The 65088-nt window shown below is 54.5% G+C and overlaps 1 long non-coding RNA gene across 2 annotated transcripts; it reads left to right on the plus strand.

Moving 5' to 3' along the window:
• Positions 1 to 23135: 23135 nt before the first annotated feature.
• LOC132596888 (uncharacterized) lies at positions 23136 to 57303 on the plus strand. Of its 2 annotated transcripts, none has more exons than XR_009563194.1 (7): positions 23136 to 23251; positions 25750 to 25855; positions 26074 to 26798; positions 28428 to 28541; positions 33079 to 33228; positions 42131 to 42203; positions 56952 to 57303. It is a non-coding gene; the product is annotated as an uncharacterized lncRNA (long non-coding RNA). The 2 variants fall into 2 exon arrangements; XR_009563193.1 differs by lacking the exon at positions 56952 to 57303 and adding an exon at positions 42533 to 50042.
• The last annotated feature ends 7785 nt before the right edge of the window (positions 57304 to 65088 follow it).

Here is a 65088-nt window from a genome sequence, read left to right on the forward strand (position 1 = left end):
CATTATAAAGCTATAGTAATTAAAACAATGTGGTATTGGTAAAGAGAGAGACAAAATAGATCCATGGAACAGAATAGGGAATGTAGAAACAGAGCACATGTATATGGAAACCTGATTTTTGACAAAAATCTGTTCATCATTATTATTAGGAGAATGCCAGCTAAAACCACAATGAGATACTACTACAGAACTATTAAAAAGGCAAAATCATAGCCTGATCATAACAAGTTTTAGTGAGAAACTGGAACTTCAGTACATCCAAGTGAATGTAAAATGGTGTAAACACTTCAAAAAACAGCTTGGCTGTTTTAAAAAGTGAAAGACAGGTACCATAGCCACTCCACTCCCACCCATGCATTATCCACAAGAAATGGAAGCATATGTTCACTCAAAAATTTGCACATGAATGTTCATAGTAGCTTTTATTTGTAATAGCCCCAAACTGGAAACAATTCCTATGTCCATCAACAGGTAAATAGATGAACAAATTGTGGGGAAAAACAATTGTGTTATATTCCTCCAATGGAATGCAACTAAGCAAGAAAAAAACAAAAGAATAAACTATTCATAGAGACAACAGCATGGATGAATCTCAAAATAATTATGGTGAATGAGAGAAGCCGGGCTCCAAAGAGCACATACTATGATTCCATCTTTACAGAACTCTATAAAATGCAAACTAACCTGCAGAACAGAAAGCAGGTCAGGGCTTGCCTGGGGAAGAGGTTTGTGGCAGGGAGGAATTACAGTAAGTCCCCTGCATACGAACCTTCAAGTTGCGAAATTTCAAAGGTACGAACGAACGTTCAAGTTGCGAACTTTCAAAGGTGCGCACGTGCTACTACCCAGACATCACTGGATCATTTTTTCAAGAGGGTAGATAGAATTGAATCCAGCAAGGAACCAGAACCTGTGCCATCACTGTCAGGCGTGAGTGGAATCGCAGCTCGCCCTCCTTCTCCTATTGCTGACGATCCTTCAGCTCTACCATCTCCCACCTCCTCTCCCTCCACCAGTCAGTAACTCTTCTTGCCTGTTCACTCGATGCCAGCCCCTGTACGCCAGCTGTTGTGCTGTACTACTGTACTTTTCAAGGTACTGGACTGTAAGATTAAAAATATTTTCTTTATTCTTTGCGTTTGTTTATTTTTTAATGTATTATTCCTGTGAAAAGTATTTTAAACCTGTTACAATACAGTACTATACAGCTGATTGTGTTAGTTGGGTACCTAGGCTAACTTTGCTGGACCTATGAAAAACTTGGACTTACGAACACGCTCTCAGAACAGAACTCATTCGTATTAGGGGGTTTACTGTACAAGGCGGATGCGCAAACTTTGGGCAGTGATGGGTATGTTCATGACCTTGATTTTTCTGATAGCTTCATGGTTGTATACAAGTCAAAACTTTAATTTGCACAATTTAAATATATTCAGTTTCTTGTATGTCACATGTACCTCAATATGGATAAAAATATTTGGCTACAAAATCTTGTCCTCTTGGATGAGATTAACTGGGAAGGAGGTAAAGTGGTCTCCAGGCTTTGAGTGGGAAGGAACCTTCTGGAGAGTTAGACTTGGAAGAGCCTTGTTTGCCTTCAATAATTCTATGGCAGGGCTGGGAACTCTGGACAGAACTCTGTGCCCTGCTTTGCCTAGGGTGCACATAGCTGGCTAAGTGTGGGTTCACCAGGGGATGGGCCCTGCTTCTGGGGCAATATCTCAGTGGGGGGGGGTCTCAGGGTGAGTGATCGAGGGTCAGGATGAGGCTGGTGTGTGTATGTGTGACACAGAAGTTCCCAGAAACACCACACATCTTCCATCCAGGTCACTTTTAGGTTCAATTTTGCCTGAAAATGCTCTGACATGTTTATAGAACATCTGCCCCCAGAGGATCCTACTGGCAGAGGGTATCTCAGTGGGAAAGGGAAACTTTCCCTGTGGCTGGCTCTCTAAGGTTGTCCCCGAGAGCCTCTGACATATGAAAAACCAAAGGAATTTGCTGGTCCCAGAACTCGCTTCCTTTATTGCCAGGCGTGGACCAATAAGCATCTGTTACCATCGGCCGTTATGCCTGGAACATTCCGCTTTGCAGCTATTTTCACTTTTTATTCACAAACTTCCCTACCGTCTAAGTTTCTCACGGGCACAGGATAAATGATGTTAGTAAACTGTAAATTGAAACTGCACCGCTGCCGTGAGCCTGTTATGATGTGATTTCCTTTGTGTTATGACTCCAACTCATCTTGTGTGAAACACATAGGATTTCAGCTACGTGACGGAATTGAAAATGGAGTCAGCGTGGCCAACGTGAACTCCGTGTTAGTTGTTTTGAAACGTCCGGTCTAGGACTGTGGGTGTCTTAGGGTGATAAGAGCGTTACATTAGATAAGGAATTCATTTGGCAACGTCCGCGGAAAGACTTCACTGGAACAGAAGGAGTAACTGATAGTTCCACGCGGCCGAGAGCTGTTCCAGATGGCCGCTCCAGAGGCTCTGTCGGAGCAGAAGGCGACTTCCCACTCATCCTTGTTGGGAGACCGTTTGCTGGACCAGATGCCGCTGCTCGTGCTGAGACGCCTCCTTCCCGGATTTCTCTGTGCAGTGATTCATTGCCCCCTTTTCTACTTTCCCTCCTTCGACTAACCTGTGCTGTGAGCTAGTTGGATGCAGTAAGCCTCGTGATGCATGAGTTGACTCCTGGCCATGCTTTGGATGTCTCCAGTCCAGTGATTCCTTCCTGGCCTCCCCGCTGGACCCTGCGACACACAGAGGCCTAAGTGGGAGATGATCCTGTCCAGGGAACGGGACACTGTCAGCATGGCGTGGCCCCCATCCTTCTGGCTGTGTTGGCCTAGGACCGGGGAAGCCCCTGACCCAGGCAAGAAATGAATGGGGTGGGGAGAGGACACGACCCCTGTGAGCCCCACGTGGTGCCCACCTGCCAGACCCAGCCCTGTCCCCCTGCACCGGTTCCAGGCTGAAGGTGTTTACTTAGCAGTGCCTGGGGTGCCCCCTCCACTGGCACCCTGTTGCTGGGGGCTTTTCCTTCTGACAGCTGCCCCAGGGCTCCTCCTACCCGACACCTAGAAAGCCCTCAATGAGTGTTCCCTCTACTACCTTCATCTTTTATTTTCAGAGGATATTGGGCCGGTGCTGTAGGTAGGTCAGGGATTGTGTTCTAGCGTCTTTCCTGCTGCCCAGGACAACCCTGACCCCTGGACGCAGACCCTGACCTTGGCGTTCCATTTGGACAGCAGATGTGTCTAGATCTCTGCGGCCGAAGAAGGTCAGAAGAAGTTCCTGGTGTGAGAGTTCTGGTGCTCTGTGGTCCGGGGCCCTTGGAGAGTGGGTCCCACGCCAGTCTCCACTTACCTCCCCGCACTGACTTACACCCCAAGAAGCCCAGCCTCCCTTCCCCCTCCTGTACAACTTAAAGACCCTCCGGGCCTTTCGGGGGTGTTGGTAGGTCCCCTGGGCCACTGGGGTTCGCTGTCCAAAGGGGGAGCCTGGCATTCAGTGCAGTCCGTACACCCCATCCTCACCCTCCAGCCACCCCCAGAAGTCCCAGCTTCGGGCCGCCGTAGAAATGCCACACACTCCACGTCCAACAAGCGTCCTCCCTCATGGTTGGCCAGAGGAATTAGAGCAGTCAGCCCGTGGCTGCCAACCTTCCCCCAAAGACACACGGGAAGCTGTGAGGCCAAGCTGGTGCCCTGTCTCTTGAGGGCTCCTGGGCACATGGCTTCCCGCCCGGGGTCTGTAATCAGAGCGGACGGTGAGGGGCAGCCATCCCGCTGGCTTCCTCCCGACTCTCCCCACCAGAGCAGAGCCCTGGGGATGGGGGTGGGGCACAGCAAGGGGGGTCTGGGGCTCTCTGGGGCCCTGCCCTCCCTGGGTGGGGAAGACAGCCGGGAGGTGGTAGGTCTGGGGTCGGGGCGGAGGAGACCGTGAGGGAGATGGAGAGGTGAGAAGTGAGCCCAGGGAGGAAGGAGAAATGGAGTCCCTATTTTTCTAGGGCTAGTCCAGCCGCAGACACCTGGCCGACGGGAAGGGAAGAGTGGACCCCCTCCAGGCTCTGTATCTTTGCTCAGCTGGGTGGTTTCCACTCGACTCAGCCGCCCCTCAGTTCCTCCTTGGTTAAAAGGGAACCTGCAAGCCTGCTCCCTGGACATTGTGAGACAGAAACTGGGCGGGCCCCCAGGGGACCATCCCTTTTAGTTCCAGACCCTGGAAGGCCCATCAAGTATTCATGCCTCTGTTTGCATTTCTAGAGGGAGAAGATTGCTGGGAGGAAGCGATTCCGAACTCGCATCTCCCTAAGCCAGCGATGTCCCTCCGCTCCCCAACATTTCGGGGCTCACCCTTCCCCCCAAACTCTCTGAAATCTACCTTCTCAGCAGAGCTGATCTGAGAGGGTTAACTGCCTTCACAAGACACAGAGGGGACCCCCTGATCTGCTGACATCTTCCTTGGCTCCTTTTTGAGAGTGGGAGGGGCACCCTAAAACCCAGTGTGTCCTCTGACCCTCCAGTGATGCCGTGGACTCTGTGGAGATGTTCTTCCATCCACTTCCACCCTCCCGGCCCCATCACACCTGGGATACCAGAAACACACCTGGACCGGGGTCCCCCCAGCTCTGGCTGGCTGGGGAGGGCGTTTAGGAAGGGGGCTGGGAAATCGTGCTTTTCAGAGTCACACACCACTGCCAGCTTTGTTTTTTGTTTGTGTTGTTTGTTCTTATCTTTTCTTATAAATAAGAAACAAGAATTATTCCTGTAATTGTCTTAAAGGTTAAAATATTATGACAGTTCCCTGATTGGGCTGTGGGGAGAATGAAATGAGATGAGGCCCCAGGGAACTTCAGAGCGGCTTTCTGGAGCGTTCTGACTGTGCAGGCAAGAGAACAGCCCTTCTGCCACCAGGATCCTTTGCCTCAGTTGTCTGTGGGGAGCTGTTTGGTACCCTAAGCTTGTCACTCATCAGATCCTGGCTACTGGCATCTTCCACATGACAGATTCTCCTACAGGTTCTCCAGGGAGGCCTCGCGTCCTACTGGCTCACTCAAGCCTTTGAGTGGAGTTTTCAGTCCTAAAGAACTTTAGGGGTGCGATTCTTATTGGAATATTCAACCTCTCCAGACCTGTCATACTCCCATCCAGGCTTGCTTCTCCAACCAGGGCTCGGGTCCCAAAGCCCACCGCCTCGGCATTGCTCCTGGACGCTGCCCACCCTAGTCTTCGCTCCAGGGTCCTGTGCTGGGGGTTCTGTGACGCCAACTTCACCTTCCAGGCAGCACACAGGCCTTGAGACAGTCACAAGATCGGAATCCAACCATGTTAGCACAGCCCGTACGAGAAGTCAAGTGCCTTCACTTCTGTGGTTTAGGCATCTGTAATGCAGAAGAACAGAAGACAGAAGACATCTGTAATGCAGAAGAACAGAAAACACACCCCCAGGGACAGCCGTGAGGATTCGATAAAATAAATGCCAAGTTAAGACTCCTGAGATGGCAGTAAATTGAAGAGGAGGCAGCAACCAGACGCCTGGGGTCCCAGCAGAGCAGCAGGTTCGGACGGAGTGAGGCCCCTCCCCTGGTCCCAGGAGGCAGCCGGGAACCTGCTCAGCTCTGAGCCTGGAGCCCTGCAGGTCTCCTCCCCCAGCCTGGGGCAAGGGGAGAGAATGGGAGCAAACACCCCCGGGGGGGTGGTCTTTAGGGCTGCTCCGGCTGTTCCTTTAAGAAGGGGAAGAACTCCCCCTGGAGCTTCCAACAAGCAAAATCCACATTTTCTGGCCCCCAACCAGGTCATGCTAGTTTGAAAATGCCAGAGGATGGGCATTGGGAAGGTGGGGCAGAGGGGGCAGGGGAAAGACTGGAGGCCAGTGAAGCCCCAAGGTTGGGGAATTGGGCTTTAGGTACCCGCAGGGGCCACTCCAAGCCCGCCCCAGGCCACTCGGGTGCCTCTTGCCCACATGCTTACCCTCTGGAGCAAATAGAGGGGGTCCTGATGCCCAAAGGTGTGGTGGGGCTTCCCGCTGGCACCGGGGCTAAGATGCACTGAAGACACCAGGCGTCTAATCTGCGACTTCAGTCGTCGCGGAGCTTGTGAGAGGTGACGCTCCGCAGTGGTGCTGAGGCTTGCTATGGCCTCTGTGCTGTGGTCCCCGGCCACGCTGCCCTGCCATCTTTCGTGGTGCCGTGGTCGCCTGGCTCCCCATCACTGGCTCTTCTTGTACCCACTCATGCTCAGGATCTACTGAGGGCCCTGTGATCGTCAACTCCCAGCAGAAACTCCCGTGGGACACGAAGTCTGGAGGGGTGGCGGGTCGGGGGGAAGGCATAGAAATTGCGGCAGCCCTTTGTCCTGAATCCATTCCCAATGGAGAGCCTGGCTGTGACCTCCGGTAGTTTTTCCCCGGGTCTGTATGGCCCAGCCCTCCCCAAGCCTGAGACAGACCAGCCTGGGATTCTACAAAACTGGAGACTAGAAGACCGATTTCCTAGGTCTGTTGTGTTAAATACATGCTAAGGTCCAACAGTGCGGTATACGTTGTAAGAGTGTGCAGGAACCGGACATCCCTTTAGGTCTCCCAAAATCTGATACAGAGGGTGGGCTGTAGGGAGGAAAGCGACACTAGCCTCTCCCCAGATATGAGGAAAGGACGGTTTAGCCAGAATTGTTGATGAATGCAAGTCTGTGTGCCCGACGCACAGTGAGGCCAAGCAAATTGAAATGTTGGAATTTGGAGAGACAAAGGTTTATGGCAGGGCCAAGCCAGAGAACAGGCAGCTCACGATCAAAAGGCTCGAACTCTTCAGTGGTTTTCAGGGGAGTATTTTTTTAAAACTTTGTTTTTATTATTATTTTTTTAATTTGGGGTGATAGCCGCAGGTTGCATGACCGTCTTCTGATTGGCTGGTGGTGAGGTAATGTGGTGTTCCAGGAATCTTTATCAGCCTTCTGGTTCTGACCAGTCTGGGGTCTCAGCAAATAGTTACCATCCTCCACCTGGGTGGAGGCCTTAGTTCCTGCAGAACAACTCAAAGATTGTTATGTATATATATATCCCTCGGGGAGGAACTAGAACTCTGTTTTATTGCTACACTTGTTTCTCGACTGCTCTCCCTTTGTTCCTGCATTCCCTTACTTCCCTAATTAGGAAATACTTGAATCTGTACTTTGAAACTCAGGGAAAGTCTAGGAGACTATAGCCTTTTCCTACAAACAAGAAACAGGGGACATAGAAAGGCTTAGGTACCCGGGAGGGCCCCACGGGGTCCTGCTCAGTTTCAGAATGACTTAATGTCTCTCCAAAAGTTTTTGGATTGAACTGTGTGTCCCCATCAGGGAGATAGTAGAATGAGTACGTGCATATACCCCACACCCCACTGCCCTCCACCGCGCCAAGGCTGAACTCGGTAAAGTTCAAACTTTAACTGCCCCCCTAAGCCTGCCTGGAGATCCTCTGCCCCTTTAAGAGAAGACCCATGGGGTAGGGAAAGACCAAATGGCCCAAAGAATTACCATATTCCCTCTTTCTGTCGTGCCCTCCTGCTGCTTCGTAATGGCTCTGTCTACCGGAGGCCTGAGCACGGGGATGCACAAAGCCCCCCAAAGAATGAGAATGGACCCACCCCTTGGTCAAAGAGAGCGCCACTTTCCTCTTGCCAGCCCCGGGGCCTAGAGAACTGAGCTTTGGGATTCCCGATGTGGTGTGGCACCTGCTGGGTTCCCCGAAGATCTCCGAGAGCACTGAGCCCACGTACAGGATTGGGCTGCCAGTGGCTAGGAAGTGAAGAGGATTTTTGTGCCGCAGACCCTAAATATGGATTGCAAAATGTGCCAGACTGTGAGAGGCAACTTCCTTTGGGCTGTGGTTCACCAGTGGCCCGTGGTCAGGCGGCATGCAGCACCGTCATCCTGCACAGATGCCGAGGTTCACCACGGTCCTCTGGCCGCGCTGCACCGCCCCTGCCAGACCATGGTTTGTGCCCATGCTTCATCACGATTTGCCAGGTTTTGTAGCATTTGCTCAGATCTCCGAGGCTTGAAGTGGCCTGTGACTACTCCCCAGGTCTGGGGGACCAAAGGATCTGGGTACACTCTGCACCTCCCGCCTGGGGAAAAGGGGTCAGATAGTGGTGACTGCAAGGCTCTCTGGGACAACTTGGTAAATTTCATCCCTAGGGCAGTTCCTTAAAGCCTGTTGGGGATGCTCTGTTTCTTTAAGAGGAAACTCAAAAGCCCACAGAATTCCAAAATAGCTCCCACGCCCCTTACTGTTTTGCAAATGGCTCACTTAGCCTGAGGTGGGTCTGCCTGGGAGACTGGCTGCATCCTTCTTCTCTTTGAGTCCTGGGGTCTAAGGAATTGAGTCTGGGGTCTCTGGGGAGGTTTGGTACCTGCAGCGTCACTCTAAAATCATTAGCTACCCCTTTGGGCAAAAAGAGCACAGCCTGCTGTCGAACCAGGGTCTGCCAGTCACCCATGGCCCACCAGTTGCCTGCAGTCCATCAGTGGCCCGTGGCCCACCAATTCCCCAAGGTCCGCCAACGCCCCAAGGATTGCCAGATGCCTGAGGCCCGTCAGATGCCCGTGGCTTGCCAGTTCCCCTGAGGCCTGCCAGTTGCCCGCGGTCCGCCAGTTGCCCGCGGTCCGCCAGTTGCCCGCGGTCCACCAGTTGCCCGCGGTTCGCCAGTTGCCCGAGACCTGCCAGTTGCCCATGGTCTGCCAATTCCCCATGGCCCACCAAATGACCACAGACGGTCAATTCCCTGGGACCCGCCAGTTGCCCCTGGTTCGCCTGTTGCCTGCGGTCCGCCAGTTGCCCGAGGCTGGCCAGATGCCTGAGACCCGCCAGTTGCCTGAGGCCAGCCAGATGCCCGCGGTTCGCCAAGTTGCCCGCCGCCCGCCAGATGCCCGAGACCTGCCAGGTGCCCATGGTTTGCCAGTTGCTCATGGTCCACCAGAGGCCCACGGTCTGCCAATTCCCCATGGCCCACCAAATGACCACAGACGGTCAATTCCCTGTGGCCCGCCAGTTGCCCCTGGTTCGCCTGTTGCCTGCGGTCTGCCAGTTGCCTGAGGCCGGCCAGATGCCCGCGGTTCGCCAAGTTGCCTGCCGCCCGCCAGATGCCCGAGACCTGCCAGTTGCCCGTGGTCCGCCAGATGCCCGTGGCCCACCAAACGCCCGCGGACTGTCAATTCCCTGCAGCCTGCCGGTTGTCCGCGGTTCGCCAGTTGCCCGTGGTCCGCAGCGGTCCGCCAGAGGCCCGTGGTCTGCTGGACGCCCACGGTTCACCAGATGCTCGCGGACCGCCAGCTGCCCAAGGCCCACCAATTCCTGGTGGCCTGTCAGTTGCCTCAGTCCACCAGTTACCTGTGGCCCACCTGTCATCCTGCAGCTTTGTAAGTGCCACATGGGATCTGCCCTGACCCCCCAGGTCCCAGGCTTCTTTGCTTCTCTGTGATTCACCACCATCTATCCTGTTGCGACTTCTTGGATCTCCGCGATGCTCAGACCCGCAGCTTCTCATTTCCACGTACCTGCATGTAATCACGCCTACCCCAGTGGTTCTCGGGCAAATCTGTGTACCCTCTTGGGGATTTGCTGAAATTCTGCAGTCAAAACTGCCCCTTCCTCCTACTTCGGGAAACTATTTAGGGGGCTCCAAAGATCCAGTTCTCCTTCTGACAGCCCGTGTGTAACCCTAAATCTTTCCCCTGACGGTTGGTATGGTTCTGGCCCCCCCGCCCAGTGAGTGAGAGAAGCCAGTTTGGGATTCTCCAAAGCTGGAGGACAGACAACCCACTTCCTCGCACAGTTGTGGTAAACAAATGAACTAAGTGTTGTAGTGTGGTTCCTGAAAATGCTATGAACTGTGTGAGCGCGCCAGGACCAACGCCCTCAAGAACCACAACGTGGTTCTCTCCACGTCTGGGGAAAACAGTGTCACCAGAATGGCCTTGCCTGGGCTGTTCAGGCAGCTCATCTCCCGCTGAGATGAGCTCCTTAAATTTCAGCCTTAGATGCTGTTCCTTGCAGCCCACCCAGGGACACCTTTCTCCTTTAAGAAGAGAAAGATGGGCTAGAGAGAAAAGACTAACTCACCTCCCAAGCTCCAGAGGCGGGGTGGCCCCCGACCTGGCCTGCTGTTTTGCAAATGGCTCTCCCCCGCGGAGGCTGAGCTACGAGGTGGGGGGCAGGGGGACGGCCCGGTTTGCTCCAAGAATGAGCTCGGCGGCATCTTCCTCCTTCAGGCCCGGGATCTAAGCTCTCGAGTTTTGGAGGAGGTTTGACTCCGGCAAACCTCCACTCTTCGAGAAAAGAGAGGACAGCTCTGCTGTGCCGAGGGTAGGCTGCTGGGCGGCTTGGGGACCAGGGTAATATTCAAGCCCCAGACTCAAACTGGGGATTGCTAAGGGTTCGTGGGTCTGAGCGGAGGCGGCACTTGCCGGGCTGAAGTCCGCCAGTTGCCAGCGGTCCGCACCGTAATCCCGCAGCGCTGTAACCGGCACACTGGTCTGCCCTGACCCCCTGGCTTCCTGGCTCCTCTTCGCCCAGATGCATTTCTCTGCAGCATAGCTCCCTGGGATTTACCACAATTCGCCACGGTGGGTGACGTCATGGGTCTCCGCCGTTCTCGGTGCCGCGGGGTATCCACGGTCTTCGGGCAACTTTGTGCGCAGGCTCAAGTCTTCGCGGGTAAGGCTGCGGCCAAATTGCTCCAGGCCCTGGTCCTGCACCTCCCCCATCTGAAACTCTGCTTTTCCAGACGAATTGATACTTGACTCTTAGTCGACCCTCCACCCCGCCCCAAGGCTCTTGGTTCCCGGGGAATCACGCGCCTGTGGGGGGGGGGGTGGTGGAGTCAGACGGAGGTGCAGCCTTGTCTCCTGCTCCCAGGCAGACTTCAGCCCTCTAGGCGGTTTGAGCAGAGGTGATCGAGTCCTGGGGGCCCCCGTCAGCACTGGGCTATGATGCCAAGCTGGGTATCATACTCCTGCAGGCGTAAGTCTGAGCAGTGTCCCGCGCTGCAGCCCGACTCACTATCCCTGCCTTCACACGCACGTCTGGGCCAGCTCCATCCCCGGGGGCGGACCTAGGCCGCTTCCTAGCGCCGAAGGTGCAGGGACTCAAGCCCCGTTACTCTGAGGAGGATCAGTTCTTGTTCCCCAACACCGAGCGGAGTGCTGAGTCCTGCTTTTCCAGAAGACTCTCCTGCAGCAGTGAGAAAGCCCTGGCTATCTGCAGACTGGTCCTCGTCTTAGCCCTGCCAAATCATAGCTGGGGAACTTGGGTGAACCTCAGCCCAGGCTTTTATAAAAGTGAAGAGTGGGCAGGATTTGGAGGTGAATACAAGAACACAGCACCATAGCACGATCCCTTAGATCACGATAAATTGTGAGGAGAGGCCTGAACTGGTTCCCTGGGGACCCAGAAAGAGCCCTTCTACAGCGGTGTCGGATGGGGTGCCAGTCCCTCCCCAGGCTGTAGCATGAAAACTGCACAGCCTGCGGGATCTGTGGGTTCCCTCCCTGAGCCTGGAGTGAGGGGAGTGCTGCTTTTAGCCCAGGAAGTGATTGAAAACGAATTCCCCCAGGGGAGGGGGTCTTTGACCCTGGGGCTGCTCCCAGCTGGGGTTGCTCTGTTCCTTTAGGAAGGGGAAGAACTCTCCAGCGTGGGAGGTTTCAGGCCCCCAGCCCGGTCAGGCTAGTTTGCAAAAGACTGTGTCCTCCGTGGGGGAGGAGTGAGGCTGCCCATCCCCCACCTCCTGCCCAGCCCCAAGGACTGAGGAAAGGGTTTTGGGGTCGGGGAGTCTCAGAGGAGGCCTGGCACCTGTAGGGTTCACCCCAGACCTCCGAAGCCCCTTGGACACTTGCTAGCAACATTTGCCCATTGTGCTAACGCAAAGGGGGCTTTGGGAAGCACCGGTGTGTGCCTGGGCTGCTTGATGGCCTTGAAAATACGGTAGTTTGAATGCGGTAGCCTCCAAGGCAGTGATTTTGAGCCACTTAAGGTCCTGTAAGAGGCCAGGATCCTGGTGCGTGCGCCTTGCTAGTTCCCCCTGTGCTGCCGCGCTTCAGCTCAGCCAGCTTCCCCAGCACGCTGTGGCCTCCGGGGCCCTTGGTGTGTGGGCACCGGCTGCCCTTGCCAGGGGGCCTCTGTGTACAATACCACGGCTCACTCGGACGGCAGCATCGGGAGCCCCAGGATTGTGGGGCTGGGGCCCTCCTTCACCGCACTCCCTGCGGCGCAGTTCACGGCAGCTCGGTCAGTGACCCCTGGGGCCATGTCTAGCCCCTTGTGGTATTTGCTGAAGAGTCGGGGTGGGAGCCGCTACAGGCCTTTCTCCCAAGTTAGGGAAACTGAGAGGCCCAAAGACCCAGTTCCTCTGCGGAGGGTCAACTCATACTGATTTCTGCGTGGAGTTCCGTCGTACACCAGAGTGCCCTCCAGGCGCAGCGATGCCACCTCCCCTGGCCAAATATGGGGGTGCCCGTGGCCCTTATCACGGCTGGAGGAGAGAGGGATAACTCCCAGCCTGCAAAGTCCTGAGCCCCTGGGGGTTCCCTGTCAAGACCCGCGTTCAATGCCCTCCCGGTGGGCAAGGGGTGGGGGGTTGTGGAGAAAATGTGACTACAGCGCAACAGGGAGGAGCGCCTCGTGGCCCGAATCCCAGTTCGGCTCGTCACTAGCCGTCTCTCAGTGCCTCGGTTTCCTTACCCACAAACAGGCTTGATCAAGTACATGGGTGAAGGTTAAACAAGCTATTAAATAGGTACTAAAAGCCTTGAGAACCCACCGCGCACAGTTTTTGCTTTGCCGACTGACAGCCCCAGGCCGGATACCCCCGTCGCTCTGCATCTCCGCCTTGCGCAATCCTTTCGGTGGGAATCGTTTCTAGAGGAAATGGCTGGGCTCAGAATCCTGTGCATTTAAATGTTTGGTCTCTTCTGCCAGAAGGCTTTTCAGAGAAGTCGTGCCTGTTTAGATGGCAGACGCGGTATCGAGCTGATGAGGGAACCTGCGTGTGTTCGTGTGTAGGGGGTGGGCGGAATTTTATGGTGAATCTTCTAACAGTTTAGTAAAAGAATGTAGATCTCAAACAAAGTCCTGCAGAGACATCTTGACGTGGTCCAAATCAAGCGTTTCCCTTTTCGCTTTGTAGCCCCTCTGCGGGATGATGCTGGCCCGGGACCCAGAATCCCACAGGCCATCACTCCTGGCTGCAGGTCTGGGGTGAGGGGTGTTAGAGGGTCAAAAAGCTGCATGTGGCCTCAGCACACGGTTTTGCCGGGAGCAAGTGAATCTTGGCACGGAGTGGAAGGACGATACGGGCTTTTTCACTTTATTTAGGAGGAACATGGGCTCAAGTCTGAATCCTGACCTAGGGGAACGCAGCTCCGCGTCTGTGCTCTGCTCAACACGAACGGACACCCGGGCGGCTGCCTGTTGGCCTGAGCCCACGTCCACGGTTCAGAGAGCCCCGCCCCACCCTTCGGGGTGAGGCCACCCTGAGCCCCGGAGCCGATGTTAAAGTCCCTCACATCTTCCTTCTGCCTCCCTCTGCCTTTCTTCCGTTGGGTTTGAAATGTAGGCACGGCGCTGCCTTTAACATACGGGAAATGGTACCAACTTCCCAACCCCCATCCGAGACCTGCCTCGCGCCTGGGGCCACCCTGGAAGCGCCTCCGAAAGGCTGCAGTGTGAGTTGCTTCCTGTCTTCTGCTCCAAAGCATTTTTGAGCGGGAGGGGCACAACAGGCCCCGCCTTTTGGGCTGCCCTCCTGGACCCCCAATCCTCCTCTTAATTCACAGAACGTGCAAGGACCCTGGGGAGGCCCAGAGTGAACAGCGGCTGCCTCTGATCTCCAAGGTCCCCCCAGCTGAGGGTTGGGGTCTCCCTTCCCCCGTGCCGGGACAGCCTCTGATGGGGTATACGACCCCAGACCTGGGACCCCTCTTTCTCCCATCCCACATTGCTCACCGGGTGGGACGTGCAACGCACATGGCGGCAGCATCTCCGCCAGGCTCCCAGGCACCTGTTCCATCTTCTGCCTCATTCATTGGGGATGTTTGTTTTGAGCCTCTGCTCTCTCCGGTGAGCTGGACTACGGGAACTCAGCTAGGATGTTTTAATATGAGACTGCAGTGATTAGGATGCTGGGAACAGAGGGGCTTCTCTTAGGACTTAGAGCCTTCCTCCTGGCCCCCTCGTTGGTCCACATTTCTCCTGCCGTGGTCGCTCCTGGGTGGGATTGGTCAGCACATCCTTTAGACAAGGTCCTGGGCTGGGGCAGGGTGGCGCCTTCTGGTTCCAAGTGGAAATGCTCTTCCCCTGCGGAAACCTCGCCCAGGGAGGAGACTTTGAGGGGGCTTGCCGGTGAGCACCCAGTCACCTGGACCCCCTGCCCACCCTCCCCATCTTCCTCTCTCCACCTTCGGGCCCCCACCTCATCCCAGCTTCCTCTCCAGGCTGGCGGGAGATGGCAGCTTGCACACGCCCGCAGCCGCTCCCTGCTCCCCGCCCTCTGCCCCAAGTCGAGATGCACTCAGGCTTCTCCAAATGAGGGCCTTGATTTGGTCTGTGGAAATCAGCCTAAATCCGGGCCTGGGTCTGCACTGGCTGTTCAGGGAGTGTGTGAGGGCCCCGTGCGAACCCCCAAAGCAGGGGGCGGGGGTATACACTGAAACCTTTCAGGGACAGTTCAGGCCGGGCAGCCAGACAGTTTTGCTTGGATCTCTGGGGTGGCCACGTGGCCATACGTTCAACGTTCTGAGATGTCTGTGCCCCGAGCCAGCCAGAAAGTGACTTACGGCCGAAAGCAGCATTTGAACGACTTCTGCTGTGTGGGGAGGCCCCTCAGAGTAAACAGTGAGAATTTCTGGGAAATGTACATAAGGCCAGACTGTCGGGAAAGGACATGGGCCCAGGATTCCTGATACTCGGAGCTGGGAGAGAGGTCCCAGCTTTCCAGGGGCAGCCCAGCCCCAGTGGCTCTGTCTCTTTTAGGTAAATGACAGTCTGCCACTCGTTGGCTCTTCCTTCTAGGGAGGGTGGGGCTCACTCACTTGCTCTCAGGGCCTGGACTGAGCACACTGTCCACCTGAGATGGGAGCAGAGACAGCCAGAGCTGAGCCCGGCACACAGTAGGGGTGCAGCCCAGCTCCCGGAACTCCCAGAGGCAGGGAGCTTGCCCATCACTTGCCGTTTTATCCCCGGCCCTTGAAACAGTGCTGGTCCTAGGCACCCAGTAGGTGTTTCTTGAACTGAATGAATGAACGCATTAACAAAGTTATCTGGAATTCATCTTTCAAAGTTGACAAAGCTCAGGCTAAAGACGCAGTGTATTTGGGGGTGTATTTGGGGGGCAGCCAGTTCTGAGTGTGCCCGGCCTGGCTCCCCTGCGCGTGTGCCCCTACCCGGTGACTGGTTCAGAGAGAGACGCCACCACCCCAGCCCTGGACGTTGACCCTCAGGGTCCCTCCGAATAAAGCAGGAGGCTTCTCGTTTTTAATAGTCTGTCAGTCTGTCTCAATCTGTGTTCAGGGCAGACCCGTGGTGTGAGTCCTGATTTCCGTATTTTTGCAGTGGAAACCGGAGCTCAGTGGGGTGAGTGGGCAGGACCCTCCTCAAAGGGCCTGGGCCTCCCAGAGTCTTCCTGAAGCCCTCCACCCCCACCAGTTCACAAAGGCAACGCTGTCTTTAGGTTGGAGCAGGCTTTGAAAGGTGGCCGTTGTTTGCTTTTCTTTATCATCAAATGTGCAAGGGCAGCTCTGTTTACCTAAAGGCAGGCGCCTTTAAGCTCATCCTTTCCGCAAACACCTAAAGGGTATGTTGAACATTTGAGCCCGTGTCTCGGAGGGCGAAGCGTTTGCAGAGCGTAAGCCCAAGCAAGTGGGTAGATGGGGGCGAAGTGCGGAGACCCGCGGTGACCTGCGGTGTTCAGAGATGACCCTCGGTGACCCGCAGTCACCCCCAGCAACCCTGGTGGTGAAGTTGCCCTTCAAGGAGTGGTGGGGGGAGCTTTTCAGGGGCTGAGGCTGCAAGATACGCCTGCATTCTGGCTCTAGGAAGGGCACGCAGCAGGGGCTGGCATGCAGGGCACCTGGCCACCCTCGGAATCTTTGCCACTGTCCCTATTCCGGGAGTCCCAGGATGGAGAGACTCACAGCTCTCGTCTGCCAGGCCCAGGGCTGCTCCCCCTGAACCAGGAGACTGTGGCAAAGGTTTCATGCCCTGTGTCCCTGCGGAAAAGGTGGCCTTGTTAAATCAACTCTCTCTGTGGGCAGCAGGGCTGTCTGCGTGGGCAGGGGGAGGATGCCACCTTGCTTGGTTTACTGAGCCTCTACTGGGTACTTGGGCACGGTTCTGAGGGCTTCACATGTATGGCCTCATTTCGACTTCTCAAGAACTCTCGGGGGGCAGGTACGGTTATTATCCCCATTTTATAGATGCAAAACCCGAGACACACAGAGGCATGAGAGACTCACTCAAAGTCAAGCTGCTAGTAAGTTGGTGGTATCAGAATTTGAACGAGCCTGTCTGATGTCAGAGTCTGTGTTTTCATCCACCTCTCCTTGCTGCCTCCTCGCAAAACGTTTGGTGCTGGCCGCAGAGGGCTTGTGTCCTACCACGGACAGGAGAACAGCAGGGAAGTGGGGGGAGGCAGGCCAAGTGTTCTGGGAATATTTTTATCTGGAAGATCTATTTCCCTACTGAGCTTGCAGGTTGCATCTCACATCCCGGTCTTTGGGACGGGGGTCCTGCTGAGGAGGGGAGCTGGCTCTTGTTGGTGGTGGGGATGGAGGGTACTGGTCCAGGTGGCTGCACTAGGGTGGCCAGCCTGGTCCACAGAGAACCCACGGGGCTCAGCAAAGAGGCTGAGAGTGGGGAGGCATGTTTCTCTTTACTCCCCAGCTGATTGTGCAGAGCCCATCCCCCAAACTTCAGCTTACAGCAGCCCAGCTCTCAGGACTCATGGAGACAACAGCATTCAGGGGTGTCCCACCCACATAGGAAGGGCATCTCCATGTCCGTGTCAGGGCAACACGTAGCACAGACCTTGGCTCACTTCTAGCACGTATGTTGGATTTAACTTTGTAAATCACGAAATAAATGTATGCTTCATAGAGAGCAGCATAGAAAACAAGAAGGTCTCTCCCCATCCCCAGCCCTGGTGTCAAACAGACTGGGGACACATGGTGACTACAGAACACATTGTTTTCTGCCCACTTAATCTCCCCTCCCGAAGGAGGCATTTACCCTCATTCTACAGATTGTGCACTGAGGTTCAGGGAGGGTAAACAACTAACTCAAGGCACGTGGGTAGCGAGTGGACTTGCACCTGAGGTCTGAGCTCAGGGCCCCAAACCCTCACCCACCGGCGAGACTGCTGGTCTACCCAAGAGCTGGGAAACAACGCTACCAATCGGCATCGTGTCTTAGCCCCTCACTTTGGGTGGCACTGCATCAAGTGGCCCCTACCTGCATGCCATGCTCTGCCCTTGGTTTGTTTCTTGTCTCCTTTCAACCCTAGGAGAGCCCCAGGTTGCAGGATATTATCACCCCCTTTCACGGTGAAGAACCTCGCCTGTCCCTCCCCGCTCCTGCCCCACGTTCCTCCCAAGCCTCTCACTGGCAGATGAGCTTCTGAGCTGTGCTCTCAGGCAGGAGTCTCGTGAGTGTGGCTCCTTCTGGCTTTTTGGTGCAGGGGCGGGGGGGTTCCTCTGTTTCTGGGTGACCTCTCTTGCGCACCGACTGTGACATGGACGTCGGCAAACCTAGGGTCAGCCAAGGAGGACGGTGTGCGCCCTGGAAGTCAACCTCTGAGGGTGCACGGGCTCCAACTGCAGAGTCCCCCAGGCACCCTTGATTCCACCAGTGGGCTAGTGGCTTCTGGGTGAGCGCCGAGACTCAGGTACCACCAGGCTTGGCCCAGGGAAGCCAACCGTGGGCTTTGGAAGGATCCAGACCTTGAGTGTTTAAACCGCAAGCGAGCCTGCAAATGGTCCCCTTGCCCTGGCCATTCAGGAGAAGGTCTCTGCGACCGTCTTTGCTGAAATCCAGCGCAGATGTCTTCTCTTGGAGCCTCTTGGGTGGGGTGGTAGTTTTTCAACTGTTAGCAATCTTTTAGTTAAAAAAAAAAAAAGCCAACTTTCCAGTCCTGTTCTACCTGGAATACATTTTCTCCTGGGGGGGGGGGCCCTCCCCAGGCCTCTGCAGTTCTGTCAACACAGTGAAGCCAGCCCCCTCCCTAGCCTCAGGCAGTTGAATGAAGCAGTTCTTTGCTCCACCAAAGGAAATATTTCCATGGAGTTGGGCCAGGAAAACCCCTTGCTTGAATCCGGGCTGGCCCACGCCCAAAGCCACGGGGGCTGTATGTGGGCGGGGTGGGGCAAGGTGGCCACCTTCTCCTGGGGTCAGGGTGTGACTCCTAAAATCCACCTCTGGGTGGTGGGCTGCTTCGCCAAGACCCTGCTCTCGGCCTGCCTCGTTCCTCCAGTAAGTGGGTTTCCTGGGGCCCCTCCTGCATGAAGGCAACCATTGAAGTTCATTTTCTTTTGCTGCTAACAGCTTGGAATTTCTTCACCTCTGCGGCAGGTTCAAGGGAGCCCTTCCAGAAGTCGGGTGTGGCTGTAGGGCTGCCCCTGGACACCCCCACGCCCACCCCATGCTCCAATCCTCCAACTACTCAGGAGGGGGGGTCCCGAGTCTCTTGATTTTTATTTACTTATTAGAAAAATACTTCCTATTCGCAGTCCATCAGAAAGAGGCTGAAATGGTCAGTCTTCTTGGGTTGTTGCATAAGAAAAAATACACATAATAAAAGCAATACGTGTCAGGAGAGAAATCCACAAATCATTCAGAATTTATTCACCCAGAACAACTAAGGGTTTGGGGTGGGTGGTATTTGGGGGTAATTGGGGGTGTTACCTTTCAGCTCTTTTTCATTGGCTCTAGTCATGAGAAAGATCCCTAAAGAGCAATGCCCACCCTCTCTCCCACATACCACACACCCCAGAGTCCAACACATAATGCTCTGCCTGGAAGGCCAGCAGTCTACCGGGAAGTCAGCTTTATCCGTGGCCTTTTATGAAAGGCGCTGAATTTTATTTGTCTTTTAGTATCTACAGTTTGGCAAACTCTTCTATGCAAAGGTTGGGGCTGAACCCGGAACTTAGTTTTCCTGGGTAGAAAATCCACAAGTGCCCAGGCGGCCGTGGGGCTCCCACTTACCAACCCCGGGATCACGACGCACGGCAGGGACCACCAAGCATCCAACCGGCAGGAAATGTGGGTAGGAACTGTGTTTGGATAAGTGACCAGAAAGAAAAAAGGGAGCCCCTCCTACAAGTCGTTAAATGCCAAACTCGAAAGTTTAGACTTGGTTTTGAAGGCAAAATCAAGTTCCTGAAAATTGGCTAGCATGGGGGCCGCAGATTAGCGTGCATTCTCGAAGAGGTATTGTCAATTCCAGGATCCCAGAAGACAGGACTGTATTTGATCATTTCCCCCAAATCCTTGGGGGCTTGATGCCCTATAGAAGGCACAGAGGTGGTGCCCGACAACTCCAGGCTCCCTCACTCCAAAGCAGCTTCATAGGAAGACCCTCTGTGTGCCCTTCTGCTTCTCTGACTTGGGATGAGGTCTAAGGGTGCTGGGGGTGGTTCAGGGACGTGTGATCTTGGGTGGTTTGAATTGACAGAGGCTGGTACTGGAACTAGGGATCAGAAAGGCAGCAGCATTAGCCATCACTGTAGCCACCCTCGGGATGTGTGGAAGAGGGCCTGGAGGAGAGACCTCTGGGCTACACGAGCATTTTACCTGGAAGCCTGGGAAGGCCTGCTTAGAGGGGCAGGCACTCAGGGGTCGCTGTTCAGTAAGAGCCTGAGTATTGTTTTTGAGAAGAGACACATTTACCCACGCCTGGAAGATGGCTGTAGGAGGAGCTTGTCTTCATTTCCTAGCTGAAGCCTAGGACGTTTGTATACTTGCCCACAAGTATGTACATGTGGATAGGAGACTGCTCACACGGCTTTTGAGGGTTCCCAAGTATGAATTAAAAAAAAGAAGAAAAATGTATGCTTTGAATTAGATCTACGTGAAAAAAAAAAAAAAAAAAAAAGAGGCAGCAGGCTAAGCCCTGCGCCTGGGACACTGGCTCTCCTCCAGGGTTCTTCAGGAGGGTTGGGTTTCAGCATGTACAGAAAGAAAGTGAGCCGTTTCTCAAACCTGGATTTCCTTGTCTGTTTTGCCCTATAGATATGAATCTGAGCCCCTCAAATGTCCTTTTCGAGCAAGTAAAGCGTGCACGACGTTGTTCAGATGGAGAAACAGTTCGGGTCCAAATATTACCATAGATTTAGCTCTTTCAAGTTATTTCTTTTTTTGCTTTGGACCAACAAATATTTAAAAAGTTAGGTTCTGAGCTCCAGAAAAGCCAACGAAAACATTTCAACATATGGATTTTGTGTGTGGTTGAACCATGCTCAGTAGAGATTAGTTTACAGCAGTCTGTCTTTCTCTCTTTGCCTTTTCTCCCCCCCATCTTTTTCTTTCTTTCTTTCTTTTAGGAAGCCAGAAGGATAAACATGTTGCCATGGAGTTCTGTTTAAAATAAAATACAATGGAAAGAAAAGCAGCATGATGAAGTAACCACATGGACGGCAGGATACACCTGATACTAATTACTGTCATGCAGAATGTTCTGGAAGACATTTGACTCGCCTGATGTATACATTCAACTCAAGCAAAGCAGGACTGGAGGGCTCCTTGGGGACCATCTTGTCCAACTCTTTCCTTTTTCCAGATGAGGAAATAGGGGCCCGTAGTGAAGGGCCTGGACAGCAGCCTCCCAGTTAGGAGGGAGGAGAGCTGGGAATAAAACCCGCGGTGCTTTTGTCAGAAATATAGAATTTCCAGGGTCTTTTACCTTGGCCTGTCAGTGAGACCTTGAAAAAGAGGAGTGGGATTTACTGGTAAATTCTGAGCAGCAGCCTGACGAGTCAGGGAGTCCGGAAAAAAAAAAGCAGAGAGGCGGCCTTTGCGCTGGGAGGCCCACCTCTCCTCCCGGGGGCCAGGCCTTGAGGGCAGAGATGCACATTGGCCATCTGGAGTTTCTCCTTCCAGGGCCTCTCAGAGGCACCCCAAACAGCCGGGGGCTCCTCCCAGAGCATCACTCATGTCCTTTTGGGGCGGCAGAGATGACGCCAGGAGGCCCTGTCGCTAGGACAGCCTCCGGGGACCCCAAGTGCGTGACTACCGAGCCTCTCCGGTGGCCGCCTCGGCTCTCACGCAGGCCTCCCACGCGCGGAGGGTGAGCTGGCGCCCCCATGACAATGCGCACCCCTCGCCTCTGCCCCCGAGAGGCTAGCAACCGGGCCTGCGGGTGTCTGATTGGCCGCGCCGGCTTGACGACAGGGGCTCCTGGCCGCTGATTGGTCCCCGCTGGCTCCGGCTGTTTCCTAGCTATTAATACCGTGGCTAATAAACGCTCTCCTGTCGACTAGGATGCTCGGAGCCATGATTTTTTGAAGCTTTCTTGACGTCCGCGGTTCGTGCGGGCCTTTCTGTTTCGCGAGTCCCGCTGCTGCGGCTCTCGTCTCTGGGGCGCCGTGCGTGCTCCGCAGGCTGTAAATGGGGTTCTCTCCCCCCTTTACGTTATCTGACACTTTAAGGTAGCTCCCCGCCATGGCCTCCAAAGGCCACTTTATCTTCATCTCCCCAATAGCCCGCCTGCGCATCTATAAATGAGCCCTCCCACCCAGGCTCGGTGTCTCGTGCAACCTGGTGGCCCATCTTCACCTCCCTGTCGCTAGCCGTGGGCTTACAAATAGACCTGTCCCTTCTTTTCAGCCCTGGAATCTCCCGACTGGGCTATAGTTACCTACAGGATCGCCGGGCATGGGGGGGGGGGGTCGCTCTGAAGCCGCTGCTTTGAAGCCCCTCAGAAGTGCGGGGGAGCTGTTCTAACTTGATACCCCCGCGGGGCCCCTTCGCCTTTCCCCTTTGGGACACATCACTCATCCTCACCCCTCTTCTGTCACCAGGCGCTTCATCCTTGCCCTCCCGGCTGCCACCCACCTGTCGCCCTAAGATAGATCCTTAGTCGCTTTCAACAGCATTTTGACCTTTGCGAGAGGACATTTGATTGACGGTTCTGCCCGCTTTGCCACTCAGTGCCCGGCAGAGCTGCCGAAGGCGCCACCTGTTAAGGATTAAATCTCATGTGCCAGGTCCCGGAGCACGAGGCCGTGCAGCTATGTTCTGCCGCAACATGTGTCGCTGCCTGTTTCCCCCGGGGGCGGTGTGTGTGGGGGGCTTTTCAAAGTGTATGTGTGCGGACGTCATCTCACATTTGGGGGGTACTCTGTGCATCTCCTTGTGGGACACAGTCGTCCTCCAAAAGTACTTTCCCTATAGGAACACGGCTCGTGTCTAGATTATTACAACCCTGGTTAGGGGGTACCCCCTTGTTAACGTGGAGGAAACGGACCCCCTGGCAGAGGAGGGGGCATTGCAGGGTTCAGGGCACGCAGGTTGTAAGCGGCAGAGCTGGGGACTCAAAAGCCAGTTTTTCTGACTCGGAGATGCGATATCGAGTCTCCCAGTCGAAAATGGATGAGTGGGCTAAGAGGGGGGTGACAGACGCTGACTTACATTTGGGTACCGCTCATCTTGCCCGGGGCATTTTATTTCCCAGGACAAGAAGCAGACAGCATCGTTTTCTTCTCCTAAGCCGCATCCTCTGATGGAGGTTCCGGAATAGCCAGGTGTGTGATCTGCTGCCTGCGGTGCCCCAGCTTTACCCTCGGCCCGCCTGAGGATAACCACCCCTTGTCCAGTTCTCCCAGCAAATTGTGCACAGAAATCTGCCCGCCTGGCGCGCGGGGCTCATGTAGGAAAAAGCACCAGCGAGCTCAGGGTGTTGGTCATGGCGGCGAGGGGCACTGCGGCAGAATTTTTTCCTCCCTTCTTTGCTGCAATCTGGGTGCGGCTAGAGCAATTTGTCATAGAATCTGGGGGGCTCATTTTTCCGGCCAATCGCTTTTGGAGAAATGAGCGCATTGCAGCAGAATGCGCTGACGTCAGAGACCACCCCTTCTGCGCCTCGATATAAACCCCACCCAGCCAGCCCCTAGCGCAGACGGCGGAGAGCTGGGATGGAGCGCGCCCTGGCCCGCTGGCCTTGGCCGCAGCTCCTCGGGAGAGCCGGGGCGCCCGCGCGAGAACCTCCCTACTTGGTGAGTGGTTGGCCATCCTTTGCCCGAAAGGATGTGCAAAAGGAAGACGACACCCCCTTCTGGGCTGGGCTCCGTCCTCCTGGACATGCCGCAAGAGAGATGCCGGGACCTTCTCCTGAAGGCGGCCACTTCGCCTTGTCCCCGAGCATCGGCAATGAAATTCTGTCAGGAAGGAAAATCTCGAGGCACATTTTCCTGGGGGGGAAAATCACAGGGCCACTTTCCAGTGCAGCCCTTGAGGGAAGGCCGGGTGGTAGGAGCTTCAATGAGGACGCGTGGGAGGAATCTAATCAAAGCCCTGTCAGAGGCCAGTGTGCCTCAGTCCCTGGGGTCCAAAACCCAGATTTTCTGTGTTTGAAGCCACCTTTAGAATCACGAGTGGTGGGAGATATGGCGGCGAATGTATTCTGCATGCCGTAGATTTAGGGGGGAGAGCACCCGAAAACAAGAGTCTCCTGGGCAATATTTTCCCGCTAGTTTTTGGCCCGGTTCTTGGTGGCCGTAGGCGTGAGGAGTAGAGGTACTTACCCGCTAGGGATTCTGAATCCAAGTGCACAGGTTAGTGCAAAGCCTACTCCAGTCAAAATTTAGACAGTAAAATTGCTACCTGGTATCATCTGTTTATTTAAATAGTGGAGATGTGGCGCTCAAGTGCAAACCTACCAGAAACCCCCCTAGGATGAGTTTGGTAGAGAAGGGCGGCTGGGGGGAGGGTCAAGTAATAGGGGGCGAAGGCAGAATAGAAGCAGGGGGTGGGCTGGGGTGGAAATAAGGCTGTGTCCTTGGGTCTGGGAGAGGCTAATTAAGAGGGAAGAGAGAAATACAGAAAAGGGGGCGTGTTGGGGGGTCTGGGCACTGGGAGCTGAGAATTGGGTGTCGGGGGTCTTTCCAGTGTTGCGTGGTGGTCGCTGGAAGACTCTGAGATGTTGTGGGCTTTTGACTTTTGATAAAGTCGCCTTTTGCCATTTCCTTTGTCCCTGTCAAGCTCCCCCCCCCCCACGTCGCCCCCTCCCCACTGTGGGCCGGCGGGCTTGGGGAGGGGAGCGTGAGAGAGTTGCTACGTGGCAGGTTTCTGGAAGGTTTTCTTGCTGGCCGCCAGAGGGCGCTGGTGGCACTGCGGAATTTTGGGGGGCGGGGTGGGGAGGGGAGGTGGCCTTTGTTCTCCTGCTGGAGGGGGTCGGGCACGGGATTTACTGGAGAATTCTGAATTCATTTACCTAAGGGGGAAATGTTTTAAGACCCCCGGGTTCACTGGGGAGCAGTTGCAGGTTTCGCGCTGGGCAGAGATGCCGGGATCGGCACTGGTTGCATGACCTCGGGTGTCGTGGAAGAGCGTGGACGCAGATTAGTTTGTTTTCGGTCGGTTTTGGTTTTGAGGGTCTTGGGAAGATGTGTGGCTCATTTGAGTAGGATGTAGAGGCTCTAAGATGGTTCATCAGGCGCCATCGTGCGGGGGTCTTGAAATTCTTACTGTGACGTGGAAGGGAGGTGAGATTTGGGGTGGGGGGCTCGATGGTGGTCTGGATAATTTTAGGCGGTTTTGGTCGCCTTTATATTATTTTCTAGTGGTACCATATTTTGTAGCATGCGTCCAGAGACCATAAGTGAGTGAAAATAGTGTATTGAGAACTGGGGCTTTATAATTTTAATTAATTTATGTTTAATTGCATTTTCTGGAGGTTGGAGCCAAGATTTCTGTGTTTTTACCTATTAAAAGTGGAATCTTGTTCTGAAAAGACCCTTATGGCGACTGTCTCCTTGAAATCCTCGTATCTCTCTGGTGCAAGATGACAGTTGGGGGGCGCAGAGGGACCCCAGGACGTGTATGGGGGCGTGCTGCCTGACGTCCACAGGTGGATTCTGGCTGGTGATGGCAGGCGTGGCGTTTAGGGGACACAGCGGCCGTGCGCCATGAGCTGGGGTGGCCCCTGTCCCCCCTTCCTAGCCTGAGACCTGTTGGACCCCCCATCTTATGCCATATATGCCCCTGGCAGCTGCGGGCCAGGCGCGGGTGGCGGCGCAGAAGTTGTCTCCCGCGCGCACGCCGCAGGTGTCTGTGCTCTTGGGCTGTGGGTGCTGGCCGCGCGCCCCCTAGCGGTCTGTGTCTGAAAACGGTTCTCGGCCCGCTAAACCGGGCTTCAGGTCGCGCATGCGCACACAGCGAACACTTGTGCCCTGTCAATCAAATTTTCCTTACCCCCTCCCATTTCTCTCCCTCCTCCCCTTTGCTCTTCTCTTCCTCCTCCCCCTCCCTTTTCTCCTCTTCCCCCACCTCCCCTCCCATTTTCGTCCTCCCTCCTTTCCCGTCCTCTCCCTCTCTCCCATTCCTTCCTCCCTCCTCACCCCTTCCACCTCTCCCTCTTCCCCCCCTCCTTCCTCCTCTTTCTCACTACCCCCTGCCTCTCCCTCTGACTGCCCCCTCCCTCCCTCTGCTGTTCCTGTGCTGGCCATTAGAGGTCATCAAGATGGTTTCTAATCCCACCCCCTCCCTGCCATAGGGTCTCTGTTCAAGGATGACATCATCCGCTTGCCTCCCTGTCTTCAAGGACCACCTCTGGGTGCCAAGCTGATGCCAAGGTGCTTGCTGCTCACCTCCACCTCATGGTACTTCAACCCCTCCTTGTGGCAATTTACACACAACATGGTGGGCAGAATCCCTCACCCCTGCCACCCTCCTTGCACCACCCCCAGACCCATTAGCAGTTAAAAGGCAATTTAAAATGTTAACGAATTAGTTTTAGTTGTAATTAATTCATTTAAAGTTTAATTAATACTGAGACTTGGGCTTGTAAGTGGGTCCTCTAACCTTTGATCTATTGCAGAGGATGCTAGGAGCACGGATTCCTGGATGCCACCAGCATACAAAGCAGCCACTGGCAGTGCCCCCCGGGACCAGGACGACGAAGGATGAAGAGGACCAGAACTGACCAGCTGTCCCTCTTGGCTAACGGCTTAAACCAATGCCCTAGTGAGGGGGCATTGGTCATTAACGCCGGACCTTTGCTATGCTTCTGCCTTGATGCTATGACTGCTTTTCTGTGTGTCTCTGCTTGTGTTAACATGTCAGCGACCTGGAGGGTTTCCAACCCCAGGGAGGTGTCAGTCTTTCTCAGTCCACTCCGTTGTTACCCCCGTGATGTTCTGAATGGAAGAGTCCCTGTGGGAACTTCTCAGGAGGGGGACCTGGGCCAAGGGCTTGACCAGCATCTCACTGGCGATTCCAAGGCCCAGGGTGGGCTTCTGGAATGAGCATGTGTCCCAACGCCGTGCTACTGAACTGCCAAGGGCATCCCCACCACCTCTGAGATCACCCTGTCCTTTCTGGGGAACGGGGTTGAGAAGAGCAACCTCCCAGGGTGTTGTGAGTATTGAATGAATCCAAGCAGCCTTGGGTAGGGCCAGGCATAGAGGAGGCGGTCAACAGATGTTTGTTGAAACAGTTTGGTTGGCCAGTCCGTCCCTACCCCTCTCACCTGTCTTACACCTCTTATTTATTCTCCCGCAGCGCTCCGGACAGCCCTAGTCCACGGGGCTCTCCCTGCACCAGGTAGGGGCTGCACCCAGATGGGGGCTGGGCTGACTTGAGTAAGGACATGCATGGCGCACGTGGTCATTTCCAGAGCACTTTCGATGTTCTGTGCCTCTGTTATTTCTATGTCCGATGTCCACGTGAATGAGGCCGCCTCGTTTACAGGTGAGGATGAATTTGGCATCGACTTGAGTAATTCTAAAAGCTGGAGAGCGAGAAGACGTATGTGAACAGAGTGCCCCTCCCTAGGGGACGGGACTGAGTCACATTTACAGTGAGGTCGCTGAGGCTGGAGGAGCGTCGCTGCTGGCAAGAGAAGGGGTCAGAGTTGGACCCTGGGTGCCATTTGTGGCCGCCCCTTACCCCCTGCCCCAGTTCTACTAAGAGCCCTTTGATTTCCAATCAAATGTTTGACAATGGGGCAGCCTGTTTGAAATCCCAGCTGCCCAGGGTGGTCTTGGGGGTCTTGGGTGGCCTCAACGCTGGTACCATGTGCTGGCCTCACCTCTCAATAATGGTGTGACCTTAAATACGTTGCTTAACTTCTCCAAGTCTCAGTTCTTTTCATGGCCTAAATGGGGATTAGGGGGGAAAAAAAAAAAAAGCAACACAAAAAAACACCCGCGTTTATCTACCCCACAGGGCGCTTTTGAAGGCCAAATGATGTAACCACTATGAAAGTGCTTTGTAAATTGCGAGATAGGTAACACCAGGAAGCTGTCCCCGATTATCGCATGCCCAGCCCTGTCTCCCCTCAGTTAATAACAGCTAGCACCCACTAGGTGCTGTGCTTGCGCTCAATAAATAAATTCCAGAAGAAATAAAAACAGAATTAATTCAACAAACATTTTCTGGACCGCCTACAGTATGCCCCGCACGCCAGGCCTGGTATGTGATACAAAGATGATGAAAACGGCCTCTTGGAAGCTAATTGGGGTCCTCGTTCGACCGGCACTTTCTCTCGTCCCCTTTTAAGCCAACCAGTTTTGTCCGGACGAGACAAAAACAACTTGGGCTGCTTTAGAGAAACCCGGCTTGGTGTAGACAATAGCTCCCGGGCTTCTGAAAGGGGCTGATTGGATTATGTGGCAAATGAAGGTGGAAGGATGACTTGGAAGGTGACAAATGAAGTGGGCGGAGATCTGCTGTGAGTTAATCCAGGCTATTAGGAGGGACCTTTTGTCTTCCAGAGGCTGGCAGGAGCTTTCACCACTGGGTTTTACATCCTTAATGCAAGGGACGCATAATTTATGGTCAGTGAAAACCCAGGCCCCGGTGAGATTTGAGTGGGCTGTAAAATTGCGCCTAGTGAGTAATTACAGGGAGCATTTATGTCTCCCTTTGCAGTTGGCAAAGACCTTTTTGCAACCATCAATTCATTTGAACCTCACAACTCCCTGTCCAGACCCGGGGCTGGCCTGAGCCTCCTAGGGGAAGAGGCCGTCAAGCGGCCTTCAGATTGGGGCGTCTGAGGCATCTGACACGGTCAAGGGAGAGGCGTCCCCTGCCCTGGCCTCTCCTGTCTCAGACCTGGCCTTCCGGCCAGCAGCGATTCCCTCCGAATTCCTAACTTTGCTCGGTCGGCAGCTCTGAGCCTCCGGGCCCCTCCTGCCCTGCTTTCTAGCCACTCTCTCTTTCCTTTCGCAGCCAAGCTTCTCGAAAGGCCTGTCTACACTTGCTGTCTTCCTTCCTCACCTCCAGTTTCCTCTCCAACCCACTGCTTCCTGACCTCTTCTACTCCGCTGATCGGCTGTCACTAAGGTAATGACTTTTCTGGAGGTTAACCCTGGACACGCTCATGGGCACATGCCACACAGACACGTACCCGGTGTTCCATATTTTCTAGCTCCAGTCACTTCTATGGACAGACACGCCCCTGTAGACCTCACAGAGTCACCTGCTCCTGGCTTTCCTCCTCCTTAGTTTCTGCTAAGAACTGGGGTATCCAGACCTCTCACCTTCTGGAACCTGCCTCTTAGCATCTCACCCTGGGTTGGTGTCTAAACCACCTAGAGCTGAGGCCTTGGGGTGGGTCAGTTTTCCCAAGCCACCTTTTTTCTCAGTTGCAGTATAGGGTGTCTTTACCTGGCAGGTCAGGTGGGCAGTCTTGCAGGTAAGATTTTAAGTCCCACTCTTTGAGGGACTTGAAATAAATTCAAGAAAGCGTTCATGAGAAAATACAATTGGGGTCATCATCAGATTTTCTTGTAGGTTAAGTTCCCACAGGGAGGACCAAAGAGAGAAGAAAGAAGTGGGGGGAGGGGGCAGTGGGAGAGAGAGAAGCAAAGACTAGAAAAGGGCACCAAAGACAAAAAAGTAGGAAAGGGAGACTCAGAAAATATGAAACCCCACCAAAACAAACAAACAAAAACACCACATCCAGAGGAAGGAGTTTCTTCTTGGGTTAGGCAAAAAGAAAGTAAACAGGAGAAAGGTTTAAAATTCATTATCCCAGTGACAAATCCCAGGAAGCTTTCAAATCAAATTGCCCCATTTTGGGTTTTTAACTCCTTCTATCAGGTTTAACCTCTTTACCTCTTCCATCCTGGTTAAACGCCCCCTCGGCTGGTGATTAAATCCCGGAGCTACACGGAGTCTTTCAATGAATGAATGGCCGACAGAAAGAGCCCTTCCCCTCCCCCCAGCTGTGTTTTTCAGTTTTATTCCACTTTCCGCCCTTTTCCGTTAATGAACACAGGGCTAATCTTGGGCCTTGTCAAGGAAGAGGCTGCAGACGTTAATGAGGTAGCTGCTGGATCCCAGTATTCGCCTCATGAGGAGGCTTCTTTGTCTGGGAAGGAAAAACACACTGATTATCATAATAAGTGCCTCAGGGCCGCGGCCGCAGGGCACGGGCTTCCTGGGTCTGAAGCCACGCTTCTAATTTCGGTGCTGGAGCCCAGGATTCGTTTTGCTTCCCATTGAAGTCTCTGCCTCTGTCCCAGCTCGCGATCCATCGAGCGGGGTGGAAAGTTGCAGGCAGCTTTGGGCCGCAGATAGGGCTGCTTTGCGGAAAGTTCCTTTGTTCGACCCTACATGCAGACCAGCAATGGGCCAGGGCGTTTCAGGCCTCTGGGATCCGTTTTTCCAAAAGCAGAGAGATGGGGGTGCACGTTTCCAACTCTGCCTCACACCAGACTTGTTTTAGGACTCACTGGTGTCGAGCCTTTAACGTCCTCAAATGCTAGAAAAGCCAAGGCGTAGGCGTAGGCCCTGTAGAATTATCGCAGGGTCAGTGCCCGTGGGACGCTCCTTCCAGGTCAGGAAATGGATGGGTATTGGTACCCCAGTCCCCCCACCAAGGGAAGGGCATGGTTGGGGCTCACATTTGGCCCCCACGTAGGATGAAGGACCAGCGATCTGTCAGGACCACTCAGATCCAGAACCTGTAGTCACTCCTTTTACCCCCTAAATGTGCCCCTCCCCTATGTCCTGCGTGCCACCCACCCCCACCCAAATTCTCCCTTTCTGTCCTGATTCTTGGACTCCCAGGAGCCCATGAATGTCTTTATTTTTAATTGTCATTACCTTTTTTTTTGGCTGCACCCTGCGGCATGTGACATCCTAGCTCCCCAACCGGGGATCCAACCCGCGCCCCCTGCATTGGAAGTGCGGAATCTTAACCACTGGACCACCAGGGAAGTCTCCCAGTAATGTTTTTAGAGCAAGTGTGCCCGAGTTGGAAACTTGCCCTTAGGAATCCTGAGTTTTGGATGTTTCTCACCCCAAGACAGATCAGTCGAGATGAGATCACTCCAATTAAACCTCAGGCTCTACCCAGACCTTCAGCCAAATGGGGGGAAAAAAAAAACAACTAAGGGGAAAGTGAGGTGTTGGGTGCAAGAACACTTTTAGTTGAAAACTTCCTTAACTTACTTGTTGGCTAAAGGTTCCCTGGCATTCATGGACCAGAATTTGATGCTCTTTCCAAGTTAACAAAACCAACCCTCGTCCAGCCCCCTAAATGAAAATGTTGAAGGAGGCCCAGGTGGCCGGTTGGGGCAACTCCACTCCTTTTGGTGGCGGTGACCCGGATGTTGCCTGGACTTGGGGACTGGATGAGGGCGAGCACCTCTGAGAATGGGGATCCCACCTACACTCCTCCGTGCACTTTTTGGAGAGTAAAATAATAGAGCAGTTCCTGGTGTTTCTAAAAGAAGATTTATTTTAAATAGGAAAAAACAAATAACCCATAGGACCCTTTTCACCCTCACATACATACTAATTAAAATACATGTCCCCAAGTCATTAATATTCCAGCACTTGAGAACCTGGGGAGGGGGTGGAAGGCAGTTGAATTCAACCTCTGGGGCCACCAGCAGAGGGGTCTGTGCTCTCGAGTGTATGCCTGTTTTAACCTGCATCCTTGTCTCCGTGGTCCCCCTTCTGTGCCTGGACGGATGCTGCTCCCAGCTGCCTATGCACACGGGACCCCTGTGCCCCACGCTTCCAGCCCAGAGGTCCTGCCCCGTGACTCCCAGGGCCCGCTGGTCTCAGCCTCCACCATTAAGTCAATTCCAGAGGCTCAGGAGATCCCCTCGACCCCAATTCTTCTGATTTTCTGTTTTTTCTGCTTTTATTGCCCCTTTCTATTCTCCATCTACCTTTTCTTCTCTACTTCGTCACCATTTCCTCATCTGGTCCTCTGGGGGGTGTCCTAGGCCAGCCACTCCTCCTTTGGGTGTCCCAGCACCAGCCTGGCACAAAGTGGGGTTCAGTAAGAGTATGTGGGATGTATGTTTGGACAGGTGAGTCAATGAAGGAACTTGACTGCCATACGTGAGCTGCTAGGGGGAGTTGCTGAGGATGCAAGAAGCTTTAGGTCAAAAGGGTGGAGGGTGGATGTCCTTTTACTGAGAGGAGTGGGCATTGCCCCACCCCCAGCCCCATTTGAGTGGGGGCCTCACCAGTCTCACCCCTTCGTTCACTCATGCGTCCATCCCGTCATCCAACAGTTGATCCTTACTGAGCAAGCCCACGGTCCGGCCCCGGGCTGGGCACCTGCCACCCTAGCGCATCCCTTGATGGCCTCTGCGTCCCCGGGGGGTGGCGGGCCAGGGGGTTGCTTCTGCCCAGGGTGGCCTCGTGGCTCCCGGGCACGGGGCTCTGCAGGCAAGGCAGGTGGGGTGGGGTGTGAGGGGCGGGCCTGGTTTGGCCGGCTGGGGGGCGGGGGCGGGCCTGGAACCTGCCCTTCTCTAGGGCTCGCCGCAGGTCCCAGCCAGCCCCTCCGGCCCTCTCGGCCTCCCACCCCATCCCCTAGCTGAGTGCTCGTGGCTGAGCTGGACCCCCGTACCTGAAGTTCAGGACTGAGGTGGCGGCGTACGGGCAGCTGTGGTGTATGTCCCCTTGGGCTCTGGCCACACAGGTCTCCCTCTTGAGTTGGGGTCCGTGAGCTGGACCCCTCCCTCCATGATGCCTTCCTCCCCCTGGGGCTAAGTCCAGCTCCTTTGCCCCCCACTTGTGGGCTGGGGCGTGTCCAACGTCAAGGGCCCCTGGCCGGGACCCTCCAGGGAGCACTGCAGGCTCTGCCTCTGCCTAGCTGCCCACCTGCTCTGCTCTCCTTGGCGGCTCCTCCCCTGGCTCCCCCCGCCCCTTGCTAGGTTGACTGCCCACCTGGGGCTCCGCTTGCCCCACCTGACCCATTTCCCCTTCTCTGTGCCCCGGTCACTGGGCTTGGGACCCTCTGGGTCTCACCCATCCAGCCCTCTGCCTAACAGGTTGGTTTTCCTCGCTGAGCCCACACCTGTGGTTACCTGGCCCTGCCTGCTGCCCCGCCCACCTCCCACCTGCTTGCCTTTCGCCTGCCTCTCCCCCAGGGCAAGGAGGCCCTCCCCCTCAGGGTCGCCCAAGTTTCCGGTTGGTCTCCAGTGCTCGTGGCACCCCTCCCCTACCATCCTCAGAGGCCTCCTCCCATGGGCCTGGCCTCCCAGGCTCTGAGTGCCTGTGGGCTGCGGCCAGACCTCTGTCCTGCTCCCTTCCCCCCACCCCAATCCCCCCAGACTGCTTGTCATCATGTCCTACCGGGCCTGCCTGTACGGCCGTCCTGTACCCACGAGTCCCAGGCTCTGCCTTGCCCCCGGCCTCGTGGCCGGTCTGGGGGCTGCCACCTGGCCTGTCGCTTCTGTTCTTGCGCTTCTCTTCTTGCACCTTCTCCTGTCATTGCCATCCCTACGAGCCACCTCCCTCCACCGAAAACCAGGCTGCAGGTGAGACTGGGCTCCGTGTGTTTTCTAGGGGCGTGTGTGGTTTTTCTGGGGTCTCGCCTTACCGGCGTTCTAACTTTCTGCCCCTCCCCAAGGTCAGCCCGTCCTCGACACCCTGGCGGCGACAGTCGGCTGAAGAACTGGATGGAAGAGGCAGGAGAGTTGCCCTGGAACAGCGCTCCTTCAGGACGGTCACCTGGCATCTCACGCCCACCTGGCGCCCCGCGACGCCCTCCTGGTTTGGGGTGAGTTTCTTGCTGTTCTGGGACACGACGATTTCATTAGGTTCAGCTCACGTCTCTCAGTTCAAGGATGTACACATTTAACCTGGGAGGGGTCACTTCCAAGGGCAAGTCCTCTTCTACACCAGACATGGGGCTGGGGTTCTGGAAGCTGCCTAGAGCTGAGGCCCTTGTGGGCCAGCATGGTAAGTGGGGAGCGTCCCCCTCAGGTCTGGGCCCCTGAGAACCAGCTCGGGCCGGGCACATAGTAGGTCCTCACAAAGCTTTACTGAGCATGTTAATGAAATGAATAGTGGTGCATTTGCCCTCCTAATGCCGGCCAGTGGGCTGCTTTGGAGATGTGGAAACAGGAATGCTTGTTTGCTGTGGAGCTGGAGAAACATTTCTCCCCACAAGCCACGGGAACGTCAGTCGCTGTGAGAAAGCTGGTTTCTCACACATGAGGCCTTGATAATGTCTTTTAATCAAATAGTGGTTTTTTGAGTGAGTTCTTCTCTTGGCCTCTTCTCCTCACCCCTGAAATTGCAATGAGATGGGAACGTTTTGTTTGTTTAAATAAAATCAGTAATGGTAGAGCAGAAGAAAGCAGGGGATTACAGCCCTACGACTCACTCAGGGACTCCTCATTTGTTTATCTGGGGTTCACTTATTCAAGATGCGTTCATGGAGCCCCGGGAGGCCCAGGTGCCCAGGACCAGCTTTGCCTTAGGACTGGAGGGTCTAGCCGGGTGCCCCAGGAGGTCCCATGCGGTGCCATGGCTTGTGTGGCAGCTAAGCAAGGCGGACAGGGAGAGAGGGGGCTCTGCAGAGGGCGTCTTGCTTTCTACGGTCTGGGCGACTGAGCCCATGGCAGGGCTCATGGAGGGGCCTGGGGGTGTTTTCAGAGCCAGCAGCCCCAGTGGACTGTGGCTGCCTCTGTGCCCCACAACTGAGACATTCGGGGTAGCTACTGGGGCGCTTAGACGGCCGGGGTGGTGCAGGGGGGAGATGGGAAAGGCCTGGATGACGGGGGCGAAGTTGACTCAACTCCCCAGATGCTCATGGAGGCTCCAGTGGGCCCAGCACCGTCCTGGTCCCGATGCCAACAGCCCCCCAAAACCACCTTGATGCTCATACACGGCGTCTGTCTCTGTGACAGGGAAGGTGATGGACGGGGCTCACGTCAGAGCCGGGGGCCCTGCCTCGGGGTGCGCCCGCCTGTGTGTGACCTGCTGCCCAGTGGGCAGAGCGGCTGGACCCCCTGCACTCCCTGAGGGTCTCCGGTTTCCAGCAAAGCTTCCATAAGACTCTTTCGTCAACCAGATTTTGGAGACAGCTCTTATGTAGCCCTGCCCTTCTCCCCTGAATTGGAAATGGGGTAGGGATGGTATTTTTTAATAACACCTGGCAGTGCAGGTAAAGGGGGGTAGAGGTATCCAGACCCGGGGGCGATGCCTTTGTCTGCTTGTTTTCACTCCCCGGAGAGCCCATCAGGCTGCAGAGAGGTGGAGAGGGTGTGCCCAGGTCTAACTCCAGGGAAGGGGCACTGGGCAGACTCTGCCCCGTGACATTTACTCCGCAGCTGGCCTTTGCCATCTGCAAACACAGTGACGTGGAAGAGAGGCCCGGGAGGGGAGCTTTTCAAAGGGCAGGATGTGGGCTCTGGGGTGGCATATCCAGAGCTTACCAGAAAGATCCGTGTAGCTCACTGGATGGAGCTAAATGCCCACGGCTCCTGGACTCCCTCGGGGATGTCTCGGGACCCCCTCAAGGTGGGCTGGGCCGAGGGGCAGAGTCAAGGTGGAGGCAGGCCCCCAGCCGGCCCCAGACTTTGCCAGCCCCCCGCCCCTCATCCTCAGCATTTGGGGTGGCCTGCGTTTGGGGTGTGTTGTACTTTAGAGACACTTGTGAATGCTCAGTCTCAGGTATACACATATTCTGGGTTTTGTGTGTTATTACGCAGAAAACAGAGAAAAATAGGTCAAGTTCTCCATTAAAGAAGTTGAAACATAACATCGTCTATCAGCTTCGCAGCCGATCAGCCCAAGAATTGCAGAAAGGCCGTTATCAAGTGTTGAAAGAAATGATCATTTTCAGGAAAATTCTGTTGTGATGCATTGGCCCGTCCCCGAGCAGTAAGGGGTGGAATGATGCCCTCGCTGGCCAGACAGGCAGAGGACCCTGTCCTCTTGGCACGAGGGGTTCTCTGGCCACTTGTCTTTGTGCTGAGCTGGTCCCCGGGGCCACCTCTAGCTGAATGCTTCCACGTGGGCACAGGTATCAGGGAAGAGATGGGTGGTCTTGCCCGAAAGCTGGCCCTCGGGTCCCACCTGCTTCCCCCCAGGTGGATGAGGAAGGGGGCCGAGAGCGTAGCCCGGCCTCTGCGCTCCCGGAAAGAAAGAAATGCCCCCTCTCTCACCCTCAGATTTCCCACCTGCAGGGCCCCTGACCTAGAGCCTCCTGACTTGTGATTCAAACCCCAAATGTATTTCCAAGTACATTTCTCCAAATAATGTCAAAAACTGGCAAGACTTAAGGGCAACAGGATGCATGTGTTTCTTATTCATTCATTTACATGAAGGAACTTAAATGTGGTTTTTTTTATGAGCAATCTGACTTCCAGAAAGGAAAAAAAAAAATCACCCGTCTTTAATGAGCTTGCTAATGAATTTTTCCTCGAAAAGAGGAAGGTGGCTTTACACAGAAGGGGGTGTGGAGGGAGACAAATTAAGGCCCCAAAGGGTTAAAGGGCAGTGGACAATGTCGAATCCGGCATTGTCAGCTGAACCAGGAAGGCTTTGGGGCACTGGGAGCACTTTCTTTTCAGAAGACTGACATTTAACAAGCTGCAAATGAGTCCCAAGAACTGGTTCCCTTTCCCTTCTGCGTCTTTGAGCCCTGTCCCCTGTCCTCAAGGAGCTAAGGGGGTTGAGTCCAGCCTGATCTCCCATCCCTGGTTTGAGCAGATGGAAAATTCTGGAAAAGAGTTGTATCTTTCCAAATGAGGCCATCTCAAGCGTGGGGTCCCCATTTGAAAGGGAGAGGCCAGTCTGGGTAGGGAAGGAGGGGAGGCTTTTTACTCTGGTGCCCGGTTCCAATGGGCAGCCCCAAGTCCCAGCTGCCTGAGTGTGTCTTCAAGAAGCCAGGCCCTTTCGGGGGGAGGGGTCTGCAGGAGGGGGTGTTGCAGAGGTAGCCCCCCCTCCTGGGTATGGAGTGAGTCAGTGTTTTGGAGCCAGGAGAGGAGGGGACCAGGGTGCCCTCGGGAATCCACTGGGAGGAGGCCGGCCTCCGACGGTATCGCCTACCGGGCATCCCCACACCCTGCAACGCCAGCGGGAGAGGCCCCTAGTTCATTTGGATCCTGTGCCCAGGTGAGCACAGAGAAGGGCCCGAGAGGCCCGCCTTTGGGGTTCCCGCACGGCCTGGAATTCCTAGTGCTTTCCAGATTTTAGACACTTGGTCCCGTATCCCAGTCTTCATTGTGAGGGCTTTGGCTGTCCAGAGCGGAGCAGGTGCCGGGTAGCCGAGGCCGGGGTTGGCCCTGACTTGGGGGAAGGGTGTGTGAGAGAGGAATTAATTATGGGGGAGGAGGGTGGTGGAGGGTGTAGTCATGACTCTCTTAATTGCTCTCCAATTTCTTTGGGCTTCAGAAAAAAATCCAGATGGAGAGTTCTTAAGTCCTCCTTCCTGGGAGTCGGGGGGCCAGGGTAGCGGGGGAGGAGGGCTGCCCACCACCTTTTGCCTGGCGCCTCTTTGCGGAGTGAATAGGGGTCTTTGGCAGGGGCTTAAGGAGGAGACTTAGCCTGGGAGCTCCCAGGGCGGTGCAGATGGAAACAAAGGCCCAGCAGAAAGGAATGTGGGGAGCCCCCCATGGAGAACAGCCACCTGGGGGTAATTGGGAGGCTGAGTGCAGATGAGTTTTCCCAGGTTCTGTGAATACATTCTCTCAATAGAAGGTACCTTTTCTTCCCATGAAAAGAAGGAAACCTCAATTACCTTCCCCTGAAACAGAGTGTGTGTGTGTTCCCTCTTGGTGGGGGGAGCTGGGGCGCTGCTGAGGGCCCCTCGCCCTTGTGTGTGTGCCCTTGTGTGTGTGTTGGGAGCTCCGAGGCGCGCAGGCGAGAGGTGACACGATGCACGTCTAACCAGCAACCCCGTCGGCGGGACCCTGGACATGCCCGTGCTCCCCCGTTCTAGGGCTTTCTTTTTGTGAGTTTCTCAGGAGGAGGCATCGGGGTAGCTGTGCCTGTAAACAAGAAGCTGATCAAACCAGACCTGATGCCCAAGAGACAGCCAAGGAGACGGAACTCAGGGGTGGAAAGTTGGGGCAGGAGGCCCGTCAGGGGGCCAGAGACTGACTGCACGTCTGTGCTGGCCATCCGGGACCACGGCTGTGCCGGTCCTTCTGCCTTCCCAGCCCTTTTTCAGTGCTGTCCTGTGGGTGGGGATAGAGGCATTCCTACCAGGTTGAGAAATTGGGGGTTTGGGGGCTCGGAGATCACGGGGCTGGTGTTTGCAGTTAGAAGGGGTAAGGGAGGGGGAGTCAGCAGGGCCTGTGGGGTTGGGGGCAGCCCTCAGCAAGGGGATCCTCTGAGCTGGAGGGAAAACAGTTTGCACCACCACTGCCCCAAACTGCCCCGAGGGCTCAGGCCCCTCTGGAGGAACCAGGGGCAAAGTCCTTGCCACGAGGGGAAGGAGTCCCGGGTCTCAGTCTTGGCCAGTATCTTTGTTACTGCTGGCTGCTGGGCCTCAGTTTCCCCATCTGTAAAATGAGGCAGTAGCCTACCAGTTCTCTGTATTCTATGAGGCAGGAGAAGCATGGGGTGTCAGCGCTAGAAAGGCAAGGGCCCTTTCCCCAGAAGAGGGGAGGGAGAGCCCCAGGTGTCCAGATTGGGCCCCCACTGGCCTCCCGGCTGAGAGCAGGGCACATCCCTGCTACTCAGGCCTTGTCAGTCGGAGGAGAGAGTTCAAATCGGGTGCTTCGGGCGCCTGAGAGTCAGGCAGCGGCCCTGAATTGGCCCTCTGGGACCTGGTTCCAGCCTATGTTCAGTTCACACTGTGGGTGTGACCTTGGCCCCTGTCTCCAGCCCTCTGGGCCTGTTTTCCCATCTGTGAAATGGGACGGTGCAGGCTCGAGGTCACCTGAGGGTCTTTGGAGCTCTGATTCCTTCCAGTTGCTCCGTGGTCGTCTGTGGGTGGTTTGTTTGCTAGGTCTTTAGGATCAGAGGCTGGAGATCTCTGCTCCTTTGCCTTCCAACCCCCCTCTACTTTATTATTTTTTTTGCGGTACGCGGGCCTCTCACTGCTGTGGCCTCTCCTGTTGCGGAGCACAGGCTCCGGACGCGCAGGCTCAGCGGCCATGGCTCACGGGCCCAGCCGCTCCGCGGCATGTGGGATCTTCCCGGACCGGGGCACGAACCCGCGTCCCCTGCATCGGCAGGCGGACTCTCAACCGCTGTGCCACCAGGGAAGCCCTACTTTATTATTATTACTTTTTAATTTTTAATTTTTTTTTGGCCGCGCTGAGCGTCATGTGGGATTGTAGTTCCCCAACCAGGGATTGAACCCTGGCCCCCTGCAGTGGAAGGCGGAGTCTTAACCACTGGAAGGCCCAGGAAGTCCCTCAACCCCCCTCTACTTTAGAGACAAGGAAACCAGAGACCCGAGAGGGCCGGGGTGGCAGGCTGTGGATGTGAAGCCCACCGCCCATGGCCAGGCAGTGGGGGAGCAGTCCTCAGCCTGTCTCCATGGTCAGCCTTTTGTGAACACAGATCTAATAGGACTCACACTCCAAAGCGGCTCCAGGGGGCTGCCTGCGTGCTGCGGTGCAGGGATTGCATTTATGGAACATTCTTCCACACAGGTGGGCTGCCGGCCAGGCCTGGAACACCTTTCGGGGCCGTGTAATGAGCCTGGCCCCGTGGCTGCAGTCCCAGGAGGGCGGGCCTGGCCGCACCATCCCCTGTGGCTCGCCCTGGGCCTTTTGGTGCTCCGGCTTTGCTCAGCTGAGAACTTCCTGAAAAAGCCGTCAGGGAGGCAAGTTCTGGAAAAGCCATCAGTCGCCCGGCTGCCCATCGCAGACTCAGTTTTGCAAACATCTCTCGCTGTCTCTTTGTGCTTCAGAGTGTGGTCATAAAGCGCTCACAAAACCCTCGGTCAGGCCTGCGCCCGGTGACTACCACGGTGGGCCGCAGCCTTTGTTTTGTGACCTTGGTTGCTACAATACCTGCAAGCTGAAATGAGGGATGGAAAAATTGCCCGCTTCAATTAGAATGGCAGACTGCCTTTCCCAAGGCTTCCTCTGCCACTCTATCCATTAACGGTAAACATACGCCAGATAGGACTTAATTCTCTCTAATTGCCACTCCTGAAGCAAAGAGTGAAATTCCAGGAAGAGGCATATGTAAACATCCTCCATAGCCCGGCCAACTGAAATTAGAGGGCTGATGGGGGCCAGCAAGAGCGAGGAGGACATGATTTCAAAAGCTGTCCCAATTACCTCTCCCATTTTCGTAAATGAGCCCGTAATGTCTAGGGCCCTGGCCTTCACAAAGGTACAGGAAATTAACTCCGCCAAGAGCTTGCATTTGTTGGGGAAAGTTGTAAGAGGGTGCTCGTTACTCAACAGGTAGGCAGCGTGAGATCCGAGGCGAGGCTCACGGCTGTTTGTATAAACTACAGGCTCTATTTCTGAGAATCACCGTTTTATTAAAAATCATCCTTTTCCACCTTTCTCTGCTCTCAACATCCACAAATGATTTGTACCAAAGACGTGCCAGATCAATGAGGCCCCATTTGCCCCCAGAAAAGAGGAACTTTAAGAATTTTGAGAGGCAGAGCTTGAATCGTCTAATCCTCTCAAGCTGCAGAGGGCGTTTTCCGTGTAAGCAGCAGCACTTCCTGCGTAGATTACGGACGCAGCACACGCGTTTATGAGGTCTTCGATCCGTCGCTTGCGACAATTGTTCCTCTGGACCCTCTAAGGAGGCCTTGTGTTCTCCTTTGGTTCCAGACACTGACTCATCTCTGCAGTGTCTCCATCTGTTACGATTGCAGCCTGGCACCGCGGTGCTTATGCATCACGGCAGACCCGGGGCTGGGACACGCAGCTCGGAAACCAAGGCACGACTTTGCCGGGGCTGCGTCTTCAAGGAGCAGCCTGGGGTCTGCACGAAAGTTAATTACGGACAATCGGGAACTCTGAGGGTTCCTGGGGCCTCTGGGCAGAAGCAGGAAAAAACCCAGATGCTCTGAGCTGCTTTTGATTTCCCGGGTCCTATTAAAAGACACCAAAGAGAACCAAACTGGAACGACTCACCAAAGCCCTTTCCCGTGTTTCTTTGTCCCACGGGAAGAGGCAGTGGCTGTGGTCGTGCTGCGTTGGCCCCCCCAGGCGCTCACAGGCTCCTGGGGAGGGCTGGAAACTCTCCCGGGGGTGTCCAGCGCAACACGGGCACCCAGAAAGCCCTTAGAAAACCAGTCTACCCTCGGTCACCCATGGGCTGATGACTGCTTGCTTAACACTGATTTTTTAAAAAGACTTTCTGCTTCTTGGTTATAAAAGCAACCAATTAGGGGAGAACGGTGTTTGGGAAGCTCAGGGCCAGGGAAGGAATTCTTACAGGGATTGGAAGCAAGAGGTGAGCCCTCTGTGCCCAGCCAGGTCTTGGGCACCCCAGTGAGTGAACCACTGGGAATAGGGGGGCAATGGCAGCCGGGGCGGGCACCCAAGTGGCTTAAGTCAGGGCAGGGGGGTTGGAGAGGGTCTGTTCCTTCCTCGGGGTTCCTTGGAGGACCATGGGGCGCTCCTTTTTCATTCACCTTTTTCTCTAGCTTTTGTTATCATTCTAGCCCCTCCCCTTACAGTGCTGTTCAAACCTCAGCCATCACAGACCATCTGTCAGCCACACCTGCCCACCTTCACTAGAGCCTACTGAATGAATGTTCAAAATCAAGTCCCTCAAAATATTTTTAAAAAATGAACAGCCTCTTTTTTTTTTTCTTCTTCTGAGCAGTTTTAGATTTACAGAAAAAGTAAGTGGCAAGTACAGAGAAGTCCCATACCCCGCCCCCCATCCCCTGATGTTAACATCTGGCATTAATGTGGCACATTTGGTATCACTGAGGAGCCGACCTGGATAACATAGTTATTCACTGAAGTTCATGGTTTATATCATTCGGGGTCACTCTTTGTGTCCTACAGTCTGTGGGTTTTGACAGGTATATAATGACATGTGTCTATCATTATTTAACGCTTTTTAAAAAAACTTTAAGGCAAATACTTGAAGTCAAAGACTTGATGTAACCGGTCAGGCTTTTATATGGTGCTGATGAAAATTTGTATGTAATTGTTAAAGTGAAGGTGTCTGTCCAGGAAGCATCATCCTTCATCTTCCATCCCATGGTTTTAGGACACACTGCCCATTCAAGACTCCACAACCCTGGTGTGGTCCTCAGCCACTTCCCTTGTCTCATCCAGGGCCAGGCGCCCAGCTGACCGCACTCCCATCATGCCTGAGCACATGCTAACGCTGGCCTGGCTGTGCCCCGGGGTGCCCTTCCCTCATGGTGGAATGTCCTGCCGGGAAGCCTTCTACCCAGTCTTTGGGTGTGTCCAGCTCAGCTCTCACTCATGAAATGGCCCTGAGCCTTTGGGTTCCATAAAAGGGCACTTAGCATCATGGGTGGCACCAACCAACCCAAGGGCTCTTGGGTTGAGAGCCGTGTCCACACCGCCACACCTGCCCCATCGGCTTCAAATACCCCCGGAAGCTGTGGTGGGGAGCTTGGCGGGTGAGAGAGTGAGCCAGTACAGTGAAAAGCAAAATGCTTGGCTTCACCAATTCCACGCTTGCTAGAAGCTGGGGCGTCCCTGCTTCCGTTGGGTGAGATTCTATTTCAGTGACCCAGTGCTTTCTCATTCCAGCTGAAGCCGTCTCGAATCCTCCGTGGGACAGGACCGTGGACACGCCACCCCAGTACCCTCCAGCTCCAAAATCGTAAGTTGCTGGGCCGTGGGGAGCACCTCTGTGGTTGGTCACCAGTGGGGGCCGGCTGCCACCCAGAGCAGCCTCGTGGGAGGGGCTGGTGAGCGCTGGTCCGTGGTCCGCTCACGGGGAGAGGGGTGCCCGGTGAGCCCAGTTGAGCGTGGACCTGGGGGGCTTGTGTTCGGAGGCAGGACCCCCCCAGCCTCCTCGTGTCGTCTCTGTGGCAAAAGAATTCTATAGGCGGCTTCAAGTGCCGGACCCCCAAAGAATGTTTCCTCTTTCACTCCTCTAAACGAATGGCCCTTTCATTGCTGAGTCTCCCTTTGGCTCTTATGCCGCAGGGCAGACTAGGATGGAAGTGGCCTAGCTGGGGGGCCCTTCAAAGGGCCGAGGAGAAAACGCGGGCCAAGAGACCAGCCTCTCAAACAGGCTTCGAGCTGCAATGACCTTCACTTACCTTCCCCCCCTTGAAATGTCTGGAAAACGGAATGGACAGATTTTCTGTCTTCAAAGTTTCCGGCTAAACCTCTTCAAGTTCTTTATTGTTTGGGACTGAGACACTCAGCAATGGTAATGGGTAGTTCCTTTTGTATTTGCCTTGAAAGGCCAAAATATTTTTATATGGCTACAGACAAAGCCGTCTGTTTTCAGATGAACTCTATGTCCGTCGTTTCCCACCGGGGAGATCATGTATACCGTGTGTGTCTCTGTGCACTCTTGGGTCTTGAAACAGGTTTCTCATGGGGATGGCCATTCACAGGGGTCCACGGGGAAGCACCTGCCCCACCAAGGGGGCCTGGGGACTCTGACCCTCATCTGTGTAGGATGTGACCCCCGGGGGGGCGGCGGGTGTTCTGGCTGCACTAACATGTACTCTGCCTGTGCCTGCATCCGCCATGCATACGTGTCAAGGACTGTGGGCTGTGCTCACCTTGGTGGTTCACTTGGTGGGAAGAAGCTGGAAGGTCAAATATACTGTGAATGTTCTATTGTTCTGGTTGGGAGGTCATTTTGCTGGGCTCTGTTACCTGGTCCAAATAAGTGAATGGATGAATAAATGAATGAAGGCATGAAAGAGTGAAGAAACTAATAAATAGGTAAAGAGGCGTACCCTGAAGGAGATCCAATTTGATGCACAGGAGCTCGATAGATAAGTCAATAAAGCATTGAATCAATATATAAATAGGGCCACGCAGGAACCGATGTCAGGTCATCGTGGACTAAGGGAACACGTGCAATTCAAGTATATAGCGCCTAAAGTCTGTCCATAAAAGAATAAAGCCTAGATGAAAGGATGAATAAGAAGTCGAGATGCATAAACCAGTGGTGAGGGTGAGATTATGCGGCCCATCAAAGTGAAAAGATGCAAGAGAAAGGGCACAAATGATTGAAAGGAAGAAGAAAAACGGAAAGACGCAAAATAATAGCTAAGCAGGAAGATGACTTTTAAAATTAGGGGGTGAGAAAATATATAAGGAGGACTATGTCAGGTTATTAGAAGCCAAGCATTAGGATTAGTCCAGATACGTGCTCCAGCCATAGAAAAAAAAGAGAAACAACAGAGGAAGAGTTCAAAAGATAGTTAAAACCGAAAAAGGACCCGGGGGACCAGAGATGAGAGTTAACTTTAACCAAATTTTTCTAACTCTGGGCACACATAAATAAATAAACACTGAAATGAAAGAAAGCCAAAAAAAAAAAAAAAAAGAAAAAAAAGGAGAAAGGAAAGGATGGGATGAATAAGTAGTGGACATACTACTGTGGACCCAGATGGGAGCGTGGCAGGAGGGGCTTTGAGTCATCCAGTCCTGGGACCTGAGGTCTGTTCCATGAAAGGATGAAAAAAGAGAGACAACAAAATAAAACATCTAAATAAAAATCGAGAAATACGGAAGAAAAAGTAACAAGTGTTCAGTCCAGGAATACATTAGTGGGTGAATAAATAAACATATAAAAGAAGGCAGTGCTAGGAGTCGAGTAATAGACTGTCATGAATCAAGGGTTATGGCTGGTCCAATTCTAAAAGCCACAGTACTATCAAAACATAATAAGTATCACCATAAAGAAGTGAATGAGTATCTAGAGAAACAAAGGCATGATAGAGTGAGGCGGGGAGGGGCCATGGCCACAGGCACTCCTCAGGGGCCTGTTGGAAGGTTGTAATTAATCCCCCCCACCGTCTGGGCACCAAAGATCCAGGAGGATGAAAGAAGACAGATGAGAAAGGAGGAGATTTGGAAAGCTGCAACAAAAGAGAGAAAGAAAGAGTTAAGAGGTGGTAAATGGGTATATTCTTGGAAGAGGGTTAGGCTGGGAGTGATAATAAAGGACCAGCCCAGACTGTAGATCACAATGGGTCAAAATCTGGGCACTCCATTAGTAGAGGAGTATATACCTAATAAGAAGAAAAACACAGCAGGAAGGAAGAATGCTATGAATGAAGGAAGGAAGGAATGAATGAATGACACGCGGAGAGGCAGGGCCCCGGGATGCCGTTTGCAGGTAACGTTAGGATTCATCAGTTCATGGCACCAGAGCGCTGAAGAATGAAAGAATGCAAGAAAGAAAGAGTGAGAGAGTGAAAGAGAGAAACAGTGAAAGTGGGAGAGAAATGATAAATCAGAGATTAAATTAGAAACGAAAAAGGAAAAAAGGAGAAAGGTAATATATTAACAGACAGATAGATAAATACATATATAGGAGAGAGCAGCTCTAGGAGTAAGAATGAGAGGGGGGCCTGAACCAAGCAGTGATGAATTCACATCTGGGCTTCTGAGATGGGCCGCCACCTACCCACCCAGGAGGCAGTTCAAAGCTGAAATGCATAAGGGAGGACCTCAGTGAGGCCAGGGAGGGGAAGGCCCACTGCTTGTAGATGATCATGTACCCAATTAGGTGCCCCTGCCAGCCAGAAGTGTAAAAACACTCACCAAAAAGGAAGAAAACCCGAATGGATGCATGAATGCATGAATGCAAGAGTGAATGAGAAAAGAGATTTGCAGTGACCAAGGAGGCCGGTCCTGCAGGGTGTTAGGATTCATCCAGTCCCTGGTGCCCGATCTCCAAGAGAAGGAAAGGCGGTAAAAAAAAAAAAGGCTGAGAGACTGGTAGAAAAAAACAACTGAGATTGGAGGAAAAAAATAAAACAATTTAAAAAAGGAGTAAAGAAGGTAATAAATTAGTGAGTCATACAGTGAAGTCTGTGAGAAGGGACTGGCTTAGCACAGACCATCCACATTAATTCAGATCTCCGGCCCCGAAGTTGATAAATAATAAAAACAATCACATAAATAAATGCCTGAAGGAATAAATTCACACATTCCATGAGAATGTGAGAAAAAGTCTGAAAAGTTATAGGAGGGACTGGGAGAAAGAAAGATGAAAGAAAAGAAAAGAAAATAGACCTGTGGAAGAAGAGGCACTTCCTGGATGAGTACTTACATATAATAAACAAATATTAGTCATTAAATACAATAATTAGTAAGAGCTGAGGTTCATCATAAAGAAAGAATAAGTAGAGGGATGGCTGTGTGAACAAATGAATGAGAAGAATGATTTTGATTAATTCACGTCTGCACCCGAGGCTCACGGGAATAAAAGAATGCAAAAAAGAGAGCGGTGAAGGAGGGGCGTAGACAATTATGACAGGATGGATATTAGCAATAAAAACATATTGAAGGAATAAATCAATACGTACATAATTCTACGAGAGAGAGGGCCATGTTAGAACAAAAAAACGAGACGGCACCGCGAGCCAGGAATTATGACTGATTCAAAACTGGGCTCTTGAGATAGTTAAATAAATCCTCAACCAAATCACCAGTATGAGGAATTAACAAACAAAAGCGAGCCCCACATGGACCGGTGCTGAGAAGGCTCCGGGAACCACAGATGATGGTTAATCCAATTCTGTGCACCTGAGGTCCATAAATAAAAGAATAAATATTGAAATAAAAGAGTGACAGAAAGAATGAATGGACCCATGAACAACTGAATTAGAAATGGAAACGCCTGGAACGGCCAGGAGCGCGTCGCCCATGGGATTGTCACTCATCTCACTCCGGACACCTGAGGTTCCTAAGAGTGAAAAGATGCAAGAAAAAAAAAAATAACAGAACACATCAGGGAGTCAAAGAAAGAGGTGAGGGAAGGCAAAGTGAAACTAAGTGAAAGAGAAAGGCGGGGTGGGGGAGGGACTAATAAAAAGCTAACGAAGACGTGGGTGTGTCTGAGAGGAGGATGTGTTAGGATTAGGGATGAGGTCGTCATCAATCCCAATGATGGATGAGCTCATCCAATCCCCTTTTTTAGGGCAAGGGAGGATGGAGAGATGAAAAAAAAGAGAAGTGAAAAAAGGAGAAAGGAAGGATGATAAACCTACAACCAAGGTGATAAATGGTTAGTTAAAAGAGAGGTTGTCTGAGCAGGGATTATAATTAGTTTACATACGTACTCCTTAAATAGATAAATACATCACACCTTTCCAAGAATAAATGAAAAATAGAGGAAATACCCGACCCAAAGACAAGGCTGCATCTTCCAGCCTTTTATCATCTTTATGTAATAAAATATATGCAATTGAGGTCCATAAATAAAAGAATAAGTAGCAAAGTGTAAAACGTGACTAAGGGCGAGGAAGAAAGATAGCAAAGGCAAATCAACACGTGGGCCAACGATGGTGATCTTGCAAAGGCAAATCAACGCACGGGCCAACGATGGTGATCTTGCAAAGGCAAATCAACACGTGGGCCAACGATGGTGATCTTGCAAAGGCAAATCAACGCACGGGCCAACGATGGTGATCTTGCAAAGGCAAATCAACACACGGGCCAACGATGGTTATTTTGCACATGCAGTTTTGACTAATACAATTATTTCCCAGGAGACTGGTAAGTAAAAGAATACCCAAAATAAGAAAGAAAGGAAGGGCAAATGCATGAGTGCATAAATGAATGAATGAATGAATGAGAGGTGGTGCTGCCTGGACCAGGGACAGGAGGATGTCGCTCACGGGAGCCCGATTCATCCTTCTGTGCACCTGAGTTTGTAAGAATGAAGGAACGGAAGGAAGAGTGAGAGAAAGGGAGAAATACAAAAGAGAGGAATAAGGAATCAAAATGATGTATAAACGAATAAATAGGAGAAGGGAGAGCTTCATGGACGAGGGGCTGTGATTAATCGAAAGTCGTGCTGTTGAAGTCGGTAAATAAAGGCGTCAAATCTAAATGAATGAACGAATGAGCGACTGGAAGAAATGCATGAATGACTGGAAGGAAGTGAGGGAGGAAGGAAGGAAGGAAGGAGGGAAGGAGGGAAGGAAGGAAAAAGGAAGGAAGAAATAGTAGGCAGAGAGGAAGGGAGGACTCTTCCAGTTTGGGGTCCCTGGGTTCCCGCCAGCCGAAGGGAGTGGGTACCAGGGAGGCGTGGCTCTTGGCATGTTATGTGCTTGTCACCTGCACTTTCTTGGCGGGAGGAGCTGGCTCAGGAGGACCCTTGCCTTGGAGCGCCACTGTCACACCCTGGCTGTGGGGGCCATTTCACTTCATTGCTCTCATTCTCAGTTTCCCCATCTGTAAACTCGGAATGGCATCAGCTCCCCGCTTGGACGGATCGTGGGGCAGATGCTGTCCTGCGTGTTGGCAGTGTCCCGTCGGAAGGGCTCAGGCCCCGGGCCCTGCCGAAGGTTGTGGGAACTGGACGTGGGTCACCTGCGAGGGAGGCTTTTCCCGCCAGGGGGCAGCAGAGGGTCAGGGAGCGGGAGACCCTGGGGGCTGTGTGGGCCCCGCCCGCTGCGCTGTCCTGGGAGGGGCGCCACTCACATCCAGGGCCTGTGCAGGTGGCTTGGGAAGGGGGCCAGTAGGGGCCAGATCACCAGAAATCGTGTTCCCGCAACTTTCCGAAATGTGCCCGGGAGCCCACCAGCCCGGTCTTCTACGGGGTGGGCTGCCTTCCCTTCTCGAGTCAGGGGGTCCCGGGGCAGGTGCCTCTCAGCCCGGGGTTTGCAGAAGTGGTCCCAGGATCCCGGCCCCCTCGCCCTGGCATCCCCAGAGCCGGTTTCAAGGCCTTGCTGTCTTCTCGACTGTTTTCCGATGTACTCTCTGTATTTCGGCGGAAAGCGCGTTTGCACTGTGTGTTGTTGAACTTGTCCTCTCCCCTCCTGACCTGCCTTCCCCCGCCCCCCGCCCCCCTGCCGGGGTTGGGGGCTGTTTGTACTGGCGCTTCCGACCCCAGGGACGCCCTGGCTCTGTGCAGTCTCCTTTCTCTGTACCGGACAGGATTTGTGCACTTGTGTGTGTGTTGTGTGCCTGTGTTTGTCTCTAAAACTGAGCACCAGAGGCCCTCTGGACTTCTCGATTCCGATCTGGGAGATTAAAAAAAAAAAACTGGATTCCTAACAAGCGCCCTGAACAGGAGGAGCCAGCTTGGCTGGACCCAGGATCGTGGCTGGGAGAGCGCGGAGCGCAGGGGGGTTGGGTGCGGCTGGGGCTAGCGTTTTGCCTGGTGGGGGGGAGGTGCCACGTGTCTGGGCCACGTGAGCAGGGCCTCGTGGGCCTGAGGTGGCGCTGGGGCTTCAGGGCTCTGCACGCTTATTAACCCTGAAGACACCTGTTCAGAGGGGGTCTCCAGAGAGCCCCCCGAACAGCCCAGGTGTCATCGTGGGGACCAGAGTGGGGGTGGCAGGGGCTTGGGGCAGGAAGAGCCTGGGAGGGTCTTTTTGGAGAACCCTTGTGTGGTTTTAAAAGTCAGCTGAGGGTCGAGAAGACTTAGAAAGTATTGGGGAGAAGTTGGGGGCCACGGCCATGTGCACAGAGGAACTAGGGAGGGACAGGAGAGCAAACCTCTCGGGGAGCCTCTCCCCAGGTCCGAGGGGCTGTCGAGGGGGTCACCTGGATGGAAATGGGCTGGTGGGAGAATGCCCCAGTGGGGAGGGTGGGTTGGGATTGGGTGAGTTCTGTCTGTTTAGGAATGTTGAGGGCCTGAGGGTCATCGGGTCAGAGCTCTTAAGAGCTTGGGATCCAGCATTCTAAGGGTCTCCAGTTCTGAGATGCCGAGTTTCAGGACAGGGCTTGAGGGCCGTAGAAGCCGGGGGTGGAGTTTCCACATGGGCCCCCATCTGGTTCTGTCCACGCTTGATCCATGAGGTCCAAGATGGGATCTCAGCACTCCTCTCTGATCAGGGCTTATCTCAAGTGTGTGTTTCTTCTTCTCACTCTTTGAAAAAAAGACAAATTTTGTCTGTTGACTTTGACCTTTGCATGCACCCCTTGCACAAATCCTTCCCCTGGTGACACCAGGAGCTACAAGTCTCCTTGGATTTCTGTACAACTCCCAACTCCCTCCTCAGGAAGCTTGGCCTCGGGGCTGGCCTTCCAGAGGGTGAAGGACGGAGGCTGGGCCTCTGGGGCAGATGGGCCAAGGGCTCCCCTGTGATCCTAATGTAAACGGTGTGGATAGCACATGACCTAGAGCAGGAGATCACCCATCATTCGACATGTCACCCATCTTTATTTCTTCCCTTCCAATTCCTGTTTATGAGCACACTTTTTTTTAATGGACATCTACTTTTTTAAATGAGCGTTCATTTTTTAAACCTAATTGCCATTCTTCACCACATACACTTCTTTTTTTTTTACAGTTTGCCTTTTCCACTTAATATTCCATCGTCAACATTTTTCTTTCTTCCATAGACTTCATCACGTCACTGGCTGCCTTGTGTCTCATTGAGAGGCTATGTCAATCATTCCCCACATCAACCTGCTATTGTTACTATTGCTATGCATAATTCATCTTTTTTTTTAATGTTACAAATTATGCCACAGCTAATGGCTTAGCACACCCACTTTTTTTTTTCATTCTTACCCATTATTTTCCCACACCTAGAAATGATCATGGTATGTCAGTTTCATGGTATGTCAGTTTCATGGTATGTCAGTTTCTCCTGCTAGGCTGTGAGCCCCTTAAGGGCAAGAAGCTTGTTGAATTGATCTTTGTATCTTTAATGCCTGAAATGTTGTAGACGCTAAATGTTAGATGAGAGGATGGAAGGATGGATGAAGATGTGAGTGAGTGAGTGGTTGGTTGGCTGTTAGAGGAGAGGAGGGAAGGATGGGTGAATAAAAGGATTGGTGAATGAACAAGTGAACTTCTTAGGGTTGAGTTTCTTGAATGAAAGGCCAGGAATTTTTGTATGAATATTGACTAATAGCAGAAGACTTACAGCATTTTGTAATGTCCAGCGATGTATTAGAACTTTGTCATGATATTGCTAGTTTATCTCTGTTAAAAAGTGTTTTTCTGTCATTTTAACTTTCATTGCTTTGATTACTAATGACGGTTGAACATTTTCACATGTGTTTGTTAAAAAATTGCATTTTATCTTCTGTGAACTGTTTGTCCAAGTCCACCGGGTCATGGCTTTGTGATGAGACTGTCAAGGATGGAACGAGTGTCCTCAGGACGTAGTGAGCCCTTCCTCACTGGAGGCGTTCAAGGGGCAGATAGTCGATGAGGGTGGCTTTAAGGAGATTCAATTAGTGGGAGTGGGGTTGGCCTAGATGACCCTCCATTTGACTTTAGGATTTTGCTTCTTCCTGGGAAATGGGCGTATTCCCTCTGTCAGCCCAGCAGTATCTAAGGCCACATCCCCCTGGTGGGCTTGTGCATTAGTGGTTTATAAACTCTAACCTCACCCTCTATAACTCTTGTGGGGCAGGAATATCTCTTTGACCCTCCAGGGTCCAGAGAGCTGTGCTACCATCTTGTAGAGTTCAGTGGTGGATTTCCCATCCGCCCCCTCCCCCATTTCACCTCGAGGAGGACAGGCCCCTGCACCTCCATTTGCCACCTCTCAGCGCAGTCAGCTGAGGCGATCAGCTGCCGTTTACGTTCCCGGGGTCCTGTGAGCACATGTCCCCTAGGCCTGCGTGTTGGTCTTTGGGGTTTAATTGATTAAGGGGATGTGTCGGATCAGGTCTGATAGTGAATCCTCCTTCAGAAATGGGACAGTTCAATTCCGTGAGCCAAGGAGCAGAATGGACCCCATGTTGTTCTCGGGCTTCCCCTCACGGCCCACCCCAAGGCTAGCCGGGGCTCAGAGGTCACCGTGGCCATTCGGGGAGGGCACGTGACCCCAGGAGGGCTTGCACCTGCGTCCCAGAACACGCTCTGCTCTCAGCCAGGGGCCGCATCCTCCCACTGACCCTCTACTATAGCACCGAGTGCTGTCTGCCTGTACTGGAATTTCTCACCCACACGTTTGCCCCAGCATCGAAGCTCAGGAGGCCATGATGATTCCCAACATGATTTCGATCCATCCATCCATCCGTGCATTTGGCCTACGTCTCCTGACCTGGCGCTTCAGCCTTTCCCTTTCCTGAAAGCAAACCTTTTCCTCTTGGGCAGGCTGTGTAGTGCCATGGGCTGTGGTTATGAAGTGAACGCCCTTATTTGTGGCTTCTCCCTCCGGGGTCACTGCTCTGAGCACGTCCCAGCTGGATGTCATCCGCCACCGTCACCCACACGGCTTCCTTCCCCGTGGCGCTTTCCCGTGCATCACACACCGTGAGGGAACCAGGGCCGGGGTCCGAGAGCAGCCCCCCTCCCCCCCAGGCCACCCTGCCTGGTGCATGGTCCCTGTCATGAGCTTTGCCCTCAGCCTTTCAGCTTCCTCCCACCAGATGGCAGTGGTTGTAACTCATCCCTTCATTCTTTCATCCCTTCATTCGTTCACTCAGTCCACAAACATTTGAAGAGATCCGCCGGTGCTATACTAGAGCTGGCTCACAGGACACATTCCAACCATCCCCTTTCCAAGGAAAAGATGAGCATGTCTGCCAGGGGCCATGTTTGTGTGTCAGTAACACGGCGGGACCCTTGATTTAGCTCCCACCCCTAGACCCGAGTTCTGTTGACGGTTTGGTAGCCCTCCTCAACTTTGTTCCTCCCCAAACTAAGTTGATTAGTAATCAGCAAACTGTGTTTCTTGGCGCTCAGAAATCACAGCCCGTAGCCTCAAGAGGCCAGAATGAGAGCTGGGGGTTCTGAAACGAAAGGCTGATTCTGCCCGTGAGCAGGCTTCCAAGTCATTAGAACACCCCGATCTTGCACAAAGGGGAACTTGGAGTCATCCCGTCCCTTTGGGATTTGCTAATTCTGGGCTCTATTTAGAGAAAATTGGGGAAGGTGATTGCTTGCTTGGATGGCAAGGGTCCTGCCCCACGCGGGGTCTGCACAGAACAATCTTCTGGCACAAGAGGGCATCCGAGGCACACAGCGCTTGGCGAACCCTGGATGCAGCCCCCAGCGTCCACGCAGGTCCCGGGCCAGGCGGCATCCACCACCGCTCCCCCCCGCCAACTCCAACTTAGCTCACTGCTACTGCTTGGGACAAGGCGTAGATCTAGGGGCTCTACTGAGAATTCTGTATTTGCTTATCGCCTTGGACAGTGGGGGTGGTGGACAAAGCCAGGACCCTGGAGCTGGACAAACGTGCGGTTTAAACGGATGGCGACAGCTTGAGTCTGTCTCCTGGGGAGACCATGGCACACCCACCTCGCAGGGCTGTTGTGAGGCTTGATGTAACTAGGATCTTGAACTGCGATTCTGAAAGGGTGTGCGCGTGCCCCCAGGGGTGGGTTGGGGGTGGGTTGACAGGCCAGGAGGGGCAGCCTGATTTGGGCAGGTTAGTGGGAAATCTTTTTGTCAAACATGCAGTCGGTATTGTGGGAACGAATGCTAAATTTGTATGGCGTTCGAAGGTTAGATGGTTGTAATTTGGGCAGGAACCTTCATGCTGGGTACTGACGACTCCTTTGGGCAATGCCCTGGACCCCCTGGGGTACGCGTTCACACCTGTCTCCGGAATCGGAATCGTTTGGAAGGCCCCATCTGTGTCTTGCCTACCGCTGTGTCTGGCCTGTGGGCGGCACTTATCCTCCACAAGAGACCCCTCCCAGCAGTGTCCTCCCCCCGAAATATTAGGCACCAGCTGTCAAAGACACCATACCCCTCCCCACTAATGTCCCCTCACCCCATTCACAACATTTGGGCTCACATGTCAGCAGCCTGGGTGCCTAACACAGTACCAGGCCAGTGGTAGGGGTCACCTTCCATTTCCGTTGAAAGGATGGATAGGTAGATGGTCAAATAACAAAATTGTAACCCAATGCAAGCGACGGTTGTTTATAACCTTTACTAAGAGATTGTATTTTGTTCCTAATTAACCTGTTAACAGTTGTTGTATCTCACGGACTTTTGTATGATGTGTGTTGTTCGAAAACCAGGACTCTTGCCTCTGGTGTCACTTGATGGAACTTTCACTGTCCGATTAACGAGTCAGTGTTTTGTGTTAGAAATGAGAATCCGGGGGGCGCTTAACTAACTGTGTGGTGTTGGGCAAGTCACTCCTCCTTCCTCTCTGACCCTCGGTCTCCTTTTCTCTTAAACCGTGGGTCACCAGAAAGCTTATTACCTCACAGGGTTGTTCTGAGGGCCCAGGGCTGCTAATGAAATGCTGGCTGTCACTGAGAATGGTCGCGTGTTGGGGGCCGTCTGGAAGGGAACAGGGAAGCCTTTCCTAGTTCCAAGTGAATAAAAAGTCAGCCTTGATCTTATGCTAAGATTGGATTTCCAGCAGTCAGTGGGATGTGTAAGGCAGAGGCCCAGCAGTTTGCAAGCGTGTAGTGATGTGGGCCCAGGGTAAATATTGGTTTGGTTCACGAGTGATGGCTCTTTCCCTCCCTCGGAGCCTGCCTTCCTCTCCCCCCGCATCCTGAGCTGCTGCTTGTCGCGTGCAGGGTGACTGCTCTGGGTTTGCCCTACCTGTCGCTGCCTGGTCCGTGGAGGGGCTTCTGCAGACCTCTGTGGGTGCCCCGGGGTGTTTCTCAGGGAGGAAGGCGGGGGGACAGTTTCGAGAGAGCCCGAGCAGGTTCCTGGGTAACACCTTCAGGGACTAAAACACCTTCTTCTGCCTTTTAAGGGAGAGGCCCGTGCTCCTAATTTCCTCCACCCCCTTCCTTCTTTCCCTGACTGTAAGGTAAAGAAATGAGTCTTCAGCCCCCTCCATGGGCCTGGAACCAAACCTGGGGCTGTTCCACGCCCACGAGCTCCCTGCTTGACTGGCGTGTGGGCCCATTTTACAGATGAGCAAGTTGAGAATCGGGGATCGCAGAGCGTCAGAGCCAGGACTGAACAGTCTTCCATGAAAAGCCATGGGGCGCTCTTTCCACTTGGCCAGACGAGCCCTCCCGGTTACCGTGGCCAGCCTCTGTCGGCCCAAATGTGCCCCAGTGTGTCTCTGTCCCCATCACGTGCCTGGCAGTGCTCCCGTGGAGGTCACGCTCTCCAGAGCTCTGCCCTGCTCTGGAGGAAGCCCCAGGAGGCACCCCTGCAGGGGTCATTTTGGATCGGGGGTCTCCACGTGACCACGGAATTCCTTTCCTGGCCCTCATCTCACGCGTGTGGGACATCAGTGTTCAGCTAGAACATCCCAGATTCCATCCCAGGTAGGCTTGAGCTGGGGACCTTGTTGAGTCCCTCCCTCCCGGCCCCTCCCTCTGTGGAAGACTCACCACCCTCCTGGTTTGGCCCCTGCCTTTCACAGCCTCGGTGGGCTGTGTCTGCACCACGGCCACCCCATGTCCTTGAGCACTTGTCCGAAGCTCCCGAGGGGCGGGCCCCACTGTAGGGACAGGTTGGTAGGGTCCTCCTCTCGGTAGACTGTGGGTCTGTGTGTAGGTGTCTGCTCCCTGATGGACCTTGGTCCTGTGTGACCCAGGGGGAGGGACTTTCTCAGGTGCCTGGTGTTTTCAGGGCCTCGTCCTCTTGAGGGGGGCAGGCCTGGGTCCCTGCCTCTGGAGGGCAGGTAGAAAGTCGAAGCTCAGTGAGGTCGTGCCTAAGCAGCTCTTGGACCCCCTCCCTGACTCTGAGACCTATGCTTCTCTGACCCCACCTAACAGCCCTGCTGTCTACACTCGTAGGTGCCTAACAGGCGCTCGCTGACTGGTAAGGCAGGGTTTTAGTGGATGTGCAAAGCTGAATTGACCGTTGGCTGATGTACGCGTTGAATCTGCATGCGTTTCTGTAAGAGAAAAAGGTGTGTTTTCTCGGCAAAGACTCTTCAGGGCAAAGCCTGAGGGACTTTGTCTGCGCTGGGGGCTCACCCCAGGGGGTGGCCGCCGGACAGACCCTCCTGACGGAAATAGCTGTCTTCTGAACATTGTTGGAAATATTTATGTCTAGAATAAAACTTTATTTGGGCTAAAATGTACTCCTATGTGTAGTGGTCCAAGTGATTTTTTTTTTATTAAGTATAGTCGATTTACAATATTGTGTTAATTTCTTCTGTACAGCAAAGTGACTCGCTTATACATATAGACATTCTTTTTCGTCTTCTTTTCCATTATGGTGTGTCACAGGATATTGACTATAGTTCCCTGTGCTGCACAGTGGGTGGTCCAAGTGATGTTGATGACGTGGCACTTGGCAATTCCCAAGTGGGAAGTGTCCTGGGCCCGCCCATGCCCTCTCTGGGCCTCGGGAGCCCTCGCCTTGGGGAGGGGAGGTCTTTTACCTGAAAAGTCTTTGTCTGTCCTCACCATTGGTGACAATCAGCATTAACCTGTAAGGCACAGGCCCAGTCTGGGATGCAGCCCTGGTCGGCCAGCGAATGAGGGGGGGATCGGACCCCAGACCTTGATTCCTTTCTCCTCCTCTCGCCCTCCTCTCCACCCCCTCAAGCTGAGGGGCGGGACGCTTACCCATTTGAGTTCTGGTACTGGCATCACCATTTGCCAGCTTAGTGGCCTTGGGAGGGTTACTTGGGCCATCCCGAGCCTTGGTTTTCACCCCTGTAGAATGGGTACATGATGACGGTGTCCGCTGGCTGCTGGCTCAGTGCCTTGCTGCACTCCATATATACTGGCTCTGAGGTCAAGGCCTGGGGCTCGAAGCCGCCCAAGCACCTTTACGTGTGTGTGGCCTGGATGAGTTTGCTCACCTGCAATCCGGAAATAGGCACGCCTACCTGGCGTGGTTACTGTCGGATTCAATGAGATTGTTCATGTGAAAATAAATGCTTCGTCACCCGGCCTCCCAGCTGGGGCTGGCCACAGCACCCTGCAGCCTGTGGGCCCTGGTCGCGGAAGCCCTGGGCTTTCTGGAACTGCCAAAGGGGGGCTGCAGGGTGGGGTGGAGGGCGTCAGGGGAGCACCCGGCCAGCTTTGGAGGGCAGCGAGGGAAGGAAGGGTTTGCTTTTCAGTACAGAGATGTAGCGGCTTCAGAGGGGACGGGATTGAGGTCCAAGTGGGCAGGATCAGGGAGAAGTTTTAGAAAGAGGAGGAAGCTGATAGTTTAGAAAACGCCCAAGCTTAATTGGCGATGGGTTGGACAGGAGAGCTGGGGTGGGTTTTAGCAAGGCCGAGCGTTCTAGATTTGGGTTAGTGAGTGGAGGACCATCAGAGGTTCCTGGTGCAGGGGGGTGTGGTGCTTCTGGAACTCTCTCCGGGAGGAGGAGACCAGGTGTGGGGTGCCAGAGTTGAGGGGCAGCAGGTAGAGGGCAGGGGCTAGTGGCTGGGTGCTCACCTCGCCCCCATGGCTGCTGGGGGCCAGGGCCCTGTCCCCGTGTGGTCCAGGCCCCCGAGCGACCCGTCTCCTAACCCTCTCTCTGCTCCTTGCCTCCAACGTGCCTGTGTGCATGAGAACTCGTGTCCGCCAGTGAGCCCAGGAGCGGGTGGCCTTCATCAGCACCTGTGTCTCTCTCAGCCTCCACAGCCACGGGGATACCTGCACGCGTTCCCGTGGGACAGGCCGGACCCAAAGACTCTGGACCCGGGCCACTCCCCTGCATGGAGGGGCGCGTCCACCCCGCCTCCCCGCCCTCTGACTGATGGACTTCACTGATCTGAGTGTCAGACACGCGGGCTGGACCCCTCCCCACCCCTCCTGAACCCTGAGACTTGGGGGAGCGCCGAGCCTCGCTGTCTGCATCTGTGAAATGGGATCGGACGCCTACCTCACAGGGCTGTTGTGAGGGGCATGTGACGCGGTCGCAAAGTGCCCTCCCGAGGGCTTGGCACACCCTGTCGTGTCTCAATAAATGTGTTTCTTGCCTTAACAAAAACTGATGGATGTGCTACTAATCTGAGGAGGGGTGAACGTCGGGATGCTCTCCGGCTCGGGCCCGTCTGATGGGAGGGGCAGGGGAGCCAGCTCCGGTCCCAGGAAGCCACCTGTCCCCCGCCCACTGGATACTCAAGGGTGATGGGATGCCCAGAAGCAGAGCTGGCCTGGGGGGATCCTGAGGTGCTTGCACGTTTGGATGAACTAACCCGGGCAGGTCCCCCTTCTTCTAATGGTTTTAGGAAGCCAGGCTTCTTTCCAGAAAGGAATAGAGACAGGAGGTGGAGGAAGTCTGCGCTGGTCCCTGGAGCCCCGGAGGGGCCGCCCCCAGAGCCGCGACTCTTCCCGCCCCCGCCCCGCTCCTCACATATTCTCAGGTAGAGCAGTCGTCCTGCTTAAACTAAAGGGGAGCGGACGGCCGAGCTGTTCCGCTCCAGCCTGGCTGCGACCCGGGGCCAACACTCATTCCACGCGTTGGCTACCGAGCAGGCCCTGAGGCACCGCACAGGTAGTGCCCAGATGCAGCCCCTGCCCCGCTGGCGGGGCGCCGCCCAGCTCAAGGAAGCTCAGGCCGTCGGCCAGCCGTGTGTGGCTGGGGCCGAAGGGGGACAGAGGGGAGCAAGGGCAAGGGAGCTTCGGACTCGAGTCCACGAGGAGTCCTGGGGTCAGTGCACCTGGCTTTGCCGGAGCAGATGAGCTGGACACGCAACCAGTGGGAGAGAGAGGCTGACCGCTGCCACTGCCACCGTCAATGCCATTGTCAACGCCAAAGCCGTGACAACCACCACCACTACGGCCACCTCCTCCTCTTTCTCTTTCCACCTTCCTCCTTCTCCCTCCCCTCTTCCTCCCTCCTCCCCTCCCCTCCCCACAGGGAGGTGCCTCAAGGGAACTACAGGCAAGTCCAGCCATGACTGCACGGGGCCGAGCGTGGCTCCTCGCCTCGGGGGATCGTGGGCACATCTCAGCCGAGGAGACCTGAGCCCAGTCCCTGAGGAAGACGGAGACACGGATGGTGCTGAGTGAGGGTCCAGGCAGCGCCGAGGTGAGAAGAAGACAGCCTCCAGCTGTGCTCGCCTGGATGAGGCCGCGGCCAGCCAGGGGGCAGCCGAGAGTCCAGGAGAGAGAGTCCTGCGTGCGGTGGGCCCCCAGCCTCTGGTGAAGCTTGTGCGTCCACACGAAAGTCCCCTTGATGTTCTGGAGCGGAGAGCCCAGCTCCAGCCTCCAGTGAACCTCGGGCAGCCGGAGGGAGGGCCGCTGTGATGTTCTGGAGCGGAGAGCCCAGCTCCAGCCTCTGATGAAGCTCAGATGCCCATGATGAGGGGCCCCATTGATGTTCGAGAACTGAGACTCCAGCTCGGCCTCCAGTGAACCTTGAGCCTCCCAAAGGAGGGCCCCCTTGATATTTCAGAACTGAGACCCTAGCTGCAGCCTCTGACGAAGCTCAGACGTGCAGAACTGCTGAGAAAGCCTCAAGGCCATGGGCTTGCCTGGGCACGACGGGGTGTGGCCAAGGTTTGACTTGACGGGAGGTGGCAGAGGAGACTCTGCTCTCCACGCATGGCCTGCAGCTCTCTTCACTAGCGACACTGGAGGTACTGGAGCCCGCAGGGAGCTGGGTTCCAGATGCATAAGGAGAGACGTGGAGCAGGGGCTGCTGGCCGGAGGAAGCGTGTTAGGAAGAGCCTGGCAGCAGAAGTCATGGATTGCGGGCGGGGCCCTGCTGACGGAGCCTGCCCGTGAGTGTGTATCTCGGCAGCAAAATGCCGTTTTATGCCTTTTAGTTGTGCCGGACTCATGGCTGGCTGCACACCAGACTTGACCCACGGGGCTGCCAAGTTGGCTGGACCCTGGAATGTAACCCAAGCTCGTTTCTGCGGCTTAGCTCCTCTCCCAGGGGAAGGCGCTAAACACCCACTCGCCAGCCCGGCACGAAGCCACGACCTCGGGGCTGGTCAGATCTCGTTGCCTCTTTCCAGCAACGGAAGTTTGCTGAGGTTGGGACTGAGACGGGGCCAGGCCATCGCGATGGGTGGTGCAGATGGCATGGACAGCAAAGGAGGCCCCCCAGTACACAGGGACACGATGGTAGCTTCCCAGATGCAGCTGCATTCTGGGCTGGGACCCTGCCCCGAGCACCTTGAAGGTCACTGTGGCCCTTCAGACATTGGGTTGACACCAGACTGTCCACTAAACTGGAGAGAGATGGCAACGAATGAAATAAGGCTGAAAACATCGCCTTGTTCAGAAACCGTAAGAACGTCGTGGGTTGACACAGTTGAAGTGATGAAAGTGTCAACATTGGGAGGAGAGAATGCTGAGTGTGAGTCTGGATGTGCTGACTTTGAAATCTTTAGACTGGGAGGTTCTGAGAATCTGATATCATCATTTATGCCATTCAGACATAGCTACAATAATATATCCCAGAAACGGACTTATTTTCTGCAGTTGGAGTCTGCAGGAAAAGGGAGCAGCTAGCAAGCGTTCTTGAAAAACACATCCTAACGATGCCAACATCATTTTGGTGATATTTCCTGGAAATTCATTCGAATTTGAAACTATGCACACAAAAACTTCTTTTATGAGTAACTGGAACTCGAGACCTGGGATGGAATGGAGGAGAAACGTCCTCTTAGAGGACTGCCCTGCCCCCCTCCCCCCTCCCCCCCCCCCACACTCTCATTTGGCCAAGTTATTTTAGGAGATTTCCAAGAACAAGCAATTATTAGAATCACCCGTTGCTGATTTCCTAGAAGTTTCCACAACAAATTCTGAAGCCAAATGAAAAATGGGTGAGCCAGCGGGCTTGTCATGTTTGTGAAGAAAATGTGAAACCACGCCATGACATCATCAGCTTCAGGGGGCGAGGCTCAAAGCAGAACCACAGTAGTGGAAATAAGGACAGATGAAACTTCCGGACCTCCTGACTTAACGTAGGTCAGAGATTATGACACAGCCCCTCGCAGGAAGGTTGCCGAACTCTTAAGATTTTTCTGGAGTGTGCTAGGTATTGTGCGGCACCTCTGGAGGAAGAGATGAATTTGACTCAGCCCCTGCCCTCCAAGTGCGAAAGACCAGATTCCAGGTGCTACTGCTGCTGTGGTCTCAGTGTAGAGGGCCGCCCTTGGCGCAGGGCTGGATGGCCGGCCATCGTGGTCTCCCAGTCCGCGCCCACTTTACAGATGAGAACACTGAGGCTGAGAGAAAGATGGGTTACTCGATGTCCATTAAGACCAGACCTCTCTGGAGGTCAACGTTCCCTACCCCAGGCAGCCTCTGATTGTACTGAGATTCAGGAAGAGCCCAGAAGGCTGAGTGGATTGCCCACAGACACCCATCGAGAGAAGTAGGAAGGCTTGGCGCCGGAGTGACTGTGTACCCGTTCTCCAAGAGCCCAGCCCCAGCGCCATCCTGGAAGACCAGGCCAGAGGGAGTGAGGATGCTCGGGGTTGGGGGGTGGGGGGGATGGCACAGGAGGACCCCCGTCCGGGAGTCTAGGGAGCCAGGCCCGGCCACTGTTGGTCTCTGACTCTCCCTCGGAGCTTTAGTTTCCCCATCACTCACTCTGTCCTCCTCCCGCTTTTTGGAGGGACATTCTCTGGTGGGATTTCCCACTCCTGCTTTGTGAGAAGTGGCCACTGGGTGAAACGGCTTCGTGGCAAAGAGGCAGACGAGTACTGAGGGAGAGGAAAATCATGGCCTTCTTCCTTCCCAGGAGGGGTCGGGCCATGCCTCCGATTTCACAGACACTCCCAGCTCAGCTCCTAGAGGAAGCAGGGAACGAAGATGCCTTGGGCTGCAGTTTTCTCCCAGCAGATTGTAATCTTCCCCTCTTATCCACACTGGTGGCCATCGTTTTGGAGCTGGGAGCCGGAGCGAGGCAGGGGCAGGCGGCCCGTGGAAAGCTTTCTCTCCAGCTCCCTTCACGTGCAGGGGTATTCTCCCACGGGGCCCTCCCTGTACATCTCAGGAGACAGTTTGCGCTCTGCCCCTACTCCTGCACTCAGCCGTCACGTCGGGTCTCTGGGGAAGCCAGTCCCAGCCACGGCCAAAGCTCTCTGCAGAGGCTGGGCCCGCCCAGGGGGTGGGTGGAGGTGGGTTGGGAGGACAGATGGCAGGCAGTAAGGGGTAACACAACAGCCACGTGGTCTAGAGTCGGGCCAAATTTCAGCCAAATGCGACAGCAACGAGGGGGAGCCCCTACTCCAGGGAGACGTTTTTTAGGCGAATTTGATAGCTGTGTGCTTCCCAGACAGCCCACAGTCCCGGAGCTGTCTTCTGCGGCTGAGGAGCCTCCGAGGCCAGAGCTCCCCTGGACTCTGAGTTGCCCTCGGGGGGGCTGGGTGAGGATCCGGAGGGGCTGGCAGGGCGTTGTGGAATGTTACCTATATACCTGCACTTCACAAAGCACTTTATCTGTTTGCTTGGTGGTGGCTGATGGTGGAAGGAGTGGATGGATGTGTGCCTGTCAGGGGCTGGGTGCTCCTCGGGCCCCCCCATGTCACGGTGGAGACCTCGGGCTCAGAGACGGCATACTCACATGTCCGTAGGGGCGATGGGGCCAGGAGCGGCCTTTTCTGCGAGGTCCTGGCCGGGGCCTCCGTGCACAGCAATCAGAGGCCACTGTGCTAGGAAGAAAGTGCCCGGGGCACCCCTGCTTGGCCGTCTGGGATTAATTACCCAGGCTGGAACCTGCCTCTTTAGAATTGACTGTGACTGCAAAGGGTCTTATCAAACCTCCCATGCAGCCTGGGCTCCTGCCACCTTGCACGGGTGCTGCTTCTGGAGGTTTCTGCAACCTGGGACCCCTGATCCAGGGATTAGTCTGCACCCCTTCACCGCAGCTCCTGCACTGCCCCCAGCGCCAGATAGGTGCCCGGTTGGTGTCGCGTGGCTGCCCCAGGTTAGGCTCAAGTGCTGTCCCAGCCCTGGGGGACGGTGCTCAGGATGCAGGGGGGTCCTGGCCCGGGGTGGGGACAGATGTGAGCCTGAGCCTGCCTGTGTGTGCCTGGGTGTGCACGGGTGTGTGCGCCTGGGTGTGTGTGTGCATGTGCGAGTGTGTGTGCGCGCACGCGTGCATGTGTATGAAAAAGAGACACAGGGTGGAGAGTGACTGGAGATGAGAGACAGTTGGTCTCTCCCTAATGCCAGACGCCCTGACTGGATTCCACGTCCACTCTCCTCTAGACCCACTCCCCGCAGCCACCCCTGCCACGTGCCCCCCGTAGCTTTCCACCAGCCCGTCTGTGTGTCCACTGCAGCCACAGCAAGTAGAAAAGTGGCAGCCTTGGCCCTCACCCCTTACCCTTCTGTGACCCCCCCCCACATTGCCTCTCCTTGGCGATGCGCCCACAGGTGGGGGGGACCTTGCGCCGGTGAGTTGCTGACACACCCACTCACCAGCTCTGCCCAGTGTCCCGGAGTGGAGCCTTCCCTGCCGCAGCCCCCCACCTCCTCCCCACCCACCTGGGGTTCTGCTCAGCTCCCCCACGCCAGGTCCCAGACCCCAGCTTCCCCGGCAGCTCGCAGGACACGTTCAGCCACTTCCCGGATGGAGGGACAAGGATGGCTTGAGCAAGGTGTGCTGGGTCTTGTGCCGGTCTCCGCAGCCTGCCCAGCCTCCCTGGCCGCCGCCTGGGAGCGGCCGCCACCCACGGGCGCTGGCCGGGACCTCTGGACCCAGACCTCGGCGGCTGCACGGTGCCCTCCACAGAGCCTCGGAGTATGCCTGCGCCCCCGTGGCACTCAGCCCAGATGCTGCACCATCCAGGTCAGTTCCCGCCTGCCCCACGGTGCCCCACCCGCTTCTCACCCAGGGGACGCGTCCACCTGAGACTCAGAACCCAGAGGGGCAACGTTTGTCGTCGCGAAGCATAGAACGCGTTGGCCTGGAGTGAAAAGTGCTAAAAGTGACAGACTCGCTGGTGAAAATCTGTTCTGTCCGATCGGTTTGCCAGCGAGGTTGAGAGTGGAGGAGTCCAATGAGCTCTGTGCTTTTGACAGATGTATATCTCCACGTTACACATCTAGTGTGCGGCACCCAGGAGGTTATGTCATTGCCACTCTGTAAGCTTGGCATGAAAGCTGTGGTGCCAGTTTACAAAGGGGCTGGGGGAAGGCGGGATGGCTTTGCAAAATTCCTTCATGGGGTCTGCAAGCAAAAATGTTTGCTGCCCCCCAGTCTAGGGCATCCACTGTTCCTCACTGGCAAGGCCGTCAGCTTGGTGGTTGCTCTCTGAGCTTTGCACACCATGGTGTTCTGTTAATGCGAGCGGGCGGGCGTGTGGAGCAGGGCGCCCAGGTCTTGAGCCTCAGAGATTTCCACACCCAGTTCGTGGGGTCCTGGGTTCCTCCTCCACCCGCCTCTAGTCTTTGGGGTCCATCTCACGCATGTCTGTCACTGTGGGCTCCATCATCCTCACCCATCATCACCACTTCACTATACCCTGCAGCTACCGGGTCCCGGGGCCTGGCCCATCCTTCCCCGTGGGCTGGCCATCTCGGGCTCCCATCACCTCCACCTGGCCTCTGTCATCCTGAGCACAGCATCTCACCTCTGTCACTGTGGACCTGGCCATCACCCATCCATCCTCTGCCTCACCTCCATCATCCTCGCTTCGGGGCTCACTCTGGCCCCCAGGGCCTTGTACATGGTAGGCTTTCATTCATTCGTTTGCACATTCGGTGAAGGTCTACTGTGTGCCAGGCCCTGTGCCAGGCAGCAAGTAAATGGACGTGGCCCGTGGGAGTGCACACCTCGGGGAGACGCACGAGAGCCGGCGGATGGCACAGAGCCTGGGCCAGGGCGGCTTGGGGACGTGGTGCAGAGAAGGGCGGGTCTGACTGCATGGCGGTGGGGACGTTCAGCCCAGGTCCTGCTGAGTGAGTTCTGCAAGGAGAGCCTACCTGTGTCCACTTTCTTCCCTGCTGGTGGCCGGCATCTCAGAGCTGGCACCGGGAGCCCAGGCCCTCCCAGCCTGCCTGCAGGGTCCTTGCTCCCAGGCCCCTGGCACAAGTCCAGCCCCTCTGGCAGCCTGGGCTCCTTGCACTGCGCACCCTGTTCTCTGACTCAGCCTCCTTGCTGTCCCCTTTGTTGGGGATCACCCAGTCCTGCCCAGATCCTTCGATGTTGGTCACATCTTTCCACTTTTTAGATGGTAAACTGATGCTCAGACTGGGTCCCTGAGTGTCACATGTCAGGACTTGGAGGGAGGGTTAAGGACTAAATTTTGTGCTCTTTCCACCAAAGTTGAAATGAATGAAAGAATGAATGAATGAACGAATGAATTGATTACGTAAGAGAAAGGAGGTGGGTGGTGGGGAAGATGTGGACTTCTCAGTCTTGGAGTGGTTTCAAGGCAGAGTTAGACCACATTGGAGGACGGGGGGTCACCGGGGGTCAGGGAGGGGCAGCCAAGTTTGTGATGGAGGGTTAGGGTTAGGGTAAAACCAGACAGTGGTGGACAAGGCAGTGAATTTCTTGTAAAGCGAAATTTATTTCATTGTAAAATTCTGAGCTGTGTCCTTGTAGTTTGGTCTGTTACAATGCACTTCTGTTCTCTCACATCGTGGTGGTCAAGGATGGTTTGGTCTATGGACTTGAATGTCTTTGCTTGGCCAGGTGGTGGTTGTCAGATATCCATCTGGGCATTTTCCAGGTCTTGGAGAGTCAGAAACTGGGACCCTCTAGTGTCCACCAGGACCCTGTGGATGTGCTGGGGGAGGGGCACCGGCTTGTGGGGAGTGATGGTGGATGTCTTCAAGGTCCTCTGCAGGTCCT

The sequence above is a fragment of the Globicephala melas genome, chromosome 2 (assembly GCF_963455315.2).
Source record: "Globicephala melas chromosome 2, mGloMel1.2, whole genome shotgun sequence".
Classification (NCBI taxonomy): Eukaryota; Metazoa; Chordata; class Mammalia; order Artiodactyla; family Delphinidae; genus Globicephala; species Globicephala melas.